Genomic DNA, 50,737 nt, shown 5'->3' on the forward strand with positions numbered 1-50,737 from the left:
CTTTCCAAAATACTTCTTTTGTTGAGGGCATTCGGAACGAATATGTCCCGGTCTCTTGCAATCATAGCATACGATTGGGTCTCTTTCTTTTTCCTTTTCTTTTTTCCAATCATTTCTCCCTTCAAATTTCTTTCTTGGGAAGGGTTTCTTTCTTCTCATGAATTTTTTAAACTTCCTTACTATCAAACCCAAGTCCTCATCTTGACTTTCTTCTTCACTCTCACTGCTCTCTTCTTCACATACACTTGAGGTAGCCTTGAGTGCGATTGTCTTTTTCTTTGGCAACTCTTCTTCATGCTGCTTCATCGTGAGCTCATGCGTCATCAATGAGCCCAAGAGTTGTTTTAGCCCCAAAGTGTTGAGGTTTTTGGCTTCTACAATCGCCGTGACCTTTGCTTTCCATGCTTTTGGCAGTGACCTGAGAATTTTACTCACAAGTTCGGGGTTAGTGTAAGATTTGCCCAAGCTTTTTAGGCCATTAATAATTTCGGTAAAACGTGTAAACATGCATGTGATGGTTTCATTAGGTTCCATCTTAAACAATTCATATTTGTGAACTAGAATGTTCACTTTGGACTCTTTGACTTGATTTGTACCCTCGTGGGTAACTTCAAGCCTATCCCATACTTCCTTAGCGGAACTACATGTAGAGACTCTATTGAACTCATTTACATCTAAAGAACAAAATAGTGAGTTCATGGCTCTAGAATTGAGTTGAGCCATCCTATCATCATTCTCATCCCAATCCTCCTCAGGTTTGGGAACTCGAATGCCATTAACCACATGTGATGGTTCTTGTGGTCCCTTGACTATAACCCTCCACAAGGCATAGTCTTGTGCTTGAATGAAGATTCTCATTCTAGTCTTCCAATAGGTATAATTTGTCCCATTGAAGAGTGGAGGTCTATTGGTTGCTTGCCCCTCGGCAGGGACATTATTAAAGGGTGTTGCCATCTAGATCTTTGGCTAAGATGGTTAGGTCTTTCAAGAAATACACAGAGCACCTGCTCTGATACCACTTGTTGCCCAGAGATGGTCACCCAAGAAGGGGGTGAATTGGGTGTTTTAAAAACTTTTGACTATTTAAAAATAAAACACACGAATATATGCACTAAAGTAAAGAAGGAGGAATGAGAAAGGTCAATCGCAAACACAAGGTTTTATAGTGGTTCGGAGCTTCCACTGCTCCTACATCCACTCCCCAAATCACCTTTGGGAATTTCCACTATAATCCACGATTACAGTACGGTAGTTTTGCGAGTTCACTACCCAACTCGTTGTTTTACACCGGGCTCACAACAAACCCTAAAACCCCCAATTTCACTTAGGCTTGGGACGCCTTTCCCTTGTTCCAAGTCCCTTGACTGGAACAAGCACCACAATGAAAGAGTTTACAAAAGAAAGGAAAAGCTCTAAAAAGCAAATATTGCAATTATGAACAATAGAACCCGGAAGAATCCTTTTGCCGTTGGAAGCGTGGGAGATATTGATTCTTCCGATGTGGAGCGCGTAGGATTGAGTGTGAGCTTTTAATCCCAAGCGCACGAGAGTGATTGAGCTTGAAATCACTTGGGAAGCTTGAAAATACTTGATTTCTTCACTTGAATGCACTCACTCCCTTGAACTTTTCTTTCTTACTTCTCTCTTGAATGATCTAGCTTTGGGTTGGTGATGAGTTGTTGAGAAGCACTTAAGAGGTCCCTTTTATAGCCCAAAAAAGCAAATATAGCCGTTAGAGACAAAGTAAAAAGGATTTGAAATTCAAACCAAACCTGAAAAGCTGTCAGTCGCGTCCCAGGCGCTCCGGGGACGTCTCCGCTTCAACGAGAGACGTCTCGGCTACAAGATTTTACTTTTTCCGTTGTCTGGGGTCGACTCGGCACTTTCAGGGGACGTCTCGGCTTGTTTGCACTTTTTGAATGGGGACGACTCCGCTTCTTTATCTCCGAAGAACATGTCCTCTGGTATTTCCTGAGAGAGTCGACTCCGCTCCTTCAGGGGACGTCTCGGGTTGTCTGCACTTTATGCATGGGGACGACTCCGCTGTCTCAGGGTCGACTCCGCTTCCTTATCACCCAAAAAACCATTCTCTGGAAAACCCTGAGAGAGCCGTCTCCGCTATCTTGGGGACGACTCGGGAAGTCTCCTTTTTACTTGCGGGGACGACTCCGCGTACAGTGGGGACGTCTCGCGCATATCTCTTGAAAATTGCCTTTCTGCCGCCACTGAGAGAGTCGACTCCGCTACTGAGAGAGTCGACTCCGCTAGCGCGGGGACGACTCGGCAGGTGCCGGAGACGTCTCCAAGTGTCCCAGTTCTTCCTGTTTGTGCCAGAGACGTCTCTGAAACTATCCGGAGACGTCTCGGCTGTCCCTGATCTGTTTTCTTTAACTCAAAATATTCTTCAATAAATTCATAAAAATTATGGGAACTTGCCTAGACATTTCTTAACAATATTCTCAATTAATCACATGAATTCCTCAATTAAATTGTTAAGATAAATGGAATTATACTCTAGTGTTTTGTATTCATCAAAATCCATTAGGGGGTCAACAGGAAAAAAGTCTATCCCTATCGTTTGGGTAGATTTTTTTTTTTTCAGTTTTTAATGATCAAATACCAAGAATTTGACATAAAGAGCCCCACAGTACCGATTCAAGTGCCCATACCATTATCATATCCAAACTTTGAGCAGCGCATGAATTCCACATAAGAAGATGGTTACTCCAAGAATCAAAGCTTCTTTAAGAACTTCTGGACCAGGCAGATACACATATTCATGTACTACATGTATGTGCACATACGACATACCTGGAAATATATCTATTAAATACACGCATTTACTGTCACATGTTACCACATGTCCACATCTGTAACAAAAACCATGTATTCTTTCATCACATCAAAACCTATAAATCACAAATCCTGCATCCTCCATTACTCAGAGCATCTAAATATTGAAGTACATTGTAGCATGCTCCAAACCGGCATCATCTACTTTGTTAATCAAACACCATAACTGACAATTATGTTACATCTGATCCAAGCACAAAGCTTATACAGCTAAGGATGCATAAGCAATTCCCCAAGGAAAACCTTGGAGATGGTTACAACAACGCGGTCCATAATTACTGCTGGAATATTCGCGCTAAAAATTTCAATGCCAAATCACCCAACCAAAGTCTTAATTGAACTGCGCATTACTAAACCAAAATATCAGCTGTTGATGAATAGCTCATACAAAAATACTCACTGAAACCATGCCATCAGAAAGAATTTCATTTCCTCGGGAGATACTAATAATTGTCTCTCTTTTGCTCCTGCAAACAAAAAACAATGTTTGGTGGCAAGACAAACATATCATATCTGTATTGTCAAAATAACATACATCACCTGGGGTACTATACTGCTCTGAGTGACGTGTTTGAAGGTTCAACATGAAACCTCATCCCACCACCGAATCAGCTGACCTTTCTCTTCCCACCAAATTATGATGCCAGAGATCAGGTGTAGAATTATCAAACAATAACATCATTCAGAAGTGCAAATGTAGATTGTAAATGTGTGCTCATGCTTCAGCGCATCTTTTTATGACATACCACAAGATCAAATGCAAAGAGCTCCCATATCTGGTAGAGGTCTAGATCCGTTGCCTGGTACCTCTTTTATGCTTTCTCTTTTCCTGCTGCGCTTTGTTTCCTTCCGGCCTTTACTGGCAGCAGATTTGTCATTGCTGCCATATGCATATTCGACTTTCCAATCAGGAATGCAGAAATTAGATATATCTTATTCTCATGTTTGGCACTCAGGACTATTGTAGAAATCATCATACAATCTTAAATTATAAAAATTGATGATGATGTTTAGGATTCTATTAAGCTGGTGGAAATAATGCTCAATGTTATACAAAGGTGAAAGCTCTTAACTTCTAATTTTTCCATTTATTCTAGTGTATGACACTTTACAACTGTCATACGTTATATACTTGCTTATATTTCTTAATAACATTGACCATTGCCGGATACAAACTTATAGAGCCCGAAGATTGTTGCAAAAGATCTGATATCTTATACATATTTTAATATGTTGTTAAATTCTTGTAGAGCTGTGAAGCAACTAAAGCTATTGATCTTTCTTGATGCAAAAAATCACATAATTTAGCTATCTACGAAAGATTTTTCCACAAAAAGCTATCTACTGATGTCGAGAACAGTTGCAGCAGAGTTATTGATGTCTGTTTGTAGGTTTGTCAGGAATGATAAGTCTTATCATACCCTTTCTTTTTTTTTAAAAAAAAAAGATTCTTACAACTCTGCCTAAACCGTGCAACTCCCACATTTCAATTATTATAATCATTTCACACTATTCTTCCTGGTTAAATAAACATCTGCGGTAACATTAACATCTTCGGTTGTCTTGTGTTTGAGCCTTCTTTTGCCAAGAATCACAATCTTCATTAAGTTTATTAATTTGCAATTATCTTGTGTTTGCATATAGTCCTTCCATTTGTTCTCTTTCCAGGTACATGGAAAAGAAGATAGCCAAGAAGCTCGATTAACTGATTAAAAAAGCACAGAAAAATGAAATTATGAGAAATGATGATAAACTAGTAGAAAGAAAGATTCACGGGAGCTCTGGAAAAAAAAGATGCTCATTGAGGCAGTGGTTAAATCTTCCTCTTGTGCTCTAGTTTGGCTCTTCAGTTTGTACCATTGAATAGAAGTAATGGACTGTACCATATATTTCCTGATGATACATATCCCTTTGGCTAAGAATCAGCATACTACAAGGGGTGAGGCATCAAGTACCTTAGCACCTGAAAACTAATTGCATAATTTCTTATAAGCTTATCCTGAAAACTATGTTTTCACCATTTGTTTGATCTCATATAATATTACAGCACAATACAGAGCATTCTATAAACAGTATCGGCATAACAGTTTTTTGACCATTCTTTTATGCCGCATAAAATGTTCTGCTGATTCAGCAGAGCTAAGCGAAAAATTAATGCTGTAAGAAATTGAGTTGAATGTTGTGCCTATTTTCCACGTTCAACAGAAAATTAAATATGTACAAATTTCTACGAAAAGATATAGAAAAGGATTGCAAGAAGTATACATTACAAGTGATGCAGAGGATTTCCCCTTGGCTGAACCACAACAAGCCTTGTACTTCTTTTTTGATCCACAAGGGCACTCTTTATTTCTTGGTATTTTCTTCAAGCAGAGTAACATATAAAGGATGAATAAGAACTCCAAACAGATTTCAGCAAATTAAATAGGTGTTTTAAATTGTTTTCATAGCTAATACCTTATCCTCATGCTGAATGCTATGGCTTTGAACTGGTTGAGGGTTGCTTCTGGCTACACCAGCTTCACATTTGGTATTCATTGATGCAGTCTCTGGTCGTCCACAGATTTCATTTTGATCATCTCCTGGACAATCTTAAAACTTTAAGCATGAAGTGGTTAACTACCATTAAAAAGTGAGAACATGATGATTCTGGACCTAATATATATACAAACCTAGTTATAATAATTGTCTAACATTTGAAATGGAAGAAATATTATATATATTTGATAAGAAAGGGATAATTTGGAGAAAAGCAATCCGACAATTTTCTCCACATTCCAAATTTATCAGATATGTCCAAAAAGACAACAATTTTCTCTAAATTGATATTGCATTGCACAGATTAATGATATGTAAAATCAAGAGCATCAAATATATCTACGTTAGCATAGGAATTCACTCTGTGCTAAGATTTTAGTCAAAACCCTTTCAATGTTTTTTTACTTAGCAGAAATTTTAAAGAAGGATGTCTAGGACCAAAGATCTCACTCAAAAAGACTAGCTAGAAGTTATTAATTTGAATTCTTAGACTTGTTTAAGTACCCAAGACCTCCCCAACACACACCTAATGTGGGTGTAAACACATGCTCGAGCAGATCCTCACACATTCCCCCATTAAGCCTCGGCACCGATGCCAGGGGTGGGGTCTAAACACAAACACTACAACCAGGTTGTGGTCAGTCCTAAAAGGATCTACGCTATGTCCCCTACCCACACATGGGCTGCAGAGTGGGTCGCTATGTAGGACCTCACTAGAACGAGCTAGCCAGAATGTATTAATTAAGGTCTTTGGCTCTACTTAAGTAGCCAAGGCCCCCCGATGCACACCAAATGTGCTAATAAACAAGTACTTGTGCCCCAAAAGAGCCCACATTCTAGTGTTCCCTATAGGCTATGTGGCTAGGAAAAACTTCAACTCATGCCCCTCTAGGGTTGACCACAAGCTGATCATGGTGCTTGTGATTGAACCCTTGGAGTGCACGTTGGAGCTTAAATAGAGGGAGTGTGTGAGGACCCATGCAAGCATTTGTTTATTAGCACACTTAGTGTGTTGGGGAGCCCTTGGGTACTCAACCAGAGCCAGGGACCCCAGCTAATAACTAGCCATTTCGAGTGAGGTTTGAGGCCGTTATAGTATTGCTTTTGTGAGGCTATCTAGAACATGTAAGACTAGGCAAGCTTCCACATTATTCCTAGTTATACTAGTAGCCAATAGCTATTAGACAAATGAAAGGGATCAAATACAAGCATGGCAGTAAAGGAAATGTGATGATTTAAGTCTACATTTTGCCTGCCATTATGTTATAATCTATTTTTTATTTATTTATCCACTCATTTTATTAATCTTCGTTCGTATCAAATAAGCATCAAAGAGATGCTTAATATAGTTATGACATCTTAGGATTGCCAAACTATCCAAGAACTAAGTTCTTCCCACTAAGCATGATATGTACTTACCATACCATGCCATTCCATGCAAATGCTTCGCCCATAATGGCATGATAGCATGCTAAGTACTAGCACCAACATACAATATGTTGAATAAAGTTTACCAATAAAAATCCATGAGATAGTCATCCTAAAAAATGAAAACCGAGAAGGGGAGAGAGAGTAGTTCTAGTGCTAGTGTAGTCAAGATTTGCCAACCGATACCAGAGGAGGTACCAGCCGACGTCCGGTTCATGGTATAGGTCCATACTGTGCCATTCTAGGCACACTGATACAGGAAGAGCCGGAGAGGGAGGGGGAGAGGGAGAAAAAGAGAGAGAGACAGAGAGAGGGAGGGAGGGGGGAGGGAGGGGGAGGGAGGGCTCGAAAGCCCTCATCAGAACAAGGGATCCCCTATTTCATTTCAAAATAAGGGATCCCAAATTTTGTTTGCTTGAAAAAGGGAATCCCCTATTCCGATGAGAACTTTTGAGCCTTCTCTCCTCCCCTCTCTCCCTCTCTCTCCTTCCCTCTCCTCCCTCTCTCTCCATAGGCGTGGTAAGGCTTACATTTTGAGCCAATGGAATGAACCGTGCCAGTAATCGACCAGTCCGATTCAACACAGTTCAACAAACCTTGGTAGTAGTGGTCATTGTAGTAGTGGTGGTGGTTGAGGGTGGCCATTATAACTTCAATAAAAAACTCCAAACAAAATATTTAGTATTTTCCAATTGAATGATTATATGTGGATGTTTTTCAAGCATGGAGATCTTAGAAAAAAGAAAATTGAAGTTAATACTGCTAAATTAAATGACTGCAAGCTAGCATGCATTACCATAACACATGCAGTGATTTCATGAATACAACGAACTTGTTTGTTTATGGCCAAAGTTACTAAAGCTAATTGAAATAAAATCTCTTTGCAATAACTACTAACTAAAGGTCAGTCTATAACATGCTGTCATAGTATCTCATCAGGACTTATAATTAGTTAATGCTTCAATGGATGGTAAACAGATAATTTCCAAGTTCTATCTACCACTTTTGCATGCCCAAGTGCATTTCATATATTGCAGTAGTTATCCTAACAGATTTTTAGCAAGAGAAACAAAACTAAAACAATCAGACCAAAACCTGAATGAAATCTAACCAAGAAATCAAACATGAAACTAGCTATGTTATGAAACTTGCGTTAACTGTCATCAATAATATAATTGTCTGAGGCTGAGCTGACACTAACTAAAATTACAAGAACACTTTATTCCAAATGCTACAACAGTAGAACTTATGGTGAAGTATGAATTTCAGAAAGGAAACTAATTTTAACACCAGAGCCACCATGTGGAAAAGAAAAAATGTTACATTATGACAAACTATGTCTACCAACTGCTATTGGATGGAACATTACCATGATAGACATTGTCTTCAGAGGCATGTACATTATCATCTGAGTCCTGATCTGCTATCAAAAATTCAACTGCAGCATCAACATCACCATCTACTTCTTGTAAAACCTGGCTCATAATCAGATAAATTGTCCAATTATATTTTGTAAAACAAAGAAATTAAAAATACAAAAACATGAATTTATTTTTTCTTATGAATTTCCTGCATTATTTGGAAACTATAAGCATATGGGCACCTGTTCAACTTTATCAACATCCTGACATCCTGTTCCAGCCATAACCATTTTAATTGATCGAGCATCAAAAGTCCGCTTACGAGAGGACCCTTTTGATTCATTAACTGTTAACTTTTTGTTATGGTCCATTATAGGGAAGTTAGCATCCACCTACCTTAAGAATGATACCAAAAGTAAGATATAAAATACTTGCGTATTGGATTTCTATATTAGAGATATTAGTGTAAAACAAATCTTTCAAGAACCACAAATGAAACTAGCTATGGAGAACTTCTACAGGAAAAACCTCAATAATGATTGGCTTAGCAGGTCCTTCACAAGAATCTTCCTTCAACCGAACACTATTGTAGTGTTCACCATCGTGATAGCACCTGTATATGTCAAATAATGACTCAATCAGAACCTATAATACATGAAGCAAAAAACTAGAGATAATATGGAATCTTTAGCAACTTGCACAATTTTGCATTAAATGCAACAGAAACAAAGTGTTAAAATGAAAAATTATAAAGAATAATATTAGAAACGGACAGGAAATTGACCTCTATGATATCTGAATGCATATATAATGTGAAGGCATCTTACTAAGAGTACATTACTTCAGTGAACAATCAACAATGCAACACTAAAAGAAAAATCTAGAACTTGAGTGAAGTCTCATTTATTGGGCCCCTTTTTTTATAAACTAGTAATTATATCAAGTGATGTTTGTCTTAGGGTGCAAAAACTGGGTGTATTGTACCATACTGAACCAATACTCGATAACCACACACCGGGGGTTGGGGGGGGGGGGGGTACTATACCAATGTGGCACTTGCACCTGGTTCGGGTACCAAGATTGCGAACCTTGGTGCAAAGTAATAGAAAGTTATATAATGTATCAAAAGGTGTCAGTCATTTAGCAACTAAAATATATTGTACATCCAGGTAGTCGTAGAAAAATAAAAATACTTCTACAAGCTAAAAACATTCATTCCTGTTTGAGTTGAATATCATTCTAGCCTTAAGACCAGCATGATGGGATTTAACGAGGTTCCCTAAAGGAGTATCCCTCTCACGAGCCAACCTTGATCAATAAACAAGAAAATTGATTCATCATATTCCTCATATATCTACATATCTTCTTGTGGATCACCTAAAATAAAATAATTATCTAACATATTTGTGAAATTCAAAGTTTCTTGTGGTTCCTATTTGAAAATGTCAATGTATATAAGTTCTATTATCCCAACCAACATATAATTATTAAGCATTCTCAAAGAAACAGAAAACGATCTTAGGGTGCTAGCTGCATGCATGGAATGATAGCTAGTAGTCTGCACAGCCTTCTTTCTGCAGTAGTATAAAAGCTAAAATATGGATATGATAATAACCCACATATCCTATAATAAAAGTAATATAACATCATGTTGGATGTGTCAGCACCTCATCAGTTGAATGAGAATCAGCATCATGCTTCAAGTTCTAACAAGAATAAAGGAAGCAACATATGAATAGTTTCATTGGTAGAAATACAAGAGTATCTAAGGAACAGAAAAGACAATCATCAGATCCTATCAATGTACTCCGTGCTTCAAGGCTAACTTGATATAGTGAAACAACCCTAGGTTTTGTGTAAAAAAGACTCTTATGTTCTGTAAGGTTTCCACCATGAAGTCGATCTCATTTGTGTTGTTAGTATGTGCCATTTTTTTATGATATAGTATGTATAACAAATTACTTAAAGCAATGCAATTCACTTACTGAACAAAAATAAGCATGGATTTATAGAATGATTTATGATTATGTATCTGTATAGTTTTAAAAACCACGGTTGTTTATTTAAAATATTTCTTTTCACAAATATAAAGCAAATAGTCTGTACTCTGTACACCTCTAGAAAATTGAATAAAACAGCTCATCTTAAAATGCCAATTGCTAATTTTTCTACAGATTTGGAGTATGTTGCTGTACTGATGCATGCAAATGTCAAATGTGATGTGGCAATGCTAAGCCCTGACCGGAATGGGAGCAGACAAAAAAGATCATCTAATGTTTGTGTTAATTACCTTTTGTGATCAGATGTTTCTTCTCATTAGGTTTAACTGTCTTCTTGATTGGACTCTAAATCTACCGATAAATAAACCTTCAAGCTTCATATTTATGCATCTTTATCATGCGAATGATGCTTCTCTATGCCCCTCACATCACCAAGTATGTAAGGAAATTTGTATGACATCCATAAGGATCATTTCATTCTTCCATAATTCAACTTTAAAAAGCACAATGATGATACATAATGCAGATTTATACAGTACTCTGACAAGTTGATGCCCAAACCACCATTCCTTAGAATATGTACAATAATGCCTAGAGTCTTAAAAACATAGATGACAAATATAATTTGTCATATTATGCAATAAGAATGTTTTAATTCTTTCAATAAAAGAAACTATTATAGGAACATTCTAACACATACAATACTACCAAGAATATCAAGAGTCTTAAACAGAGACGACATTGTCATACTATGCGACAAAAGTGTTCCAGTTCTATGTTAAAACAAAATGAACTAATATTAGGCAACATAAAAGCTTCACTTCTTTGTCAATTATTTTATTCATTAATCAAATATGCAGCCACAGCTACATTTTAGCGAAACAAGATGACAACCCAAGAAGTCTCATGATAATATATGAATCTAATACACGCATAGCAACCAGCTGCAAGATAAGTGCACATAGTAATTGTAGAATTTATCCAGTAATAGTGTAATAACACAAAAATTCATATCTTGGATTCTTGAGATATACTAATTTTAAACAATGACTACCCAAAAAAATCCTATATAAATGTAGTCACAAACCTTATCTATACATTATATTTATTATTGCAAAGTTTAGTTGTATAAAGTAAATTATCACAAATAAAATGACATAGCAGTCAGTGGTCAATTGTAATTTTAGCTTATTAGAGTCAGGTATACTTACAAATGAATCATACTAGCCCCATGACTGCTGAAGTTATTTATATACCAGCGAGGAGACCTAAGCTGCATAAAAGAACTTGATGAGTATATCAATCTTTATCAGAGGAAACTACATGGGAAATATTATCCTTAAAATTTGTCATATGCGCCTGTTGCAAGACAACTAGGTGACTAAGCATTCATCTTAACAAGTGATTTGTAGGTTCACCATTCCGTTTCTTAAATATGCCATCATATGAGTTGCTATGCAACTAGGTGCAAATTTTAGAGCGACAATAAGTATGATTTATGCAGGATACTTTCTTGATGTGCAGACTGTAACCAGTCAAATGGACTGAAACAACAAGGGAAAAGGAAGGGGAGAGGATCAAATATGAGAATATGCAAGTTTACAACTTAGCATACACATGCTTTATATTGTTGTATTATATTGACGTCAGCGTGATTACTAACTACCTAATTATGAGGATTTTTCTATTAAAATGCAACTCGAAAATTGCTAATGAGCATTGAAACTATTTTAATGGTTGTGGCCTTAAAAATATTAAAAAAATGGCAATTTATGGAAATGAGATGTATCAAACAAAACTATCATTTAAAGTCCTACTCCTACCTGCAATTAATTGTCCAATACATTACCAAACTATATAACATTGAAACATACCAACTGGTCTGCTACATTGTGTTAATACTAGTTAACACAGCTACTAACATTTGAGCATGTCGATTTCCCATAAACTTTGCCATTAGTTTTTTCAACCTAATCTTATCAAAGCAATCTATTTCATGGTTAATTTTAGGAAACATTAGGAAAAAGCAAACCTATGTCACCTGTCTACAAAATGGAGACCATACTGTTTCAGGTCTCTCCATAAAATAACTCCTCAAATCATCAATCCTCCCAACCCCCTTTCCTGTGGCATCCAACTTCTTCATGGAATCAGTCTCCTCTCACAGTTTCCAACTTGTCTCTCCTTCTACCTTTCTTATTATCAACATCTCTATGTCCTGAAGTCCACTGTGATGCAACTCTCTCTACCCAAGTCTCTCTCTCTCTCTCTCTCTCTCTCTCTCTCTAATTATAGCATTGATCAGGAAAGCAGCATCACTAATCACAGTTAAGGCCACTACACTTGCTGTTTTAGTTTTATACAAATTTCTGTTTTCACTTATGATTTTTTAATTTCGCATTAGCTGCAAACTTTCTGTTTATACATTTGGTATTGTATTCTTTATTTATAATTTTTTATTTTTTTCCGTATTTGTATTATTCTTTCCCCGACATGGTATTTTCTATTCTATTATTTTCAAAATTTTCCTGTTACTTTATTTTTTTTTATTTTCTCTTCTAATATTTATACAATTTCATGTATTTTGTTTTATTTTCTGTGTGGACTTAATATCAACACGATGTTCATATATTCATAATATCTAGAGAAGTAAAACATTACATGGTCAAGTTTTAATTTGCTTGGGTGGCTTTTTTGGTAGGTCTTATTTATGCATTTCTATGTAAAAATATGATCTCTAACATTTTAATAAAATTGATATGTATTATTTTGAACCAATAATTTGACAGCTAAAATTAGATTGATTTTCATGACTGATTAGATTTTTTAATAACAAATTTTCATTCATTACCTTTTTGGTGAGCTTTTTTCCCAACATGCATTGCATGTGCCAGTTTACATTGCATGTGGAGATGGAGACAGACATGGAGAATGAGAGAGGAAGTTGAGCTAACACTTTTGGGGCAGGCTTGAAAAATCAATGCTACAGATGCAAATTCAATGATAAAACATCTAAAATTGAATACACGCAATGTTAAATGTCTAATAGTATTTTTGTTCGCAAAAGGAAAAAAAAAGCATCTAGTAGTATTTTAATGCTTAGTAATCAAAAACTTTTGGAGATTTTCTACTACCGCATCAAGTAGTCCCAATATTACCTATATTTTACAGGCAAAATACTTAGAATTAGCAGCATCACAATCAATTGTGTTGGCCCGTTTATATTATAAGATGTCAAGATCAATATAAATAGTCTGGATTCTACTTGATGAATGGTAAGAGGCATCCATAATATAGGCCCCTCAGTCTAAAAGATCCAGAGTTGAGGCTATAATCGTATGGGAAAAATACTAGCTCAACTCCACATATTTACATGAGCACATATGCATGCGTACGTACATACATAATGTAGTCTATAATACAAACATGTGTGTTTGTACCAATCGTGATTGAAATTGTTATCCGATGAGAAACTCAGATCTAGGCTACACCACACCCAAGGTAACAGATATCAGATCTGGCACACAGGATTCAGACCTAATCTGTAATATGAGTCCAAAAGTGGAAGAAAAAAAGATTAAATTAAAACCAGAATTCATATCATCATCAAGTTGTTTGGTATTATATTATTTCAACACAAAAATCCACATCACAAGCTCCTCAAAGCAAGAAAAACGTTAATAAGGGACACAAATTATAACTTAACAAGTTTCAATTTTTTAACATATTCAATTGTTAGGAAGAAAGGAAAGACAAGGAATATCACGATCTCCAAGGGTGAAAAAGAATGCAAATAAACTTCAAAATTAGCCCAAAAGGACAAATGACATGAAGGGGCAACCTGAATAGCAAAAAACAACAAAAGCAGAATTAGAGACTTTGGAGTTCAAAAATTGCAACAAAGTGATAGATGTACAAGATAGCCAAAAGAAAGGTCCCAATATTGTTTAAGTTGAAAATAACCAGAAAAGGACTTCTAAGCTGCACCAAAGTTGTTCGGGCAGGGTAATTGACATGGGGAGGCTCAAAACTCAAACAAACCAGATGAATGTCCGCAAAGACCCCGGAAGGAACCATTCAAATTAGTTTATGATGGAAGGAAAGCAACATGTATTGATGCTTTTTGTTTGTAACTTGTCATGTATGAGAATGAAACAAACATGAAAATGAAGCAGGTCAGTGAGTTGCAATCTGTCCTTGAACCTCTAAAACAAAGTTCCAACAGATGATAAGCTCTAAAATCAGAACACGTGCCTTTCACATGTGGGAAGGGGAATGAGCAATGACAAAAAATAAGGCAAGGAAAAAATAGCAATAGCAAATGACCAAACACCAATTACTGCAATGGTAATCTAAACCCTTAAGATTTCACTGGGTTCGAACAAAATTCTAACAACTGTTGGTGCACAGCTCATCGGATTACATGGAACCACAATAGCCAGCTTATTTATGACCTGTGGGGGACTTTATTCCAGAAACAAAGATGGAAAATAGAAGAGTTTCCCGCAAAGTTTCCCTCCAGTAAATGTTAAATAAAGATTTTACAAAGTGGTCCAATCTGAGAACAATTTGAACTAAATATGCATGTGATCTACCACAGAATGATATACTAAAAATAAGTGAATCACATATGAAGGCCCAGTAAACATAACAACAATCCTCTCACTGTCCAAAAGAAACAAAAGTGAAATATAAGCAGCAGATGTGCAATGCAACTAGATTTGAACGCTTAAACAGATTTCTGAGTATAACCATGACTTATTTTTCATGGTGATGCTAGTCTACTTTAAAGAAGTGGGTGAACATCAAATGAATACCATCAATTGTATAAGGTTGCTGAGATCTTTGTTTTTCTGCAACATAACTTATAAATCCATGGGTTATAGCTTCCAAAAATCAAAAAATGATCTCCCCCACCCACCCTGCATACCCCCACCAACCAAAAAAAAGGTACGTGGCTCTCCCCTCCTTCCTTCCACCAGTAATGGTAATATGAACAATACAAAGAGGATGTAAAATTTAAAGCAGTTTTCTTCCCGTAACTATTGGTGTTGCTCAGATTTTCATCCGACATTTTCCCTCTTATTGTTTGTTTCAATTACATTAGATCTTTCTTATTACTCTTCTTTTTAACACAAAACTAACATTTACAGCTAATCACAACACTTTTGGAGACACATGAAGCTTTTTGATGAAAACAAAAACATAGACTATTGGCAAAATGAAACAGATAGACCATCTCGACACATTGAATTAAAGACTCTGATCAAGTATTATAAATATTGCATCAGCAAGAGAACATGATTGCATGAAGGTAGCTAACAACTCTCTCATGCAAAAATCAATTTTTACCCCATGATTATAACAGATTTAGACCTCAAAGGCTCAAAGAGTATCAATTAGATCAAAGCATGAGAAATGTTTTGTTTTTATTCCACAATGACATCATTTGTAAAGTATTACGAAGCACAAACATGGATATAGGATACAGATACGACACATATGAAAGCCAGAAGCAGAGGACACATTAGTTTAGTAAAAGTAGGATATTGTACAGCTAGGATATGCAATAAATAATATGTATGCATAGCTACATAGATAAGTATATATGCATATGCATGTGTGTGTATATATATATATATAAACATCCATAAGATGTATTAGGTACGACAGACCTTGAAAAGTAGGATATAATACGGCTAGGATATGCAACGAATAATATTTACACATTCATGCATGCATCTATACATAGATAAGTATATATACATATGGATGTATATATATATATATATGGATGGAGATATATATATATATATATATGTGTGTGTGTGTATATATGGATGTATATATGGATGTATATATATATATATATGGATGTATATATGGATGTGTGTGTGTATATATATATATATATATGGATGTGTGTGTGTGTGTATATATATAATCCATAAAATGTAGTAGGCTATGAGAATACTCCGTACTTTACACGATAGTATCAACTTTACAAGCTTATCATTTAGTCATCATTCAAATCTTGAACCCAATCCATACTTCATATTTAAATATTAACATCATCAACTACAAAAGATTGATCATTCATTGCTACAAGATTAACATCAAAAGAAAGAAACACCCTCCCCCTCGTTTTTTGGAGGTAAAGTATCTCAAGTGTTTTCAAAAAGTATCCAGAGTGTTTTTCTTTTTTATATTTTGAAAAAGAGGATATCTTACACAGGTATGGGACATGTATCTGAATATCCAATGAGTATCAGTATTCGATCCATATTTGATACTGACATGAGTATCCGTGCTTCTTAGGTAAAGAATGAAAGGACCAGCAAATTGTTCATTTAAAAACACAAAAGAAATTAAGTTGCTTGAAAAGTTATGAAGAACTTGCTCGATGAATACAGATATTTCTTCTAGTAACAAGAGAAGCTGCTTGTAGTTCCATATGGCCTGCCCATGTACCATCCTTTTCCATGGACTGACAATATTCATCAAACGGAACATCATCCTCAATAAATGGTTCAAAATCCTCACGGTGATTCTGTGCAATACAATAACAAAACAAGATTATGTTAGTTGATCATTTAAAGAAATCAAGCAATATATCTTACAGAATAGCAAAGTTGCCTCATATCAAAATTCATCAGATATGTCTAACCAATCACTAGATGTTCAATAACAAGCTATTGACAATAAAGAGCAAATGTTATGGACAGACAGTAACTTTTACAGTTTTACCTCTTAACTTGCACTTAAAAGTTTGATTAAACATGAAAATGATCGGGAACAATACATGTATTAATAAAGGTATAAGATCTGCTCATTGTAAATCATGTCTCATTTGTTTTAGGTGAAAAGGTATATACCAAAATATATTGTACCACCATATCACGATACTTTTTGTGTTCCTCTTCATTGCCTTCCAGCTGATCAGCCAGAGCCCTGCAAATTATTTCAATAACTCAGCATAATCTATGGACACGCGAAACTTAACATGACATCTATCGCATACAATGTGAATTATAATTTTAGTTAGTGCTAAGTAAGACTTCTTTAGTATTGGATAATGAGTATTGACGAAAAAGAAAAGAAATCTTCTACAAACCTAAAGAAGCAATTGCCATCTGCTGTCACTTGAATTATTTTTAAGCCCAAGACATCAAGCTGAGAACGAAATTCTGCTACAGCATCCAGTTTTCCGTGCTGCTTCACCTGTGTAAGGAGACACTAACGTAATACAAAATAATCATGTATGAAATAGCAAAAGATCAGAATCACTGTGCAGGGAAATGTATATGCTGATTTCAAGTGAAAAGAAAAGAAGGATTTGTTTAAATGTAAACTTAATCATATAAAACTGAACATAAAGCTTGAAGTTCTGGTCTGATTGGCATGCATGCCTGGTGCTCGTAGTGACGCTCCTTGCTCCTGTTTGAAATGTTACCTAGTTACATTTAAGTGCATCCTAACTCCTAACATTGACAAGAAGACATGAGTAACAAAAAGATATTTAAATGATATGATTAAAAACCAAAGCATTCTGGAGTCTCCCAAGATCTAATGGTACAAAATTTCTTTAAAATTATATGTTTCTCACTCTGCAAGTAATCTTAACAGCAAAGGCAATGGTGATATTGACAAAAAACAACTGAAATTTTACTTGAACATGGAAAGTTTTTGAATCACTTCTATACTCCCAGTTAATTCATATCATTTTAGCCTATTCTAATGGCGTCTTTGCATACATAAACCTCTGCCCAAATCAATTCATATCTCATGTAGAGGTGATACCGGTGGTGCAAACGGATAGGCATTACATGACTTCCTAACTCTTAATGGAAACTTACCTTAGGCACATGAGCTCAGCTAGGTAAGGAGAGGCGAATTGCATGTCAGCCTGGCATTGGCATGGTATGTATTGTGTCAAGATATGTGATACCAGTGCTTGAAACACACTGCCATCAGGGCATGTTAAGTACATGGCATGCAGCCAGTTACGCACTGTTATGGTACATCTGTGCTGCCTCAGCAATGCTGATCAGAACTTTAATTGCTCATCTTTTCTTTGTCTATGACAAAGTCAAAAGCATAAATTTAAATTCCCACTTGCAACAACTATAATACAAGGGCATATTTTCTTTCTATGCACCAATTTTTCAAATTAGTATCCTAACCCTGTTGCGCTCCCTAAACCTCCATCAAACCTGATATAGTGTAGCAAAATTTACCAAAGCCACACTAGTGGCCAGTAAAAAGATGATTACAAAAGCACGACTATGTCAATCTATGTAAAAACAATTCTATGATTTTGAGTCAGTCTACACCCATGGAAGTTCATGTTTTCCTTGTTGAGCATGTGTGAGGTAAGCACTTTGGTTTAACATGGTGTGCATTGTCACGTAGCAGCTCATGGATATCTCGCACCAAAACCAAAGAATATTGTCAGATGATATACAGATATTGATCTACAGTTTTTTTTCTTATTGAAACATGGTCCAACAAAGGTTGTGAATTGGGCAAGAAAAGTCCCTATTGTTCTCTTTAATCAAACTTCTAGTTTGAATATATTAGATACCAATATTTTTCTAAAACAATCCTTGTTGGAGCTAAAACAGTCATATGACAAGCAACAATTCAGAACCTACATTCTTGGTGGACAACCAAATTATATTTTAATACCGTCGGCATTTGAAGAGGGTACCTTGAAATCAAACGAAGTAGTAACAATCTTTTCAACAAGAAATAATTGTGACGACCCTATGGACACCCTGCAAGTAAATGATCCAGATATGTCTACAGGAAAAATAAGAGTTGGAAAAAAATCCAAATATTCATATTATCCAAAATGGAGGGAAATAACCAATACATACATGCAACTAAACTGACAATGTGATAGAGCCATAGCTAATATTTTGGCAAAACAAACACCCAAAGAGAAGGGTTTTGGGTTCACGTCTTCCCAAGAACAAGGTGATATACCAAGCAAAAAGGAAAATAGTGATGTAGTCATCATAGTGTTCAGCACACCACAGAATCTACACAAAACAGCTGAATGTATACAATTGACAACCCCTACCACCTAGCAGACATGTTGGATCATTTACATCATTTTTGTTTTTGTTTAAGCAGTTACATGGAGAGTTTGACACAAACCAAAGAAAATGGTTGGTGCACATGATGTGACATCATAGAGCCAATGGTCTGCCGTACCGATCGGTACAGATCGGTATGGGCCGGTACGTATCGGTACCAGACGAAACCGGTACGGTACAGCTATATTTTTCGGTTCCGACTATTTGCAATCCGTACCGGTCGGTACCGGCCGGTACCAACCCGTACCGAACCGGTACCGGCCCGTACCGATCGGCTTGTACCGACCTCAAATTTTTTTTGGCTTTTGGCCCGAACCAGCCGAACCGGTACAATACTGGTTCGGTTCGGTATGGTACTGGTATCGATGCCTACCGGTATGTCGGTATGGTCGGTACAGTGGACCTTGGCCAGCATGTTATAATAAAGTGAATGGTGAGGAAAAGCTTCTTAGGAAAATAATAATGTTGAACAAAAAGTGAAAACCAAACTCAAGTATGCTCATTACATTCTTGAAACACCATATTTGTGATCAAGCATTGAGGTATCACATGACAGTGTAGCACTAGCATGGTATCTACCATGTTGTGCCATGCTAGTGCTTAGCACAAACTAGCACGGTATCTACCATGTTGTGCCATGCTAGTGCTTAGCACAAACTAGCACGTTGGCATGCCAAGAATGGGTACGACTGATGCCATGACAAAGCTAACACTTGCAAGGTACATATCATGCTATAAAACTGGCATTTTGATCCATGCTCATGGCCTGAAAAACATTATTCTCATACCAGCATAATGTAGGGAGATAGGTGAGATCTGATCACACAAACATACTTTCTATGTAGAACATTCTAAGCAGCTTTCACTCTCATAGCAAAACAAAAGGCATTGTTTATCATAAGTCAAATTTCCTTCAAGATGTCTGACTGGATTTCTAAAATAAAGAGTTAATGACATGTTTAGACCATAGATGATACAGGAAAAACCAAAATAGTAAAAAGCAGCGGTGTTATTCGTGCAGAAAGCATACTGCATTCCACCTAAGCAAGGGCCTAAGTAGAAGATTAAGAAGTGAGGAGGAGAAAGAGGTGTTCGAGGAAAAAGTGGGGAAGGACGAGAAGGCAAAAGACAAGGATAAGCAAAGAGGCAGAGGGAAGGGAAGAATGAGAGGGACGGTGGAGGGGAAAAGAATGAGAAGAATAGGCAGAGAGAGAAAGGAAGTGGAGTAGGAGAGATGAGGAGAGGAGGCGGTGTACCATATAGCACTCAACTGCAGCTTCCATGCAACCTGCAAATGGAAAGGTGCATACACATACGCCTGTGCAACTGCATAGACCTCCTTTTGAAACAGTGGTAAAGATAGGACATATACCTTGATCTTACTAAAATAGACATAAGGATGTTGATCATAATCACAAAATCTCTACGAAGACAGACAGTCCATGCAAAGCTAATATAATGATCATTGGCAAACCATAAATATAGCAATATACATATGGCCTGCTACCTAAACCTAATGTTATTTCAAAACCACGAATCTTCAATCAAGCTCTATAATGCTTAACTAAACAATTTACATAATTATTGATCTTAGAGATTAATACTCATGAAATAAAGAACATTACTAGCTAGAGAACAATAAAATCGTACGATAAGCAATAAAAAACTCAAAGATTGGGTTTAAGAATATTGTGCTCTATGTCAAGTCAAGCAAAATTTTTAGGCTGGTAACTAATTTGGGTCACCTAAAGCCCAAAAGTACTCATAACAAATAAACAATATGTGAAAAATTTAATTGTACTACATACATATATGAAAAATTATATATACAAATATGAAATGAAGAACCTTACTAGCTAGATAAGAATAGAATCACAAGATAATCAATAAAGGACAAATAGTTAGAGATTTGTGCTCTGGGTCAAGTCATGCCAACTTTTTAGGCCAGTAACTAATTCAGACCACCCAAAGCCCATATGTATTGATAGCATACTGAAATTATACAAACATATGTGAAAAATTTAGGGATACATTTCATAATAGATGAATAGGCTAGACACAATAATTACTGAACCCTAAATCCTAAAACACATTCAATTGCTCCTAAATCTAATCCAGCCACTTCCTTTTCTGTATTCACCTCCTTCCCATACGTGAACCTATTATGAGACCAATATACAGTCTCCATATTTAATCATCTTAGCCATCCAATATTTCTCTAAATCTTTCTCTCATCTCTCTTCTATGTACTTAGTTGTTAATGACACCCATTTTCATGCACCATGGAAGTGCCTCCCACCCTCCACTATCAAAGTGCCCTATGTCACCATCCATACGGCCCTTTTTTTTTTTTTTTTTTTTTTTTTTGCTTAAGAAAAGGGGTAGGGGGGAGGAAGGGACAAGCCCACCCCCGCGTAGCAGCCCCCACTGGGCCCCCGCCCCGCCAGGAGAATGTTCGATGCGGGCAGAAATGGCCATGTGTTGGGCACCCCGACCGGTTTTACTCATACCCTCCCCACCCGTGAGCCCGGCTCAGCTACTCCTCTGAGCTCTGGCTCGAGTCCCACGTGTGAGTACGTCACACCCGGCACCACCCCGGCTACTAGCAGTTCAAGAGCGGTCCTACACCACAAGTCCAAGCAGTGGCCAAAGTAGTAAGCTCCGGTCCACAATTTAATCGTCGCCGCAGCGATTCGAACTTGGGACCTTGTGGTTAGAATTGCTGCCCAGTACCACTAGGCTACCACCTTGGTGGCCCATACGGCCCTTTGCACGTCTGTTTGCGGCCGCATCTCTATACTAAGAATGGTAAGCCCAAATTGTGCTGTGTATGGACTCACGCCTTGGAGAGTTTAGTTCAGTCTCAGGCTATGCTTGGAACTTTCACTTTGAGCTGGTGCTGGTTTTGAATATGTACTAATTAGTCCCAGGTTAGACCTGAGCATGTGGTGGCTTGAGCCCATTAACAGTCCTATCAATCAAATGCTGCAAAATGGAGAGAACAACTAAACAAGATGTGATGTCTAGAGCACAACTACCAACTTAAAGAACAGTTTGTAATTAGCACTGATAATGGAGATAAGATTCCTCCCATCAATTTGTTCACACAACCTTCGAACTTCATAAGTGGAAACAGTGTAATTCATGCAATTGAGCTTCACTATAATCTTACTAATAGTATCAACTCTGGGAACCCGACCTACAGCTACAGGTCAACAAAATAGCCAGGAGGTGCAGTATGTGTGTCCATAGTCTCTGATTACCCAAAACTTCATAAGTTGAGTACAATTTCTCATACAAAATCTCTGAATAAGCTTCATGAAGAATGATAAAATAATCTCGCAAATAAGGGTGACAAGATGAGGTTTGTGTAAAATAGCAAATTAAGAACATCTAATAACAGAAGGCAATAAATGATGATCAAAATTCCAATGATGAAACATTTGGAGTGCTGATATTTCCTTATGGTAGTCATGTGCATGTCCTACATGCAAAGAAGACCTACACACCCTAGAGATGAACAGATAGATGAGAAATTCCCCTATGTATTCTCCTAAGCAATTGAGAATGGCGCATGCCTCCTGGGAGGCAAATCAGATATGTTTTCTAAATTCACTCGAGTTTGCATATTAAGGAGTGTTGTAGACTGATTTAGGTCATAAAACTGCCTTCTTATAAGAGACTCATCGAACAAGTTCTTATTGCATACTCAGGAATGTTAACGGCAATGGAATTGTACTTTTTTATGGACAAGAATTCCACTGACAAAGACAGCAGGATCAAGAAAACCTGATCTCTAAGAATAATTTTTTGGGCTAATGAGGCGAAGAGGTGCAATTTATCCACAAGCCCAAGTAACCGAGTGCTGTAATTACCCAAGAAACGAATTCTGGCGAGCTAAGAGAGCGGAAAAGAATTAAAATTTTCGCCTGGGTCTCACAAGAAATTGCGATAGGCATCAGAAAATTCTAACAGAATCAAGAAGCGAACCGGAAGTGATTCGCCTACACCGTTCGATGTACTCTGAAATCATTGAAATAAATCAAACAAAGTTACCACTGGAAATAGATAGACTCTTGAAAACTCGACACGCCAAGAAATCATGAGATCTTGCCAAGAAATTTAGAATAAGATTTCGGGGAGACTTACGCCGTCGTGCTGCTTCCTGGGCTTGGTTTTCTTGTGGTGCTTGGCCTGAACCATGGTGACGAAACGGATACACGGACATAGATCTCCCCTCGCGTTCGCGTTCGATCGGAGAGGGGGACCTATATATGGCTTCCCAGGATCAAATCCTGAATTCCGAGCACACACCCAACGGGGTTACGCTAGGGCTCGGACGGCTTCCTTCCGCACAAAACCTTCAATTCAGGAAAGAAACTCGAAAAATATAGGTATCTTCGTAGGTTGTAGTGAGCGAGTTGAGTTGTACCATAAATTCCATTCGTAGATTTTTTTTTTGAAAATAGTTTCATGCGCCTACAATATTGGCGGACCGTTTTTTTTAAAAAAAATAAATAAATTAAGATCCATCGCCATTCACTATTTAAGTACCATTTTTTATTTACCCCATAAACAATATACCTAATATATTTTTGCATCTAATTGTATACAATACAAAGAGAACCGAGTTATTAGGTCGTCCAGATATGAAAAATAGCAACCTAGAGCTTCAATTCCATCCTATGATCGGATTGAGAAGTCTCACTATCAAATCTAACACAAGCCAAGGTGTCGTTCAGAACAAGAATTTTTGCTTAGGTGGGGTTAACTCTAAATTTAATATTGGAGACATAACTCAGCATGACAAAGTCTGGGTTTCAAACATCATGCAAAAATATCTGGTTGCCTCGCCAAATCAACCTTTCCAAGCGATGCTTGTCTTCGTCCTGACAGAGGGAATAGGGGAAATCCCATGTCTTACTGGGAGTTCTTTTCTTAGGCTGGGTCTTACTCCTGAGTCCTGGGACTTCAAGCTGAATAAAAGTATCCATGCCACATAGGTATAATTAAAGATTTTACAGCATAATTCAGCTGTTATGAGATTATTTAACATTCTTTCGTTTGGTTTCAGTTTCCCAGTTAGGAGTACCAGACTTCCAAAATGCTGTCTGTGAGTTTCATCATCGAAACTTTTCAGCTTGACATCAATCATCAATCTAACACTGACAAACTCTGAACTAATAATCATGATTAAAATATATTGCAGGTGCTGGGTCTCTATAAACTGAGGTTTTATTATATGGAACGAATCAGAGCTGCAGTGTGTTATGCTCAGCAAACACATTAAAAGACATGTCTTATAGAGAGAAGGTGAATCAAGGGCCATCCTAAAAAAAAAAACAACGAAATGAAGAATAATATTGGTCGTACTTTCTTTTGTTAAAAACAACTAAAAGAGATGGCTGGGGCCAAAACCTTTCGTGTGGACAATCAATAACTGTAGCTAATACACAGATCACAAAAATTACTTCCCACACTCAGAAGACTGGACAAGAATTACAAAGAACTCAAAACAAGCCAGAAGGGTCAAAACATGTATTCAAATTTCTTTGATTTAGTAATACAATAATTGGGGAAAAATAAACAATAACATCACCTCCATTCGCGAATTTCTATATCCATCAGTACCTTCAGCTCAGCCCAACAATTCTTTGAGGAAGGCAGCAGCATCAAAATCACCTTACAAGATGCTTCCAATGCATTCAAGCTAAAACACCAAGCAAGTGAACACAGTTTCACTTTTCTCACTGACCAGCAAAAATCTTTCCATTCCAAATGGTCTTTTTGGCATCTAATCATCGATGGAGACTGAAACATAAGCATGTGGCTGAGTATTTGCTTGTTTGTATGGATATATTCATACATATGGTCAGAATTTACATCTAAAGCAAAATCCTATGAACATGTACAAGTTGATTGCTTCACTAAGAGTTTGAAGAAGGGGATTCTGTCCAACCTTACTTGCATCCAGCTGTATTATTACCCTGTAAAATTAGTTAGCAGAGTGGATCGAGAACTGACATGTGACAAAGAACGACGCTGTCACATCACATCAAGTCTCAACGAAGCTGAGGTCTAGGCCTAGCTCTCATTATTGTTTCATCACTATGCCGGATCCATTCAGACAATTTCCATGGTTTCTGCCATTTCCACTTGAATTGTAATAGCCACTGATGATGGCTCCTTTTCCATCTCCAAAGCTTTCCTGCTTTTCCTACTACTGCCATTTTCTTTTCCATTGATAATTGCCCAATTGGGACCATCTGCAGTCAAAGAACTTCTTAACCAATCTGAAAGAAAAACTACAATTATCGTAGTAAGAGAAGGAATCGAACCTTTAGCGGCTCGTTGTTGAATGTTGCAGTCCCTTTGTTAGGGCTATTAGCAATGCCAGCAGTGTATTTGAGTTGCTTCTGTGCGGGAAGTGCAACCGGAGATAATGGAGTGTTGGATTCATCAGCACAATGCTTCAACGAACCATTTGAGTTCCCCTGAAAATTATCATATCAAAATCGAGGAGAATAATCAAAGCTCATATCCAGGATCTCTTGATTTGAGTCCAAGAGACATGTCATAAGCACTACATATATTTTTATACTAACAAGAAAGGGCAAAAATCCCTCAGTCCGATAATGAGTCTTCCCTCCAGGCACTCAATATTGTACTCTCTATTGCCAGATTATCACACCTTCGATTTTTTGTCGCCCAGATAATAGGCATTTTTCAGAAAGGTCTCCAACCATGGACAAAGATAGATCCTTTTTCTTTTCCTTTAATCTTTACGTCCAAAATTCTATTTGAATAGGAAAGATGATATCACAATAAAAATTAGAAAGGCGATAAGATGAGAAGGAAAAAGAAAGAACACAAGTCACCAAGAAATGCAGATTCAGGAAAGTTGCAATATTATTGCAAAAATCTTTTGCAGTGGTAAATCAAAATTTATTACTCTTCATTTAGACAGAGCACTTTCAGAGTTACTATATGTGATGACTTAAGCATAAATTTATATTGAGAAAATGTTCTAAACTCAGCAGTCCTTGATGCTTCATGAACACCCAATACTTTTGATTAACAAAAACATAAAAAATAAAATAAAAATGTCTAGTTGCCTTTTCCTCAAAAAGAAGGGGTTTAATAGCCTTTTAAATTCTTCCACATTAACGGTTAGTTTACACCATAATTTAGCATCAGGTACACAAAGCAAACTTAACACGTAAGATTCCTGGAGTGGATCTGGAAGCAGGAAAGGCACATGGTCTTTCTATTTTAGCTCAAATAGTTTCTTGCAACAATTTATGCTTACATGGCTATTTTCTCATAGAAAAACCTTAGTAATTAGTTGAATCACAATAGTTTTCCATTAACTTTCAAAATGAATATGATAAACAGATAAAGCAAAGTGCTACCAACATATTGCACTAAGTTAAGACACTTAAAATTTTCTTAGAATTAGGCAAAGCTTATGATTTCCAGGTTACAGAAACATGATACACAGTCATAAAACCAAGCTTACAGAAATCTAGGTTTGAATTTTTGTTTAGCTGTAACCATACTATGTCTCCTCCTCATTTTCAGGTTTCAAGCTCTCAATCGAAGTTTCAGATTCCAATTTATATTTGACTGAAGATATTAAGCTGTACAAGTTTAAAATTCATGGTTGCAGTAAGAGATGAGACCTTAATTCTGCATTGACTAATAAGTATGTAATAATAAATATTATGAATATAAGCTCACCAAAGATGATGTAGCTAATGCAATTGCAACAGCTTGCTCTCTCAACTTTTGCTGCTTCTCCATTTCCTTTCTCCGTGCTTCGCTCTGGCGGAGGATACCAATGAGCTCATTCAGCTGCTCTTTCAATTCCTTGATCTCAATTTCCTTCTCCCTCAACTGGCACCTGTTACCAAAGAAAAATCAGTATATCACAGATGGATAAGATAATGAGGAAGGAGTCAACAAAGAAAAGGGAATTTATGGATGAGCATCAAATATTGCAAAAAAAGAAAAAAGATTGATTACATCAACATACATAAGATATAAATGAGAAGGATTTTAAAACAACCAAATTGGCATGATGAGGATAGGGGATTCTTTATTTTGCTAATTTAACTGTAGAAAACTTTTATATTATCCCAAAATTTATATTCACCTTTCCGCATGTGCGTACTGTAGATATGGTGGCTCTGTGATGACAAATTTCTAATATTAGTTTTTCACTTAGTAAGTCAAACTTACCAGACCACAATTTTCAAAAGCATTACTCCAATAATCCCTGTTCTCAAGTTAAGATTATTATAAAACAGCATTTACCTAACATGGAGAAAATACAGACAATAGGTTAATATTTTTGTATCCCATGTTTCCTTGTTTCCCTAGAATTTCTGAAAATTCTGATTAATTTTGTTGATATTTCAGATGAGCCAACCAAATTAAGTCTTCGCAGATACAACTGAGCACAAAACCAGCAAACAATCAAATTATATCGATTAAGAAACCAAAAGGACGACTAGAAATTCTCAACATGACTGGTTTAAAATACGAAGCTGAACCTTGCATCTGCCGCAACATTAAACACATAATGCAGTAAGCTCTTTGCATCTCCCATCGATCGCAACAGATTCCATCTTCCTCGTCCAGTAAATGCACGTTCACTTTCCTCTGCCTCAGAAAGTTGCGAAGCCATTGCTACAAGAGTATTTGATGAAATGCTCACCATGTTCTCAAGTGATGCTATTCTTGCTAACTTTGCATTAGAGAACATATTTGATGTCCTGGACAAGAAGAAGAACACCAAATAAAAGAGAGCAATTTAACCATGGGTATACTAACTTGAAACACTAGTTTCTTCAATGGCTAACATGATTTGCATAAGATTCTGTCTCAGATTACTCAATGTTAAAATCTAAATTCAAATATATGAGCCAACAGTATCAAAAAAAATGGAAAATGTTGGACCTTAAGTTTTATAATGTTATTTACCGAGAATTTCCATTCCTTCCTCTTGGGGGACTTACCCCCCCATAGAATGTCTCCTCCTGTTTCAAAAAGGCAAGCTCTTCTGCCAGTGCAGCTCGTCTAATGGAAAAGTACAAATTTTATCAGGACAGCCATAAATGCTCTAAAAAAAAAGGCCAGCGGTAAGATTGGAAAGAAAGGGAAAAAAAAAACACATACACTTGACTTTGTTTCTCATATTCAGCACGAACTTCATGCACATGCACCATGACTTCAAGCTCATGATCTAACCAGCGTAGCAAGGACTTCTCATTTATCTGAATTTAAAGGTTACAGTTGATATATAATAATTATTCCTTCTACTGAACATTAGACATCTTAAATATAAACAAGCATCTGTTCAGCACCTGATTGCCTGGAGAATTACCATTTGCATTGACTGGAAAAAGAAAGAACAATGTTAGAATTGCATGCAGCCACAGGCTTGAGTGTATTCAGTTTTCTTTACATTGAGAAATACCAGAGTTGTCACGAGCTGAGGATTTGCGTGCTTCTAGCAACTCTTTCAACTTCTTGGTAGCCATAGCAGCCTCTTCTGTCTTCCTTTGAAGAACCTGTAGAATGGACTCTAGACATGGTTAACTTCAATTCAAAATGCAAAATAAATTGTTGTTAAAAGGTCAGGAGAGGCTCATGACATAGAATTCACCTTACTCCACTTTTATTGCGCAGACAGTCACAGATCACAGATGTGCATCATGCACACACACCACATGCACACAAGTACAGCCTACAAGTCTACACCCTTAAGTGTGGAAGTCAAGTCATAGTTTTGACTTGTGTTATTCTAATATTTTAGGAATATTTGCAGGTGAATCATATACTGTTATTGTTATCTTACTAATCTACAACCCATCAGCACCATTGCAAGATCCATTTGTCCCCCACTGCACCTCATGAAGCAAGTTGCATTAGTCTCTCAAAATTAATTATGTAATAACAATAACTTCGTATGTCTTGTATTTTACTTGTCTAAATTCTTATCATACTTGCATAATCAGTATTCCCATTCCTTCCTTTCTGCTATAATGTCAGCTATAAAACTAGTCAGACAGAAAACATGACACTAAGCTGCCTAAGTTGTCAAAAGTGACCAGTCATTAACTTTCTCAAGGATAAGGGTCAACTGTCAATCAATTGCTATCACAGGCAAAAAAAACATTTACTAAGCTATACAATCATGTAGAACAATAAGGCAATCAGGAATATTACAAGTTTACAACACATGTGAGTCACCCGACCAATGAGCTGACAGGGATGGTGCATTTATTCTCTTATACACTATGTCAGTGCTGTATAAAAAAAAATATAAGGTTCGCATAGCGCATGGATGAGCTAGTTGGAGCTTGTGTTTCTGGATGAAATTACAGGCTCAAATCCTCATGGTGGCAAATATTGAAGACGCTTGCGCTTGGCCCAGCCCAGTTGGAGGCAGTCCACAGGATGGGCTGAACCCCTTCAATGTATTTTATTATTCTTATCATCCTCATCATCAACATTATCATCAAATATTTTTTTCTCTTATGTATATATTAGATTGGTTAGAAGAAATCTTAATCTTCTGTATGGCCTTGTTAACTCTAAAAAGAATGACAAGTTTTAGAATGAAAAGTTAAAAACTAAGGCTTTTCAGTTCACATGTTTTCGTCATGCTAATGCAGTGTTGTACTGCTTATGAAAAAAGTGAAAATAATATATGAGTGAAGATCGTTGTATATGATATTCAAGAGCATCTAGCAGAAACCATAATCCAATTAAAATACAATCTCCACATCCATTAGTAAATGAACACAGGCTTTGAAGGAATATATCAAACCTATCAGCTGCTGGATCATCTCCTAGAATAGGAACAAATTAAGAGAATCAAATGTAAATAAAATTTATGCAACTGATGTTCGGAAGGCATCAAGTGAACTTAGATAATATTTTTCATTAATTCAAGTGCTTTCAGCAAAATAATGAGATTACAAGATATTTTTAAGAGCGAAACTTATATATACCATTTTCTGTCGTTGATTCAGTGCCTGAAGTTTATGTCTTTCATACTCATTTCTCCTCCCCTCTTTCCTTAACTGTATTATGAAAAGTATCAAAATCAAACTTCCACAAAATCCTAAGAAATCTGAAATTTCTTAGAAAATAAACAATAAGCAAGAGTGTTAAAGTTACTAGTTTTCATAACAAAAGAACAGTAGAAGTTCAAGACAAAGATGGGATGCCACATGTTATGCTTCTGAAATGACTTCAAGAATAAAATTCAAATTGTCAACTCAATGATGTAATTATAACAATAGGATACAGTTCAGCAAAAACAAAAAATGCTAACAAAGATAATCAATAGAAGAACTACATAACTTAGGCCTGTATTTGGTAGGTCTCTTGTTTTCTGTTTTTAAAAAAGAAAAATGGAAACCAAGGCGAGAACTGCTCATTGTAATGTCCTTTAAAAAAAAAAAAGTTTCTAAAATTTCTGAGTAAATTTTTTTGATTTTAGAATGAAAACAAAAACAGAACATCAAGTTGCTCGCCCCCCAACCCTTACAACAACCTCCATTACCACCACAACTGTCACTCCACCACTGCTCACCACCTCTACCTCCACCACCCATACCACCACAGCAACTACTAGTCTGCTACAATGTTCACAATTCCCACCACCAGTCTCACCACCATTCAGCTTGCACTACTTGCCATTACCACACCATTTGCCACAACCGCCCACCACTAATGAAAACAGCCACCATGGTCAATGCTACTACCATCATGATCACCATTTCCACCATTGTTGCAGCCATGGCATCACCACAGCAGTGCTACAAAATCCCTTACTGCCATCACGATGACCAGACAAGTTATTTTATTGTGTTCTATTCTTTTATTCTTTTATGGTAATTATTGTTTTCTACCTAAAAAAATGGAAAATATCTATAACTACCTAGCATGTTTGTGTTCTCAAAATACCAAAAATAAAAATAAAAAAATGTAGAAAATTAGCAACAATGCCAAATGCAAGATTAGATTCTTTTTTCCCCACTTGAGCTTCAGTTTTATTATCACTTCTCTGCAAAAAGGAATATCAGTAAAGCATGTCTGTGGTAACCTAAAAGAAACATTATGCTATAAATGGATCAAAGGTGACAACATAAACTGGCCAGCCAATTGAGTGGTGCTCTAAATGACCAACAACACAAAACAATAAAAAATAATGCTCCGGTGCCATAGCAAATTTGTACCTTCTAATCATAACACCATGCCCAGTACGAGATTTAGGAGTCTAATTAGCTGAAGGAGCAGTAAACAAGTAAAATCTCCTGATGACTGAAACTTTCATGGCAAAGAAAAAGAGTGCAACTGAGGTTCTTCACATATAAATGAAGATGTTTCTCATATAGATGAATAGGAAAAATTTTAAGCATTAGTTTTCGTGCCATCAACTTATAATAGACAATAACTCATCCATCTGTAGCAAACTTGTGGGCTCATTCCATTTTCATCAAATTTAATTAAAAAGTGGCAGGACCGGAAAATCAACCCAACAACTTGCAGCTATATTGGAAATATAAAAAGGGTTGGTAATGATAGTATAAATGATGAAGTGGAAAAAGAACTACAAATCAAATCACTTTGTTACACACTTGAAAATGGATATTATAACAGCACACCGTAAATAGAATGTCAACAATGATAATATGATCTATGCAACTTCAATTATTCATAAGCAGATGGCATCATGGTGATGTCAATAATCATGAACATGCAAAAAAATGTATGATAATGTATTAAAGCATATAGCATATTTTTTCCAAACAACAACAAACAGACTATACGACAGATACGACAAAAGTTTTGCATGATAAAATAATTTAAATTGTTTTTTCCTCAATTATTTATAAGTAGATGGCATCATGGTGATGTCAATAATCATGAACATGCAAAAAAACGTATGATAATGTATTACAGCATATAGCATATTTTTTCCAACCAACAACAAACAGACTATAAGTACAACAGATATGACAAAAGTTTTGCATGATAAAATAATATAAATCATTTGTTTGTTCCTCGGTAGATTTGAAACATCAATTTGCCAAAAAATTGACAATGTTCAATCAATAGAATAACATTCTCCGGTTCCTTCCCCAGAAAAAAAAAATTATATCTTGGTACAGGATGGTAGTTCCAGATGAGGTTATTAAGTAGCTTCAAGTCAGAATCACACATCAACATGTGAAAAAAATTATTATGCACGTTCTATTTGCTCGTATTTCAATACTAATGACTGATGAAATGCTTCATGATGCTGTACATAATCCAAAAATTATAACTAATGATAGAAATGAAGAACCTGCAGAAGCTCCTTTTCACGAGAAGCCTTCCACTGGCGAAACTGTTCTACCTCTTGTTTTATCTTGTGTTGCAATTGAACCTGAAAGTATTAAAAACAATGAGCAACGGGTAAAAAATAAAAAATGTCAATAGAAGTTGTAATAATATGGATGAGAATGATAATGACATAAAATCAATGGTTGAAGCAACAACCTTTTGTGCCTTAATAAATTGAATTTCATCTTGAAGCTTCTTTGCTGCTTCATCACTCCTTTGCTTTTGCTTTAGAAGCTGAACTTGGTTTTCTTGTTTCTTCTTAAGATCCATAATCTGAAAAGGAAAGATAACTCTGAGGATCTTTTAGTGTGTAAGAGGGTGTTGCAACATTTCAGCAATACAATGCCCGCTATTTTCACCTGTGCTTCGAGGGACTTTAACTTCTGTAGGTGGACATCTGGCAACTTGTGTGCTCGCCCATCTGAGGAGGCAGCAAGGCTTTCCACTTCAGCCAACAATCTATCCCTCTCTTGCTGAAAATTAATCCGCCCTAGTTTAGACATAACAGGAAAAGCAAGAAAAGCAATTGGCTCAAATCTGGATACTAATCAACCTGCACTATCCTTTTCTCCTCTTCAAGTTCCATCAGTTTCTTCTCAAAATGCTGCTTAAGAGCAAGAGTGCCAAACCCTCCAAACATTCTCATCTCAGACTGCAGAATGAGACAAAATATTAATACTGAGAAAAAAGAAAATGAGCTAAAATATTAATAATTCATTTAACTGAATTTCTCAGACTACAGGTCGTCAGAAGTTGAATATATTTAGATCTATGATATGGGTAAAATTTCTTTGCTAGCGAAGCAGAGGATAAAAATTGAAACTAATGGAAATTATATAGGACACAGGACAAGATTGTAAATAGATCTCATGGATAATTGAAGCGTCTTCAGGTTTAAGAGTTATTTCTGTGTTTTTTTCTTTAATTGATGGGGAAAACCAAGGTATAGTACATAAGACTTCCATCTCAGACTGCAGATAGAGATATTACTTCCCTAAGTATACAGGATCTTGTTGCCCTCTCTATTGTAATGTTCAAGTTGTACAGGGATTTATAATTTATAGCATAAAAAACTTCATGTCTATTCCCAGCTAGTTTAAATTAGCCTGAAAGTCCATAATTCTGTTATGCTCATTAGCAACCCTAGATATACAACCATCTATGGATCACCTATTACTTCATAAGATCATTTAGACCCAGAAAAGCAGGATGAGCTCTGTAGGGTTTTACTCCTTATGTCTCCACAAAAAGTAACTTGAAATCTGATACCTCACAAATTTCTCGCACATCCAAGTTTTAGTGAGAAATTTAACAATTTGAGAATTTCTTTTATTTAGCAATGCAGATCTGTCCACTTAATCCTCATATAGAAACTTGGTATCATCTGTCCAACAGAACTCTTCATCAGTCCTCCTGCACCAGCACAAAGTATCAGCCTAGGAACCATCTATGTTACCTCAAGCTTGATCGCACGTACATTTGAATAGAGAAGGAAAAGCCTATGACCAGTAACAAATTGGAAGATGATCCAGATCTTGTTCTTTTCAGAAACAGAAATTAAACAAAGAGTGCTCAAGACTTCCGAATGCATGTTGTTGCCTTTCTATAACCACATGTTAATATGCTATTGCAAAATCGATATCCTTTACTCTCTCTCTCTCTCTCTCTCTCTCTCTCTCTCTCTCTCTCTCTCTCTCTCTCTCTCTCTCTGTTTTTTGAAAAAGAGTGGGGAAGTGAGGGACAACTCATCCAGTTAAAAGTAATCTAGGTCCAAATACTTGGAGTTCGCCTCCCAAGTTTCAAAAGCAGGGCATCCTCCAATTGGAAGAGTGTGACAACTGGGGTACTTCCTAGTTCACATCTCTTACTGAAAGGTATAATAAGTGAATGTGACATTTTCACTTGAAAAATGGCTGGCCAATATAGAAAGGAAAGGCTTCATCTTCAGTGAGCAGATATAAACATCCGAAATCAAAATATATATCAGAAAGAGAAAGTGGTCATATGTCATATACTATTATGTTGTTTCAATTGGCATGGCATTTAATGTAAGGAAAACTTCTGTTCAATTAGCATACGCAACTGTGGCATTTTTATCCAAACATCATGTCAGCTCCAATCTACAAAATGTGTTTGCAAAATATGTCCATCATGGGACCTGACAATTAGCTTCATTGTATCAATGCATTACATATCCAAGGTTTGCCATATTGATCAGTACCATACCATACTATACGGGTGCCGAACTGGTGTGGTGTCTCATACTGTACCGACAATCGGTACGGCTTGCCGTCTCGTACCATACCACATACCAACACTATAATAGGATGGTACCGGCATGGAGCTCGGTATCGAGATAGCGAACGTTGGGTAATATTGCCTGCAGGTTTCTAGTAATATTGTTCCGAGGTTTCTACAACTTTGCTCAGTATAATGTATATTGGAGACTATTTCAAGCCAGAAAATTTATGTTTGGAAGTGCAAGGCAGTCATTTAGCACCCAAATAACCATATAGAAGCCATTTAAAACTCAAATTCTTGCGTTGGCTTATTTAAATATATCTTTAGGCTAGGGCCTGATTGCAACTCTCAGATGTGCAACTTCAAAATACCATCTGTTAGATTATCACCATTTGAATATCCACCATTAATTCTTTGTACTTTGTCCATTTGTATAAGAGCATATGTCCACCATAAATAAAGCATCACACAATGTTACCTCAGATTATCATAATTGTTAACATAAAAAATAGAAATTTAAAAGAAAAAAAAATTGTACTTACAATACATCAGCATATAAGCAAACAGAGCAAAAATAATAGTGCATATATGAGCACAAATCATTATGTTACGTAGATATTGCAATTCTATAATTAGTGTCATGTCTGAAGATGGTGTAAAGTGTAAACTTTATGAAACAATCTTAAAGATTCTTGGTGACAGTATTTTTTTTATCATGTTGTTTCAAAATATAATATCTTCAGTAAGTGCTGATTTATTTGGCTGTACACCCTAGATAAACAAAAATAAAATTTTATTAGAACAGACAACTTGAATTTTTCAAACAAATTTTCACATTGGGAATGAAATGTTATGCACAAGACTGATGGGACTTGAAATGCTGAATGTTTCACACAATTTGTGGAAATTTATTCATGAAATAATCAACATGTACATTATCACAGCATTTGCCTAACTGAAATTCACATCCAAACAAGAACATGGCATTCATATTCATATTTTGAAAACCTATGCAGAAAAATGTATCCATTAACAAGAATCTTACTTGAAACATTAAGTCATACATGATTTTAACTAGTTCATGCTCAGCAAAGATTTTTAATAAAAAATAGCAGAAATCATAAAGATGTTTGCTGAAATTTTTAGATCACCTCTTTCTGCTCCAATCGCCTATTTAACTCATTCAGTTCCTTGCCCATAGTGTCTTGCAATATTGTATGTTCCCATTCTTTTGCTGCTACTTCATCAATTTCCTTGGAATTATCACCTTCTGATAGCAGAAATTTGCATCCCAAGTTATGAACCAAAGATTATTAATTCGCAGCAAAACAACAAGAATGCGCACTCATACTGAACTTCGTTTATCTCTAACGGAATGCAAACTTAGAAAACCAAACACAACAGAAGTGATAGCATGTCAAGTTTGTCCAGAAAAATTGCCTCTTAGGGTTTCAGCCATTTGGTAATCAAATGAGTCTGTACTCTGCAGGCTCCTTTTAAGCCCTTCTGCTTTCACAAAACAATTTCCACCTTTCTGAAAGAGTAAGCATAAAGCAACACTAATAAAGCATTTATCCAATTAATGAAGCTCCTCAATATTACAAATATACATAGAAGAGCCATTAACCTAACTGAAAATGGACAAATTAAATAAAATAAAGAAGTCAAATTTTGAGAAACTCAGATTGGAAAGAAACTAAAGCAACAGAAAGTGTCGAGTAGTGTACATGAACATCTGTCCCACAATGTTCAGTGTGAGCAGAATGATTGTGATACTCATAGAGTTCCCCACAAAGATCTTCATTGGTAGATTCCAGCCAAGAAATTCTTTCCTTTAGAGCCTACATATATAAATACACTAAAATGTTAATGCCTACAAAAGAATTCTCAGAATATGCATATATATGTACATCAACACATATGCATGTATGTGCATATATGTGGTTGCTTCACTGGTTGCATGAGCTTGGTCTGCGTCCTACAAAATAGATACTCTGCTCTCCAACTGGTGGTCTTCTAGGTTCCACAATAGGACCCTCTCTTGCCTAAAACTGCTCTGACCAGGAATCTGGGCCCAATTCGCAGAGTCATACTGCTGTGGAAAAAGATTTCTTACCTGAATCTCATCAGATGCAGCTCCTCCCCCACGAGCACAAAGTAGCTCTGCCTGCAAATATTCAATCTGCTGACGCATCCTTTGCATTTCATTAGATATTGGATTTCTGTTAACCTGGAAAGGAAAACTTATATAAGCAAATATGCACTTCCACCAGTAAGAAACAAGAGCATTCATTTCTGCATAGAAGGTAGTAATTGCTTCGCTAATATATTGTCCTTTGTAGACTCACAATGGGCTTATTTTGAATATTGCGAGCACGATTAGCATATTTCAGTGTGTTAAGGGTTTCCTCTGCATTAATATCTGCTGGGCTGATGCAAGCTGGAAAAAAATGGGATAACATAGTTAGAGAGTATGTTTGAAGGAAGTCAAAGAGAAAAACTTTATAGCATAGTCTTTTTAGCAATGCTGTTCATTCAGCATCATACATACATATACTTACAATATAACAAGAAACGGCTGATTAACATCTTTAATTAATAGTAGCAGCCATTCTTTACCAATAAAGAGCAGATGAAAAAAAAAAGGATACGGTTGAAACTAGGGTTCTGTTTGGCTATTTGGCAAAGAGAGAATGAATCACATTATCATTAATTAGACATCAATAGAACAATTCAAATTATCAATCAAAACAACATGAATACATGCTATTAAACTTGCCTTTTCCAAATCATAAGATGCATACGATAAGGCATCATAAATTCAGGAGCCGTAATTTTGCATGCATTTTATTGGCACAGTCAAAGGCAATAGAGATAACATGAAGGACTTTTGGTGGCAAAATGGGTTACCTATCATGACAGTCCTGCTGTTTCCACCAAGTGAGTCCTGCAAAAAATGTACATAAATAATTAGACAGAAGAAATACGTTTTTTTTTTTACTTGGGTATTCTAATTATCAAAAGAAACTTCAACATTAGAAGGATGAGGTCATTCTTTTCTTTCTTTATTTTTTTTTTGTTTTCTTTTTCTCTTTTGCTTTTTCTTTTTCTTTTTTTTCCTTTTTCTTTTCTTCGCTTTTTACGGATATTTCTATATTCATCCTACTCATCCTGTTAGACTAAGTATTCCAATTTTAACCACCTAGAAAATACACCCATGCTATATGTTGTATACTTGGTCTGGGAACAAACTGATGTAGGGTAAATAAGACAGTAACAACCAATCAGGGTGCAGCCGAGATCAAATCCATGAAGAAAATGTGACCTGAAAATTTGATGTGTTATCATTAAGAGCTACAAAAGAGTCCTGCTTCTATGAAAAAGGCACCACTCAATCAGGCTGTGTGCAATAATTATACCATCCAGTCAAGCAGAAGGTAATGGTTGCAAACTGAATCAGGAGAAATCATTTTGTGTTGGACCATCGGAAGTCCAAAAATTGCTGATTTTGATTTTTAAATTCGTAAGGATGATGCTTGGAGTTGTAATCACCGAAGAGATGCCGGAGCCTGTTAAGAATTTTTTATTTAGATTAAAGGTTCAAAGTTGAAAAAGAGAATAAAAGTTTTGAGTTCAGATTTGGACAGCAATTTTTAACTTAATTTTGTCATAGTCAACTCCCTGGAGTCATCTGCTTTCTCCCCCTCGCCAACCTTCATCTTATTTTCATGGATTATGAAACAATAACCCATCTTCCTTTTGCAATCTCTCCCTCATAAGATTTAGATCAACAATTCCTTGTTCTCTGTGACCAGGAAGGGAAAAAGGTAACCAGTTTCTTGGCTGGAGTCCACAGAGATGTTTAAGCGGATTCACGAAAAATAAACTATACTATCCAGTTATCCATTTTGTACAATCCTCCACCATATTTTTTTAGTTTTTAAGGCTGGGGGAAGTCAAGCACCCTGTGCCATGATTCATGGCATGCCCGGATATATGCCCGGACATCTTGAAAATTGCATTACAATTAGTATAATGAAAAGTATTCCCTACCATTACTTCAAAAAAGTCTGATAACTCAGCAATGTAACCGTGACCATTATTGCCAAGGTTGCTTCTTTGTGATGTGGATGCAGAGAGACTTACTAAACTTCATATTTTGTTGATACAATTGTATTGTCCCTTGACAAACTCACACCCCTCCGCAATCATTTCATTTTCAAACTCCAAGTTGTCTCAAACTATAGGAAATGAGTTTCAAAATCCTGATAATTATCCATGTGTTGGACCAAACATACATTTGTTATTATCCTATTAAATAAATTAGGTCACACACATCATATCTACAAGTTAAATAGAATATGATCCAACCTGCAAGAGTCGAGTAAGTTTGCTGTCACGGTAAGGAACATGGGCTCCTTCTTTCCGCTTTTTCTCATCCCCAAGAGCGCTTATGACATTTCCAAGAGCCAGAAGACCCCTGTTGATATGAACCCCTACAACAAGCAAACAGATGGTCTTAATAGAATTTTTCTTGAGTTCAAGCCATGGTTTAGATAAATAAAGGAGCAAATAAACTACCTTCCTTGAATCGAAGGCCATCGGAACCTGTTCGTTTAGCACGCTCTGATCCAGCAAGATCTACTAGATGGAACTTTGCACATAGAAAATCTTCAGTCACATCCTCAATTGGGACACCATCAGCAGTAATAATTGGATCAAGTTTGCGCATCTGCTCCAATGTGATAGTGAAGATGGCATGGGAACGACTATCACAGTATAGAAATCAAAAATAAGAACATTAAAAACAGTATGAAGTGGAGCAGAACCATAAAACATGAAAAAAAAAAATCTATTTAACAGTTTTGCCAACAAGGAAATTTAATCTTGTTGACTTACGTGAAGAACACATTTCCATACAGATGCAGATGAAATTAAATTACATTTCATAATACCAAACCAAGTTAACTATCTTCAGATTATATTCTGTATTTTTTAACCATTTTCTACTATCAAGTAATTTAGATACCAACATCTTTTACCGTGCCTTTACCATTGTTTCCTTTCCACTTGTGTATAAAAAGGGACAACAAAGCCACAGTAGAGCAACCCTACCATTGCGCCAAGGCTCGCCCTCCTCTTTTTCACTTGTGTGCACCATAAAAATTTGATAATAGACCACGTACGAAGAAAGGAACACTAGCTTCAGATTCACAACCATTTATAATTAAAAGTTATTGTATTAATTATGATTAAATTTCAACTTATAAATGGATTATATGATATAATCCATTAGTCAGATTTAGTTCTTGAAATGCAAATGTATTTAGTTCAAATGCAAGGAAATGGCATATATGCTTTTAGCATCTAAAGGCAAGATCAAGTAGGTGGGAAAAAAAGGCCACTCTTGAGAAGGGGTAATTTTTAAGAATTCAAAGAACTAACGAGACACAGAAAGCTAATATGTAAGTCTAAGTTTATGGCATATGACAATTTACACTGTGACATGGATCCGCTTGATGATTAAGGGATCTACCATTTAGCATATCATAGGAGTCAGGAAATATAAAAAACAAATCACTATATATGCATTGAGTGTGAGGATGACATGGTCCTATGGAAAGATGATGATGGAAAGGATATCTCTGCAAGTTGTTGAACAAAGACGTGATCTGTTACTTGTGCAATTTATTTAAAGAAGGCTCACCAAGTGTTAGGAGTAAATGTGGAATTTCATATGAATACTCTGAACTAAGCAAAGAGCATATCAAAATGCAAGGGTGGTGAATGGTGCTCTCCAAAAAATAAGTGAAGCATCTAGGAAAAGGTCCACTTAAATGGTGGTTTTAAATTTCTTTTATATGTGAATTTAATGCTCATACTTTTAAGAACATATCATGAATGGTTTGGAGGATGACTGAAGAGATAAATTTAACTAAACTCAATCTTGAAAGTATATGACAGCAACAGAAGATGCTTGATCACAACGAGTCAGAAGCAACAAAAAAAGGCACGAAAGTACACTCCAAATCTGAAAAATGTGCATGAATATTAGTCACCAAGATATATATGTACAGCATAATATGAAATCAGGTATAGTGTTAACCTTGACTGGTTATTCATGTTTGTGCTTCCAGTTGCACGATTTAGTGAACCTTGCTCTAGACAAGAAGCCATTTCCTTTTGGGAACTAACATCAATTTCAGTGGTTCCAGCAAGTGTTATGACCCCATTTGATGCCTCACGGATTTGTACTGGAGGTTTCCCAGGTACTGTTACCTTCACCACATGTCCATTGCCAGCCTCCACTTTGCTGACAAATGCAGGATCCAACAAGTCTCTCACTTCTTCTTTTAAAATCTTCACAATCAAAAGTTTTAGTTAACATTCTTGGTATGAGAAGGTAATATGTCTATGCAGTAAATATTGTCAAAGGCTTATATTTATCAAATTGTTTTCAATGAGAAAAAATGAAAATAGAAATTTGCATGCAATGTTTCGTTATGTAAATGATAGACTAAAGGGCATTGATAATAATGCTATCAGAGACCAACACAGGAACATGAAACTCGGGTGCCAGTATGTAAGAGATAAGCTTTTGCAGTATGAAGCCAGGTTTGGAATGTGTCATCGGTGCTAAACATCAGGGGTTCAGTGATGCCATAGACACAATCTATTTCTATACTATATGTGGTGAATGCATATATAATGAATGAATAAACATATAAAAGGGGATAAGGCCATATGTATGCAACAAAGTGACTTTGTCTCAAAGCATCCTCGGTAGCAAGAGAGGCTGCAAAAATCATTGGCAACCACTCCCAGAAGCATATCATATGTTATTAATTGCTTAAGCAAGCATTCATGGGATTCTTTTACCATCCCAATGACACAATACAAATTTTCTTCGACAATAATCTCAATGTGGATGTTCTAGACTCGTGAAGCAAATGGTTCACTTTAACTGTTCCAGCAGCCTGCATTAGCCATAATAAAGGAGAAGCAAAGCATGAACAAACCCAAACTTCATTATCAGCAACTACTTTTGTAGATGGAAATGAAGTCTTTCTCTTTCAATTTGCACATCATACAGGTGAAGTTTACAAAGGAGCTCACACAAAGCCCCAGTAGATATTGAATTGTCAAATGGAACCTTCCAGCCTAATAAACCCAAAGAAAAGGCATGATTGCTCATGAGATTACTGCATGTGAAACATCCAATCCTTATTCTGCCTAACTAGATCCACAAATAATCCAACTAACTTGAAGCACGAAGGATGTATATATTATCATGATAATGCCCTCCAGACTACAGCACATCATAAAAATAGAGTACTGCATCCTATCAACTGTTAGATCACCGTTCAGTTCACTAGGCTGATGTGGTAGTTGGAGATTGATGTTGTAAATGGCGGGTTCAACGGTGTTAGTCAGGCCCCGCCTACCACTTAGCCAATCACTAATTTCCGCATTGATCCAGTGAAATGAGCAGTGATCTGGTGGGCAATCTTTAAAGTGAAAAAAAGTAAAAGTTAGCATGACTTATACATTTGTGTTGAACCTTGGGAAACTATAATTCAGACAGTGTTGGTCCATAATCTTACATCCGAAATGCAAATATTTAATTCGCCCTAATAAATATTTTTGCATCCTGTTCTTTATGTTTCCATGCTACACCAAGAAATTATCAAAACAGGTGGCCTGGAATAATCAAATCATTGTTTTTGCCAGAAATATTGTTTTTATAGTTGTGATTAGAGCAAAGTTTTAAGTGTTGTATTCTACTTCTATGCTGACCTGGCATTGGCATGTGTAATTGCACCAGTAGTTGGCAAGCATGTCATGAGCTGGTATACCTGCATTGGAAGACAGCCATGCCATGTGCCATCCAGGCCTGGCAAAGTACATGCCAATCAGCATAATTGGCAGTTAATCCTTGGAGCTGAGTCCAGGTACTCATTTCTGTGTGAATTTTTCAACCACACTAAAAGAAAAGGAAAAAGGAAAAAGGAAATGAAAGGTAAAGTATGATTAAGCCTTTTGTGAGCGGCCAGATATATGGAGCTAGAAACTTGTGCCCTTAAGATATTCAAAGAACAACAAGATGTTGTCCAGAATGGTAAATAATATGAAATATGATTAACGACAAGAGAAAAGACAAACCTGTTCACCTCAAAAGCTCAGAGAATTAATGTAAAAGTTGTTGTACACTCAATATTGTGAGCATGGTACAATCATTTTAAGATAGACATGCGAGGGTACATTTCAGTTTTTAGCTCATTCAAGACCTGAAAAACAGCACATACAAAACAAGAGTAGGAGAGGTGATCATTCCTTATACCTCAATGAATGAGACACGCAACTGGAATTCTGCTTGATGTTTCAAGGTCTCGATTTTGCTGAACAATGCATTCACAACTTGAGGGATAAGTCCAGTTTGAGAACCATCCCTACATGCAGTTCCCATGGTGTATGTTTTCCCTGATCCCGTCTGTGGCACATTATAAAATTCAGATGTTTCAAGACATCGGCTACATGCTGCAGATACATTACAATTCATATTGAATAAGCTGCTAGGGAGCACAAGACATTGCACTACTTGACCTGTCCATATGCAAGAACAGTGGCGTTGTATCCTTGGAACAAACCATCAACAAGTGGGCCAATGCATTCTTCAAAAATGGCAGATGATGGAGAACCTGTACTACCATATACATGATCGAAAGTAAAAGAATGAGTTCCAATTTGCACCTGCACATCAGGAGTTTTTGATGAAATCTATTAATAATGATTTCAATATCTGACAAGTTCTAGTAGAATAATTGATCACAGTGGGAGCATTCCATCATAAAATAACACAAGACATTTGAAACTTTTTTATCAGGAAAAAAAGGCAGTAAACCATCAGGGAACTGTCAAGTTTTAAAATTACAATACTTGCAGAAGGTAACAGAGTGTTAACTGCATAACTTCATCATCCTACTCTTGACACGCAATTTCAATGTTGCAACAGTATCACAATCATGCTATGAGACGACTAAAAACTATGCAGCAAAGTTGACCTAAGATATCTCAAGACCCGAAAATACCACCTGTTTGAACCAGTTGGACTGGAATGACACAGCTATTTAGTTCAATCTCACGATGAATCAAAGGAGTAATTTAAAATCAGTCAAACAGAAAAGGGAAAATAAATACAATGAACCAGTTCCCTCACTTCTTACAACTATTCGTAAATCAAATATTCCACATCTGCCGCCCCCACCCCCCCTGCCTTCCTTTCGCACATGAATCTTCTGATCCATTATGTTCATGTGTATAAACCAGACCAAGGAAAGTTAGATGCGCAAACATCTCCCTTGAGATTCATTTTTGGGAAAACTTAATTCCGGTGTGCCTCAAACTGATACAGAAGGTTAAGCATTTTAGCTTAGAAAAAGGTAGTATCGGGTTTCAAAGGATGGTTGACGTATGGCAACTTTAACTCAAGAAATTACTGGAATATAAACAGAAAGCAGCTACAGAAAATGAAGTGAAATCATTCGACTCGGCATGAATAAGGCTAAAAATTATAGTCTGCTTACCTGGACATCCCTGATGAAGTTACGGTCTTGTCCCCAGTTGTACATGAAGTTGAGGTAGAACCATGCCACCAAGTATTTTTGCATCTCCAGTGACATAGACACAATTTTGTTAGGTTTGTGACTAACAAGATTTCTAAATTCATTGGCCATGATCAGTAGACCACCAGTAGAAATCAGTCTCTTTAAGCAGAACAAAGTATCGATCAGAAATGACAACAGGCGTTGGAAAGGGAGGGATTTTCCTTTTAAAAAAATGATGATCTTTTTCAAATTCTAGCCCGTAGATACAGCCTTAAATAGATTCACATGCAAAAGAGTACATGACATGAAATTGACCTCTGAAACTTTGAACTCTCTATATTAATTTTGCATTGACGGAGGAGCAGAATCTTGGACACATGCCACATAAATGTAAGCTTGATCTTCTGACATGTGTAGAGAAAATGTTCAATGAGTGAGCAGAGTTTCTTAAGTAAATTTTATTGTTTATGTCATTTATTTAAGGTCTGTTAGATTCGGAAAGTTTGTAAAGCTTATTTTGATGAAATATATCTGAAAGAGTCCTACACGAAACCCTTGTGAGATAACTCATAAACTGTAGTTCTACTACTTTTATATATTGGTGTATGTAGGGCAACAAATTTGGAGAGGCCTAATATTAATGGCTATTTTTCCTTTAATTTATATTATTTTGTTGGAAGATTTCAGAACAAATCTTATGTACCTTATCATCATTAATATCTTCTAATTTATTTGGCATTTTCCTAATGCCTAAACATGATCTATAAGAGACAACGCCACTAGGATACAAATTGTATAATCTATCTTCCTTGCTTCTCTTTTTGCACATAAGGAGTATCAAAAATTACTTAAGCATAGAAATGAAGGCTAAGAGAATAATGATAGGAAGAAGAGATTAGCACACTGGAGTAGAAGATTGTGACTTGTGAATAATGATGGAAATGATGTTGAAATTTCTTTCCCTCAAAAATAAAAAAAGAAAAAAGAAGTTGTTGAAATTTCTTCAATCATCATTCGCAATTTATAAAGCTGTTAAACTACTGACGTTCACTTTTAAGACATTCATAATCACCAGAAGAACCTGAACAACCATAGGGATGAGAATCTTGCACCTGTCGCCAGGAAATGCACAACTTAAATAGGTTATCAGGAATGCAGAAGAGAAAAAATGTTTTGAATGAGATGACAAACCAGGTTATAATACATGAAACTCGGCGAATTTGACAGAATCTTTGAATAATGATGACCATCTATATGAAATCAAATTTTCACCTTACTTCGCAAAAAAGAGGTCAGAAAGGAAAATTAGCACAGATTTTTATAATGCAGAGCACAGAGGCGGAAAAACACAAAAACACAGAAGTAACCAAATCGCTTCTCCAAAAACCCTCCCGCTCCCCCCCGCCAAAAAAAAAAAATCTAAAAGCAGGCAATTCCAGTGGGAATTCCCACTCGATTGCATAGCAGCCAACTCACGCCAAATGAGACGCCAGGGATAAATCTATTGACCAAAGGAAAAAATAAATCTATTTTCTCAACAATCCTACATTCACCTATCCACCATTATTATAACTTTTTTCAAAAAGTTAGATTGCCACTAATTTACCAACTCTCGTTACAGATCTACAGTCCAATTCACACAAAAAGAGCCATTAATTCATAGCAAAGGCAATGAAAAAGATTTCTTTTTTTTGTCAAGAAAACCTCTTTCAAACAAAGTGAATGCGATCTGAAACTGGTAGATGAACCAAAAAAATAAAAAAGCACCGAGAAAAGGGGGCAAAAAAAGAACATACCTGGGGCTTCCCGGGGACGACGGTGACGCAATCGTTGCAGCCCTGCAGCCGCTCGTCCCCGATGAGCGGCCTGACGTGGACCGCCACCTTGACGCAGCAATCCTCCCCATTCTCCATCGTCATCTTTACCAAGAACCGGAAAGAACTACCCTCTCAGAACCATAAACCTCTGTCTATATATTTCAAGAAACAGCAAGCTTTGTTATACTGAAGAAGACTCGTCGCTCGTTTCCAAGTAGCTCCAGATATCTAAGAGGGTAGACGCAAATCGAAGGAACGAGAGATGAGTGGGACAAATGGGGGATTGTATGGGGTGGGATGGGATGGGATGGTTTGTTGGAGAAGAAAAGGATGGAAGGAAAGAAGAAAATGTGTCTGTGAGAGAGAAACGTAGTCAGGTGGAGGCAACAACCTCCATCATTCTTTCTTGGACTTCACTGCAAGCTCCCCCAAGAGAAAACTAAGGTGGAGGAGGTGGTGGTGATGGTGGTGGGTGGGAGGACCAGGGGGAGACTTCAATGGTACCAGGAAAGTTGGAGGTTTTGGAGTGGTGACGATGGAGGTGGTGGTGGGAGTTCAGGAAGGTAGCGTAGGGGAAACTACGTGGTACTCTTCCTGTTTACTGCTGTCCCTGCTATCTATATCTCCCTTGTTTTTTTGCCATTCTCACCACCAACTGGTGACGTCGTGCTTTGTATCTGGGTGTGGGCAAGGTTTTGGGTCCCGGGTTTTGGTCCAAGGCTTCACTTCTTTAATTTACTCCCTGGTTTTAGGTTCTCTTGGGTCCGAAGTTACTTATTAAATCCCCAGTTGACGATTTACAGTGTTATTCTAATCATGTTTTACTGTACTAAGATGGCACCAAGAAGCTTTGCTTACCGTGACCATATCGGCTAGATTTTTTAATAGTCAAAAATAAAATAGTATTGGTTTTAACTATAAAATTTATATTATGCCGTGCAGATCCAAACCAGACGATACGGAGTGCACTACACTATATCGTACCGATTCGATATCAGTATCCAGCACTTTAAAAAATTTTGTATTGTACTAATATTATGCTAATGTAGCATCGATATAGAGTCAAGTATTTAAACGATAAATTTTAATAAAATTATAAAAATTTTATAATGGTACTGAGTTTGGCTTGGCCCTCAATGCAAGATTAATTTCACCATCAGCAAAACATGGACCAAGACATGGGGACGGGTTAAGGGGGTGTCTCCTGTCATCGGATGCTTAATATAATATATATAACATGCAGGTGCTGTGGTATTGTTTGTCCCAGAGCGCTTGTCTACGTTTCATGCGTGGGTCCGGCAAAAAGTTTGTCACAGCCAGATGGAGACATAGAAAACCGATGCACCATTAATTATAGCATCACCAATATGAATAATATACGTCGCACTCTATTGCATTGAACGTTCATGCTTCACTTTAACAGAGAAAGGACACCAGCATAGCAATGATAATCTGCACTTTTCAGTACTGTTATGAACATGTACCATTCAACAGTATGATGCCCCTAATGGAGAGGTTGTCATGTTGAGCGTTCTTATAGCAGTTCAATATGTAGGATTTTTGAAATAATAATAATAATAATAAATTATTAACTAAGCTAATAGATTAGAAAATTTATCATTGATAGTAAATATTTTTTCTACTGTCTCAATTTTTTCTGATCTTATTTTTTGATTTTCATGAATATATTTAGTTATAGTAGAAATTTATCAAAAAAAAAAATAATCATCTTTCCTTCTCGCTGCTTTCAACTAAAATTTCCAAAGAGAATGCGGTTGCTACGAGTGATCTCCTTCTCCATGCATGCCAGGTAAAGGTGATGGCAAGTGGCAAGGGTATTCTTTTCTTCTTTCTTTCATTGCATGGGGAAGGGAAGCTGCAAAACGCCTGCCCTCCAGTCTCCCCACCACGTAATATAACCCGCTCCGAGGTGACTCGGACTCGGCCCCGGTCCCCACCTCACATGCCGGTGGGTCCAAAGAAAAAGGAGGAGCGTTAGGAAAGTGGGCAATGGCCGATTCATGAGAACATGCCTTTGGACATAGGGAGGAATGTCGACATTGTTAAATCTCTGTCCTGTGCTTATTTTGAAGGCTCCCTATCCTTCGGCAAGGAAACAAAGAGGAGGAGGAAAGGAAAAAGATAATATAAAATGTATTAGATACAATGTGATCAGGGGTGACCATCATTAGCTTTGGCCGAAAGCCAGAAAAGGGTCTTCTTTTACGGTGCCTAATTTTTGAGCAAAAGCATATCCCAGCTGAATGTGTATATGGTTGCCCTGATAAAGGAAAGAATGGAGCCTATCAAGCTCAATAACATTGCTATTGACTTTGGGGAGAATTCTCCATCTATATCATTCCTAATCTAGCTAGGTCTATTCTCACTAGCAGTAACTGCGCAGAGATTAGAGCTTCCATCTATGAGGCAGTGAGGGGAACGGGAAATATAACAAATGAAGAAGATGAGAGTGGAGGCGCTGCAAAACTGGTGGTTGGCTGAAGTTCATATTTGACAGACTTTCTGACCGTCGTTGCTTCTTCTCCAGGGTCTGACCACAACTAAATATCTCTAGTTTTGTGTCATAACTGGTTGCCTTCAATTTCACAGTCCAATATATATATATATATATATATATATATATATATATATATATATATATATATATATATATATATATATATATATATATATATATATATATAAGGTACAATATTAAATCACTCATGGTAATTTTATGAAGCATTTATTATGAAAATCAAGCAAAGATAATATGATCCGATTTGGCTCCCATGAACTAATTTAAATACGGTGCAGGAAGTAGCCAAATAATCGTGTCTTCCACTGCAGTTCCGTTGCTCCATTTCTTGCACTCATTCCATCTTCCAAATGCTAAAGGACAACTGTAATCTTCGCGCTTGTTACACGAAGAGAGAGAGGGGCACGTGTTTTGGTATCTAGGTGGAGACAATAGATGCAAGATAGGAAGCTTGAGGTGGGTCTTCTCATTATCTTCTTTTTCTTTATAGATAGGTATTGAAGATGTGAGGAAGCCGACCACCACGCCCATTCATCTCTCTCTCCACGCGCAAAAGAACGGGGAAGAATGTGAGAACCCTTTTGCACGAGGCCCTGTCATGCCCATGACTTCCCTTTAACGATTTTTCTCCATTATTTCCCCTCAAAATTTTTCATCCGACCTATCAAACGATCACATGGCTTCCTAAGGAACCCATGGGGAACAAGTGGGACGAGGAGTTGAACAAAGTGGGGGAGATACTAGGTAGGATCGGTCTTTCTAGCAGCCCAAGCTTTGAGATTATGAATCCATGATAAATAGTATCGAAGCAAGGCTTATTGTACATTGCAATCTTTATTGGCCATGTGGGCTTGTCACTTAAAGATATTAGAGTCGAGAAGGATCTGATAGATGGGTTTCTTTTCTTTTCTTTTTCTTGTTTTTGGTACCATAGCTGCTCACCCTACTCTAGTATAAGTGTTGCCCATTGAATCAAGAGCAAGAATCTGGCACATCGGTGCAGCAACCTTCCATCATCTGTTTGATGTCGTGGAGTAGAGGGTTCACATCCCCTCTCCACCTCTCCTCTCATATCCAATCTATCATTATGGTCGAGTTCCTCTCCAGAATGATGCGCTCCGCACTTAGCCTCCGTCTTGCAAAGAAGAGGCCCTCCCAAGCTGCCCTGAGCTCCACCCCTGCAGTTGATAGCTCGACAGTGCTTCAACCTTTCGCATCAATCATCTGTGAATTATGACTTCTAATCACAAAATCCATACCTGCTCTACCTCCCTCACTGGTAACGTTACCATCGAAGTTCATCTTGAAATAATCGGAGGTGGAGGCACACAAGAGATAAGGAGAAGCCTGGGCGCTATATCAGCAGTGCGAGTGTCTCAGATGTCTCCAGCTATTTCAGATGGGTTTTTTTCTCTTGAGTAGAACTCAACCGTGATGAAGGTGTCACGGAGTTGGACAGAAAAATCGCCATATTTTCATATTAAGTAATAAAAAACTGCCATATATCTTTATTAGCGCAGGCTGGTCCTCCCAATAGTACAAAGTTTTAGTGCCACAGAGGGAGCGGGAGGCACCACTGACCAAAGAAATGTGCAGTTACGTTGGAAAAGAGTAATACATGATAGACTCAACAAACGATACCTACCATGGCAGCTTCCCTTGTTTGTTCGATTAATTCTATGGCGGGGCCCATCCAGTGGGAGGGTATGAAATTGGGTGTTCAGAAAGTTGGATGAAGCGCTTTTTGTGGGAGGAGCGGAGGAGCCAGGAGGGTCGGGCGGTGAGGGGACCCGCAGCGAGCGTGACCCGACCTCACGTGGCTTCGTTGATAGCTTTGAGATTCGCTGCCA

At 36.8% G+C, this 50,737-nt stretch overlaps 2 protein-coding genes across 12 annotated transcripts; both read right to left on the reverse strand.

Moving 5' to 3' along the window:
- Positions 1-2,808: 2,808 nt before the first annotated feature.
- Positions 2,809-23,731, reverse strand: LOC103706509 (OVARIAN TUMOR DOMAIN-containing deubiquitinating enzyme 7). Of its 8 annotated transcripts, none has more exons than XM_026804445.2 (13): positions 23,431-23,723; positions 17,295-17,416; positions 17,056-17,131; positions 16,581-16,730; positions 11,392-11,453; positions 8,709-8,793; positions 8,423-8,572; positions 8,189-8,294; positions 5,311-5,444; positions 5,119-5,216; positions 3,600-3,733; positions 3,394-3,476; positions 2,809-3,320 (listed from the first exon to the last, which is right to left on the reverse strand). In XM_026804445.2, exons 1-11 carry the CDS (start codon positions 23,482-23,484, stop codon positions 3,607-3,609), a joined length of 1,164 nt encoding a protein of 387 aa, XP_026660246.2. In that variant the 5' UTR covers positions 23,485-23,723; the 3' UTR covers positions 2,809-3,320; positions 3,394-3,476; positions 3,600-3,606. The 8 variants fall into 8 exon arrangements, with proteins under 8 accessions (XP_026660246.2, XP_038984120.1, XP_026660245.2 ...); XM_039128192.1 differs by having other exon boundaries at positions 5,311-5,435; positions 23,431-23,721; XM_026804444.2 differs by having other exon boundaries at positions 3,394-3,733; positions 23,431-23,725.
- A 956-nt stretch (positions 23,732-24,687) lies between these two features.
- On the reverse strand, positions 24,688-46,982 carry LOC103706510 (kinesin-like protein KIN-4A). 4 transcript variants are annotated; one of them, XM_039128195.1, is made up of 26 exons: positions 46,328-46,982; positions 44,511-44,594; positions 43,531-43,677; positions 43,268-43,417; positions 41,033-41,286; positions 39,508-39,695; positions 39,298-39,422; positions 37,837-37,873; positions 37,275-37,366; positions 37,043-37,156; positions 36,654-36,767; positions 36,367-36,460; positions 36,078-36,196; positions 33,239-33,337; positions 33,045-33,158; positions 32,842-32,958; positions 32,648-32,728; positions 30,303-30,374; positions 28,763-28,856; positions 28,650-28,681; positions 28,462-28,559; positions 28,267-28,362; positions 27,837-28,058; positions 27,022-27,184; positions 25,620-25,751; positions 24,688-25,547 (listed from the first exon to the last, which is right to left on the reverse strand). In XM_039128195.1, the coding sequence occupies exons 1-26, from the start codon at positions 46,448-46,450 to the stop codon at positions 25,344-25,346; spliced, it is 3,165 nt and encodes a 1,054-aa protein (XP_038984123.1). In that variant the 5' UTR covers positions 46,451-46,982; the 3' UTR covers positions 24,688-25,343. The 4 variants fall into 4 exon arrangements, with proteins under 4 accessions (XP_038984123.1, XP_038984122.1, XP_038984124.1 ...); XM_039128194.1 differs by having other exon boundaries at positions 25,620-25,775; positions 46,328-46,981; XM_039128196.1 differs by having other exon boundaries at positions 25,620-25,775; positions 44,511-45,643; positions 46,328-46,524.
- Between the last annotated feature and the right edge of the window lie 3,755 nt (positions 46,983-50,737).

This window comes from Phoenix dactylifera, chromosome 7, assembly GCF_009389715.1.
Source record: "Phoenix dactylifera cultivar Barhee BC4 chromosome 7, palm_55x_up_171113_PBpolish2nd_filt_p, whole genome shotgun sequence".
Taxonomy (NCBI): Eukaryota; Viridiplantae; Streptophyta; class Magnoliopsida; order Arecales; family Arecaceae; genus Phoenix; species Phoenix dactylifera.

Bases quoted from the DNA above. Each gene is read 5' to 3' on its own strand.
- LOC103706509 (XM_026804444.2), bottom strand. From the start codon at position 23,484: ATGGTTCAGGCCAAGCACCACAAGAAAACCAAGCCCAGGAAGCAGCAC. The intron at 17,132-17,294 runs GTTTGTAGAAGA...AATAATTTGCAG, and splicing joins GATGGCAATTGCTTCTTTAG to GGCTCTGGCTGATCAGCTGG. The intron at 11,454-16,580 runs GCAAGTTCTTCA...TCTTTTATGCAG, and splicing joins GAAATATCTGTATTCATCGA to CTTAGGTCTCCTCGCTGGTA.
- LOC103706510 (XM_039128194.1), bottom strand. From the start codon at position 46,450: ATGACGATGGAGAATGGGGAGGATTGCTGCGTCAAGGTGGCGGTCCAC. The intron at 28,857-30,302 runs GTATATATAAGT...TCCATTCTACAG, and splicing joins TGAATCAACGACAGAAAATG to GTTCTTCAAAGGAAGACAGA. The intron at 28,560-28,649 runs GTGCTGAACAGA...CTTTAAATTCAG, and splicing joins GTAATTCTCCAGGCAATCAG to ATAAATGAGAAGTCCTTGCT.